Consider the following 55083-nt stretch of genomic DNA (forward strand, 5'->3'; position numbering starts at 1 on the left):
AAAAAAAAAGAAATGCCCGATCTCATCTGAATTCGGAAGTAAAGCAGGGTCGGGCCTGGTTAGTACTTGGATGGGAGACTGCCTGGGAATACCAGGTGCTGTATGCTTTTGGAAGTCCTTCATTTGGCAGCTGATAGACTTCCCCGTGTCACAGCTTCGCTGGCATTTTTTTTTTTCACCTTCAAGGGCATTGTTTCTGTCGGTGCTGTGTCGAAGCCAGCTGAGCTGCGCTCGGTCCCTGGTGCTGCGCCTGTTTTAAATAGCCAACTCTTGACAGCCTCTCTCGCTTACGGCCATACCACCTTGGAAATGTCCAATCTCATCTGAACTCGGAAGTAAAGCAGGGTTGGGCCTGGTTAGTACTTGGATGGGAGACCGCCTGGGAATACCAGGTGCTATAAGCTTTTCGAAGTCCTTCTTTTGTGTTACAACCTCTTTAATGTTAGTCTAGGGTAAAGGTAATAACATTTAAAAGGTGTGGTACTGTTACAAGATGATGGGTAAAAGTAAAAGACAAAAACAACAAAACTGCCAACAAAAGTGATTTAATGTACAAAAAAGTGAAATCAGAATAATGCCCAAATATGTATACAATAAGAAAAAATATTTACAATATTAAAGTAACAAATTAAACAAAGTATCAAACAAAATTAGGTCAACTTAAGAGTAAGGGGACGCTAGTGAAGCCAAATCAAAGAAATAAATATAACAAAACAATTCTAACTCATAAGCAAACCCCTTACCTCGCTAGAAACATAAAAAGAATTCTATTCTGAACTAAAACAAAACAAATACAAGTGGCATTCACTTCCTTACCTGGGGCCTGTTTCAGTAAGGAGTTTCAAACAACTCGGAGTTTAAACTTGAACTCTGAGTTGATTTACAGAGAGATTAAAAACTTTTTGGTTTCAGAATAGCTGATCTGAGTTAGATCAATCAACATTGAGTAGACCAACTCAGAGGCTGTTTCTCAATTCCAAGAACGCAGAGAATGGACTTGCGTTCTTGTAGAGTGCGGTCTTGCCAGGTGTCCTCGGAAGAACGAACTCAGGAGACCGCGAGGGCAGAGAACGCGTCCTTTGAGAAATGGGATGCTGCGTTCTTCCTGATGGTCACGTGACCTTCACGCGTTTTAAATGGAAATTATTTAAACATAACTGCCTTCATACAAAGATTTATTGTTTCCCCCTTCTTCAAAATATATACTTTGCATAAAAACATTATAAATATACTCTGCACAATATAAATAAAACAAATTTTAATACGAATTTCATCAACCAAACACCCTTAATGTGTTTATTCCTTTAATAAGATGTTGATGTTAATGTTTACTTACACCGTTTCATTTAGGGAAACTCCTGAGGTAAATAAGTGATATCTCTGAACTTTAATAATAAATCTAAATAAAATGCTGCGCTTCCCACCTCCAGTCGCAATGACTTCTGGGACTTCCAGAGCGAGCTCGCTGCTGAAGTCTGCATTGGTGCGTCCTCGATATCAAGAACACATCCGGGAAGTTTCACGCGTCCTCCGTACTTGCGGTCTTGAGTATTGGAACTGAACTTAGGCAGCTGATGATGACGTTTCACGAGAACACGAGGACGCAAGACCGCTGAAGAACGCATATTGAGAAACAGCCATTGTTAAGCGCGCACACTGTGACTATAAAAAGACATTATCAATGGAGCGCAGATATTACGAGTGACCATGGCAACATCTTAAAAAAGAGATCACCATTTCTTTCTCCAGCTGAACTTGATCTGCTCATGCAAAGTTATAGCAAATATGAGCGTATATATTTAAAAAGAAGCAACCATCGGTGAAACAGAGACAGTTAGCCTGGGAAAACAGCTGCTCAAGTTAATGCATAATTTTTAATTTAAAGTATTTAAATATTTAAGTATAATAAAATGAGTAATGTAATGTGTGACGTTTATAAAATGTTTCTAAACTTTTATACACGTTTATCAGTTTTAATAGATTTAACAGTGTACTTGTGTCTGCCTTTTTATTGATCAAGTGATAGAGGTTGATAACATTTAGAAGGTATGCAGTACTAAAAATACTTTTTAGAAAGAATAGTAATCCCATTAATCTAGTAACAGTACATGTCAAAGGTTAAGCTAATTATTTATGAAAAAAGAACAAGCCATTCTCGTACGTGACTTTGTACTGTGTGTGACAAAAATTTAGGCAATATCTAAGTTTCCATCCAAATATATTACATAAATTTGTGCACAACTGGAATAACACCTAAAAGATGCGAATAAAGCAGTGTTATCATCCAACAAGTCAAAGAGAACACAATCGTCACTTCCTGATTAACTTGCGCCAAAAATCAACAGTAAAAACAGAATTTACTGTGGTAGAAGAAGCTGCGGCAATAATTGTTTATTTAATAAATGTACTTGCACCTCAGAAGACAATGCTGACACACAATGAACACGTGGGGGCGTTTGAAGCCATCTTGACATGCTCCAGACGCTCTGAGGTAATTAATAATATACAATAATACTGAAACAGTAAATGCATTTTAGAATGACTAAAACAACATTTAAGATGTTCTGCAGTGTGCTCAGTCTGCTGGTTTGTCCATTCACACACATTTTCATCATCATCTCTAACAAACCTTTTTTTAATGTACATGCTGTAATTTGTTAAGTGTTTCCTTCGTAGTTCATGCGCATCTTTTCTAATCAAATAAAAGTTTAACCTACTCAGTTATGCACATGTTTTATTATGCGTATTTTCAAAAGTTATGTAAATCATGACGTTTCAGCTCTTCGGCAGCTGCTGCAGAGATCAACCTATCTCTGTCTATTCTATCTAGTTACACATGTCTCTCTATATACAAATACACTTGTTAAACTTTTCATCTGCACCAAGACTCACGACAACTTCATCCTATGCTGTTTCTTTAACCTGCAAATGTTTATTTTACACATTTTATAGATCAAATAGTACTGTATGCTTTTTAAGCAAACTTATATGAGAAGCATCTACAGTCAGAAGACAATCGCCTGTGATGTCATGTCATTTGTTTTTTTGATTGTCAGGTTGCTGTAGACCTAGTTATAATCATATTTATACAATATAGTTATAAAGATATTTATACATGATCAAACTAGTGTTACTTTCTCCGCTTCAGTGATGTCCAGCGGCAGAATAACAGCTCGTTAATTCATGCTCGTGCAGATGATGAGACAGACAAAAGTAACCAATGCATGCCATTCTTTTACTTATTTTCGTGTTGTCAGATTCACAGTGCAAACAGCTCCCGGTAGGAATAACTCGAGTGAACATAAAACAAAGCTCATGCCTCGCTCTGACGCGCTGCTGCTGCGTGCGGTATGAAAGCTTTAATCTGTTAACATGGACGCCGAAAACACACGCGCTGCTCACCCTCTGCTCACGCGCCGCTGACGCTTGCGGTGTGAAACAGGCGTTATGTAGAGATTATATAATGACAAATTAACAACCTTTTTTCCCGATTTTTTCTAAACAGGTTGCTGAAGGTGTGAGGCTGGCCGGATTAACTTGACAGTCAATATAGGGGTGTAAAACGGCCTGGAGCTAGGCCCAGGCCGAAAGGGGGATAAAACACCAAAAGGGGATATCTGACTAATTGGAGTGTGTAAGCATATATTGGTGTGGGAGCTGAACACGCTGCAACACCAATGCATGAGGCCAACTGTATATTAGATACAGGGCAACACAAAAAGGGGAACCGAAAACCACATTAAATTCTAAAATAGAAAGAGAAAATAAGACTGATTTACTAGCAGATGACAATCTGACAGAAAGTGTGTGATTAAGTGTGTATGGATGTTTCCCAGAGATGGGTTACAGCTAGAAGGGCATACGCTGTGTAAAACATATGATGAATAAGTTGGCGATTCATTCCACTATGGTGGCCCCAGATTAATAAAGGAACTAAGCCTTAAAGAAAATGAATGAATGAATGAATTAATTGGACAAATTAGATTGGAGAAAATTTAGGAAAAATTAAATAAATAATTACATTTTAAAATTATTTTATTTTACACACGTTAGTTTTTTTAAAAGTTTTTTTTTATTATTTTTATTCTTTTATTTTAGACAGAATTTTTTTTATCTTTTATGAGAAGACATTCTTTATGTTTTTTTATTATATTTTAGTTTAAGAAATTTTTATGCTTTTTATCTTTTATTTTAAAACATTTGTATGGTTTTTTCGTAATCTTTTATTTCAAGACATTTTAAGATTATTTTATTTTAAACACATCATTATGAGTTTAAGATTCTTTTATTTGAAGAGGATTTTAAGATTCTTTTATTTGAACACATTTTTGAAGAGCCATTGTTGTTTTTAAATCTTTCATTTAAAGACACTTTAAGATTTTTATTTTAAGCCATTGTGGTTTTTGAACCTTTTATTTGAAGAGATTCTTAAGATTTTTATTTTATTTTAATCACATTATTGTGTTTTTGATTTTCCCATTTTAAGACATTGAGGAAAAAAAAAAAAGGAATCTAGTTTAAATATGTTTGAATTTTGGTTTTAATCATTTGATGACGAGTTTGAGTTGTTAGTTTAATAACATTGTTTAAGTTCGATTAAGTACGATTAAGTTCTGAATCTTTCATTTCAATAATTGTTGAGTTGAATCCTACTTTGAAGTTGTTGATTTTTCATCCTAAATCTCAATTGTAATTTTTGTGCTGTAATAAATTTAAAATGTTGAAATTCAGTTTGAACTATTCAGGGGGGTTATAATTTTGTATTAGTGAATTTCTAATTCCAATCACATGTGTTTTCACAGGTGTTAATCTTTGATCGTAATTATACAGTGGGATTTTTTATTAGAGCATATCTTTATGGGTGTGGATTTCATTTTAATCAGATTTTTATTTTTTATGTTGGAGTTTTTAAATTTTGTTTACATTTTTATTATTGTCATTCTTATTCTAATTTTGTTGGGGAAGAAGAAGAAAAAAAATACCTTTATTAATAAAGTGTATAAGAATGGAAAATTTTAATGATTGGTTAATTGGAAGTTAATAAGAGTGCTGGGAGTAATAAGCCTAAATATAGCAAATAAAATCCTTATTAAAAGAAGATATCGGAGTGACTTCAAGAGGGAAGAGACTGCACCACTGAAGAGGAGAACCAAGAGTGTAGAAATTATAAACTGAATCTAAAAAAGTTAAAGAAATTTAGTTGAAAGGGGTTATAGGCATCATCTAACATAATGAATGAGCACTATGATGTTAACGATTGTTTTGAATAAGAGGTAAAACAAAGATTTAGGCAAAGGCCTGCAGTAATGACAATGGGACATTTTTGTGGGGATTTGATTATCTGTTTTTGTTTTTGTCTGCTCCAGAGAGGAGCAGAAAAGGGGAATTGTTGGAGAAAATGAATTTATTTTTATTACTTTTGTGTTTTTTTTATTAGGAAAATGTTTAGACTAACAACAGATTAATCAATCTTTTCTATTGTATTATAAAACATCTTGACCAGACAAACTTCCTCTTTTTTACTGTGCTGCATACTTTTTAGAAGAACTGCTGACAAGTGGAAAAAGCAGAATAAGAATAAATTTATGTTTGTTCCAGAACTATAGTCTAGACATGTCACAAGTTGTCATGATGCTTGTAGAAGTGTGAAATATATTAAAGATGCACGGAAGTGTTCAGTTCTGGTATGCAGAGAAAGGTTGCAGAAAGAGGAAGTAATGTCCAGGGGTTACAAAGGGCCAAGGGACTGCAGAATGACTGATAAGTGACGTTAAACCAAAACTCCACCTGTTATGGTCAGTTGTGTAAATATGCTGGAGTCAGGAAATGTATGTTAGTTGCAAACATCTTGAATGTAATTCTTGTATTGCATTGGGGTAACGTAACCCAGAGCTCTGTCATCGAATTATTCATTTGTATCTAATAAATTACTAATATTTTTAGCATTGAAGAAAACCCTCTCCAGACCTTTTCTTATTGAACACGCATGGAATTGGCAAGATATTCCAACAGTAGAGCATGAGACTCTTAATCTCAGAGTCCTGGGTTCGAGCCCCATGTTGGGCATTTCTGTTACTTTTCTCTCTCTCTCTCAGCAAACTTACATTAGGGTTCATATAGCAGACCTTTTGAGACAAAGTTACGCCTTCTACCACTGTAGGTGACCTTTCCCTAAGTCTATGTAGGGAAGGTATTACTGTAAACGGTGTCTAGCTCTTGAAAAAGCTCCTCATCCACCCGGCTAGCTCAGTCGTTAGAGCATGAGACTCTTAATCTCAGAGTCCTGGGTTAGATCCCCACGTTGGGCATTTCTGTTGCCTCTCTCTCAGCAAACTTTCATTAGGGTTCATGTAGCAGACCTTTTGAAACAAAGTTCCGCCTATCTACCACTGTAGGTGACCTCTTACTAAGTGTCTGTGGCGCAATAGGTAAGCGCGTTTGACTGTTAACTGAGAGGTTGGTGGTTCAAGCCCACCCAGGGATGAATTAGGCATTTTGCTGCCTTGCAACTGCTAACACGTACACTGGGCATATATCCAGGGCCACATTCTGTCCAGCGTTACAAGATGAAATCAGGATTTAGCAGAAGATTGTCATGGGTAGGGAAGGTATTACTGTAAACGGTGTCTAGTTCTAGAAAGAGCTCCTCATTAGCTCAGCTAGTTCAGTCCGTAGAGCATGAGACCCTTAATCTCAGGGTCGTGGGTTCGAGCCCCACGTTGGGCGTTTCTGTTACTTTGCCAAATTCGACCTTTTGAAACAAAGTTCCGCCTATCTACCACTGAAGGTGACCAGTTACTAAGTCTCTGTGGCGCAATCGGTTAGTGCGTTCGGCTATTAACTGAAAGGTGTGAGGTTCAAGCCTACCCAGAGACGAATTCTGCATTTTGCTGCCTTGCAACTGCTAACACGTGCACTGGGCATATATCCAGGGCCACATTCTGTCCAGCGTTACAAGATGAAATCAGGATTTAGCAGAAGATTGTCACGGGTAGGGAAGGTATTACTGTAAACGGTGCCTAGTTCTTGAAAAGGCTGCTCATCAGGTCGGCTAGTTCAGTCAGTAGAGCATGAGACCCTTAATCTCAGGGTCGTGGGTTCGAGCCCCACGTTGGGCATTTCTGTTGCCTCTTTCTCTCAGCAAACTTTCATTAGGGTTCCTATAGCAGACCTTTTGAAACAAAGTTCCGCCTTTCTACCATTGTAGGTGACCTCCTGCTAAGTCTCTGTGGCGCAATCGGTTAGCGTGTTCGGCTGTTAACTGAAAGGTTGGTGGTTCAAGCCCACCCAGGGACGAATTAGGCATTTTGCTGCCTTGCAAATGCTAACACGTGCACTGGACATAGATCCTGGGCCACATTCTGTCCAGCGTTACAAGATGAAATAAGGATTTAGCAGAATATTCTCACGGGTAGGCAAGGTATTATTGTAAATGGTGTCTAGCTCTTGAAAAAGCTCCTCATCCACCCGGCTAGCTCAGTCGTTAGAGCATGAGACTCTTAATCTCAGAGTCCTGGGTTAGATCCCCACGGTGGGCATTTCTGTTGCCTCTCTCTCTCAGCAAACTTTCATTAGGGTTCATATAGCAGACCTTTTGAGACAAAGTTCCGCCTTTCTACCACTGTAGGTGACCTTTCTCTAAGTCTCTGTGGCGCTATCGGTTAGCGCGTTTGGCTGTTAACTGATAGGTACTGAAAATGGTGTCTAGCTCTTGAAAGAGCTTCTCATCAGCCCGGCTAGCTCAGTCGGTAGAGCATGAGACTCTTACATTTACATTTAGTCATTTAGCAGACGCTTTTATCCAAAGCGACTTACAAATGAGGACAAGGAAGCATTTTACACAACTATAAGAGCAACAATGAATAAGTGCTATAGGCAAGTTTCAGGTCTGTAAAGTGTAAGAAGGAAAGTATTAGTAGTATTTTATTTATTTATTAATTTTTTTGTACAGTTAGTGTGATATCTAGAGAGGCAATTGCAGATTAGGAAGTGAAGTGGAGACTAAATAGTTGAGTTTTTAGTCGTTTCTTGAAAATAGCGAGTGACTCTGCTGTTCTGATGCAGTTAGGGTTCATTCCACCAACTGGGCAGATTGAGCGTGAGCGTTCGCGAAAGTGATTTCTTCCCTCATTGGGATGGAACCACGAGGCGACGTTTATTCACAGAACGCATGTTTCTGGAGGGCACATAGATCTGCAGAAGTGAGAGCAGATAAGGAGCAAGGCCAGAAGTCACTTTGTAGGCAAACATTAGAGCTTTGAATTTGATGCGAGCAGCAACTGGCAGCCAGTGCAAACGGATGAGCAGCGGAGTGACATGTGCACGTTTAGGTTCATTGAAGACCACTCGTGCTGCTGCGTTCTGGAGCAGTTGAAGAGGCTTGATAGAGTTAGCTGGAAGCCCAGCTAGTAGAGAGTTGCAGTAATCCAGTTTGGAGAGAACAAGAGCTTGAACAAGGAGTTGAGCTGCATGTTCAGATAAGTAGGGTCAGATCTTTCTGATGTTATAGAGTGCGAATCTGCACGATCGAGCAGTTATGGAAATGTGGTCAGAGAAGTTTAGTTGGTCATCAATCGTTACTCCAAGGCTTTTCACCATTTTGGATGCAGTAATGGTTGCCCCATCCATCTGGATTAAATAGTTATGGTCTAGAGTCGGGTCGGCAGAAACTACAAGCATTTCCGTTTTTGCGAGGTTCAGCTGAAGATGATGATCTTTCATCCAGTGTGAAATATCCAACAGGCAGGCTGAGATGCGAGCTGGAAGCGAGGGATCATCAGGATGAAAAGAGAGGAATAGCTGGGTATCTTCAGCATAGCAGTGGTAGGAGAATCCATGTCTCTGGATGACTGGTCCTAGAGATGACGTGTAGATGGAGAAGAGAAGTCGCCCAAGAACAGAGCCTTGAGGTACCCCAGTGTTTAGATGCTGTAGGTTGGACACCTCTCCCCTCCAAGACACCCTGAATGACCTGTCAGAGAGGTAAGATCTGAACCATTGTATAACAGTGCCCGCAACGCCCAGTGACTCGAGGGTAGATAGCAGGATCTGGTGGTTGACAGTGTCAAAAGCAGCTGACAAGTCCAGCAAAATGAGGACTGATGATTTTGAGACTGCTTTAGCCAGTCTGAGATCCTCCACGACCGAGAGCAGGGCAGTCTCAGTTGAGTGGCCTTTCTTAAAGCCGGATTGCTTGTTGTCCATGAGATAGTTTTGAGTAAGAAAGTCCAGGACTTGATTGAACACTACTTTCTCCAGAATCTTGGCCAAGAATGGAAGCAGGGATACTGGTCTATAGTTTTCAAGTAGCGTATGGTCCAGGTTGGGTTTCTTTAGCAGTGGGGTTACCCTAGTCTGCTTAAATGAAGTGGGGAATAAACCAGAGTCAAGAGATGTGTTGATTATGTGAGTCAGTCGGTATGACTGCAGGAGAGATGGCTTGCAAGAGATGAGAGGGAATGGGATCGAGTGGACAGGGGGTTGCATGGCTAGATAGCACGAGTTTGGACACCTCCGACTCAGAGAGCTGAGAAAAAGAGGTGAGTGTGTGTGGTGTTGGTGGTGTATCTTGCGTGTTTGTTGTAGGTGCAGCAAATTGAGCACTGATTTTTGCAGTTTTGGTGCAAAAGAATGTAGCAAAGTCATCAGTAGTAAGTGTGGAGGATGCGGGTGGAGGAGGAGGATAGAGGAGGGAGGAAAATGTTTTAAAAAGTAGGCGAGGATTTGTGGCATTGTTGATTTTCAGACGGTAATATGTCTGCTTTGCAGAAGTAACCTCAGCTGAGAAAGAGGACAGAAGAGTTTGGTATGTTAAGAGCTGTGCAGGATTTTTAGTTTTCCGCCAAATTCTCTCTGCAGCCCGAAGTTTTGAGCGATGCTCACGGAGAGCATCCGAGAGCCAGGGTGCAGGAGGACTGGCACGGGCTGGCCTGGATGCAAGAGGACATAATCGGTCTAGACATGATGCTAGTGTGGAGCAGAGTGTATCAGTGGCACTGTTCGAATCAAGTGCAGAGAGTTTGCAAGATGGAGGAAGAGAGTCTGAAACAATGGTGGATAGTCTATTGGGTGAGAGAGATCGTAGGTTTCTGCGAAAGGTAACCAGTGTTGGAGTGTGTGGCGGCTCAGGAGTAATGTGGATGTTGAGAGACAGAAGGAAATGATCCGATATTTGTAGTGGAGTTACTATTGTTTGATCAGCGAAGCAGTGTCGTGTGTAAATAAGGTCTAGCTGATTACCTGATTTGTGGGTAGCAGAGGTAGGTGCTCTTTTTAGGTCAAAAGAGGCAAGCAGAGTCTGAAAGTCTGCAGCTTGCGGTTTGTCAACGTAAATGTTGAAGTCACCTAGCACCAACAAGGGAGTGTCAATATTAGAAAAAGATGAGAGAAGAACATCCAGTTCATCTAAGAAGTGACCTAATTTACCTGGCGGGCGGTAGATGACAACCACATTTATGTAGAAGGGGTGGATAATGGTGACTGCATGGAATTCAAAGGAGCTGATTGTTGGCAGGGACGTTATCAGAGTAAATTTCCATTCTTTGGAAATTAGTAGTCCAGTCCCACCCCCTCTCCCTGTGTGACGAGGAGTGTGGGAAAAAGAGAAATTAGCAGAAAGAGTAGCATGTGTAGCAGTGTCCTCCGGCCTTAACCAGGTCTCAGTTAGAGCCATGAGATTATAGTCAGAATATGTAGCTATGGAGGTAATAAAATCTGCCTTGTTAACAGCTGATTGACAATTCCAGAGGCCCACGGAGAGAGAGAGTTGTGAAATAGCAGATACATGTATTGAACGAAGGTTGTGAGGATTACGCCTGCAGCGTACCTCCCGTGTTTTGCGAGTGTTAGTAACAACAGGAATTAGAAACACATAATAAAAGTGCACTGACAACAAAAGATAAAGTAAAACAAGAAAGTAAAGTACTCAAGTGCTTTGTCGGTGTCTTTGCTCGGTGGAGTCGCGCAGGTAGAGTCGATGGTCTTTACACTCGCAGGTAGAGTCGATGGTCTTTACACTCGTCGGCAGGTAGAGTCGATGGTCTTTACACTCGCAGGTAGAGTCGATGGTCTTTACACTCGCAGGTAGAGTCGATGGTCTTTACACTCGTCGGTCTTCACACGAGGCGGTCTTCACACGAGGCTGCCGCGACCGCTGCCGCGGTGAACTAGTTGTTTATATAACCCCAAAGCACTAGCTGATTGAATTCAGCTGGACACGCCTCCCGAGTTAAAACAAGGGCTGAAACTGAGGCGGATGACGCGAAACCATCTGCGTTCGCTACACAAGCTCTTATAGTAACCAAGGAAACAGTGGCTAAACACTTCTAGTATGATACACAACTGAAAGCAAGTTTAAATGTCCTACAACTTTGCACAAACAGCTGAAAACAAGTCCTCAAACCATACACAACAACTGAAACAAGTCTTAAATGTACTTACAGGCTGCTGGTCTCGATGTTAAAGTGCTTCTCCTGCCGACTAAGCTAGCGTGCTCACTATATAGTGGTTACCTGGCGTTTGGACACGCCTCCCGAGTCAAAACAAGGGCCGAAACTGAGGCGGAAGACGCGAAACCGTCCGCGTTCGCTACACAAGCTCTTATAGTAACCAAGGACACAGTGGTTAAACACTTCTAGTATGATACACAACTGAAAGCAAGTTTAAATGTCCTACAACTTTGCACAAACAGCTAAAAACAAGTCCTCAAACCATACACAACAACTGAAACAAGTCTTAAATGTACTTACAGGCTGCTGGTCTCGATGTTAAAGTGCTTCTCCTGCCAACTAAGCTAGCGTGCTCACTATATAGTGGTTACCTGGCGTTTGGACACGCCTCCCGAGTCAAAACAAGGGCCGAAACTGAGGCGGACGACGCGAAACCGGCCGCGTTCGCTACACAAGCTCTTATAGTAACCAAGGACACAGTGGCTAAACACTTCTAGTATGATACACAACTGAAAGCAAGTTTAAATGTCCTACAACTTTGCACAAACAGCTGAAAACAAGTCCTCAAACCATACACAACAACTGAAACAAGTCTTAAATGTACTTACAGGCTGCTGGTCTCGATGTTAAAGTGCTTCTCCTGCCGACTAAGCTAGCGTTTTTCTCTTATATCATATCCCTAGTCTTCCACACTTTAGGAAACGTAAACATTCAGGACGTGCCATTAGCACAGCCTGCACTAAAAGAAGGCTGGAGATAACGGATGGCAACACAGAGTGCGACACCAATGTCACCTTGAAAAACCTGCCGTGACGCAGATTCGAAGCGGGGTTGCTGCGGCCACAACGCAGAGTATTAATCACTATACAATCACAGCGAGCTACGAAACAGCCGTTGTGGCCTATGTGTGGTATGTTCCTGCCTGTTGTAAGCCTCTTTCTCTTCAGTGAGAAGACTCTGTTGTTTTTCTCCTCCTACCAGCACAACACTTTTCCCAAGAAACAATAGAAATGCAAACAATTGACGACTGCTGCAATTTTAAAAAGGGGGAGGACATAATCGGCAGGATTCGAACCTGCGCGGGGAGCCCCAATGGATTTCTAGTCCATCGCCTTAACCACTCGGCCACGACTACAAGACTGACTGTTCTGCCATTTCTTTATGCCTAGTACACATATTGTGCATCCAGATGAAACTTTCATCGAACGATAGCTCAACGGCAAAAGCTGTGGCTCCACAAAATTAGCGTCATACGCCCGAACAGTGACTTGAACCCTGGACCCTCAGCATAAAAGTCTGATGCTCTACCGACTGAGCTATCCGGGCTACACAACAGTAATTTATAAGTAGGCAAGGTTTGGGTTGTGGTCGGCGCAGACCTTTACAATACACTAAAGTTTACCGTGAGATGGGGTTTTAAGCTTATGGTTGGTGTGGATGTTGCTAAAACACGACAGGTTACTTTGAGGTTGGGTTTATGGTTTTTGTAGGTGTAGACATCAGTACAACACAATATTTTGAACTTCATGTCATGTAGGAGACATTAAATAGTTCAATGATAACTGCAGAATGTCTTTCTGCTGTTGTGGCAATGAATGGACACTCAACAATTGAAAAGATTCCTTCCATGCCTTAGTAGCGTGACTTGATCAGTACTTATCTACACAGCATGCTGGCATCAAAGATCCTATTTCTCTTATATCATATCCCTAGTCTTCCACACTTTAGGAAACGTAAACATTCAGGACGTGCCATTAGCACAGCCTGCACTAAAAGAAGGCTGGAGATAACGGATGGCAACACAGAGTGCGACACCAATGTCACCTTGAAAAACCTGCCGTGACCCGGATTCGAACCGGGGTTGCTGCGGCCACAACGCAGAGTACTAACCACTATACGATCACGGCGAGCTATGAAACAGCCGTTGAGACCTATGTGTGGTATGTTCCTCCCTGTGATAAGCCCCTTTCTCTTCAGTGAGAACACTCTGTTGTTTTTCTCCTCGTACCAGCACAACGCTTTTCCCAAGAAACAATGGAAATGCAAACAATTGACGACTGCTGCAATTTTAAAAAGGGGGAGGACGTAGTCGGCAGGATTCGAACCTGCGCGGGGAGACCCCAATGGATTTCAAGTCCATCGCCTTAACCACTCGGCCACGACTACAAGACTGTCTGTACCGCCATTTCTTTATGCCTAGTACACATATTGTGCATCCGGATGAAACTTTCATCAAGCGATAGCTCAACGGCAAAAGCTGTGGCTCCACAAAATGAGAGTCACACGCCCGAACAGGGACTTGAACCCTGGACCCTCAGATTAAAAGTCTGATGCTCTACCGACTGAGCTATCCGGGCTCCACAACAGTAATTTACAAGTAAGCAAGGTTTGGGTTGTGGTCGGCCCAGACCTTTACAGTACACTAAAGTTTACCGTGAGATGGGGTTTTAACCTTATGGTTGGTGTGGAGGTTGCTAAAACACGACAGGTTACTTTGAGGTTGGGTTTATGGTTTTTGTAGGTGTAGACATCAGTACAACACAATAGTTTGGACTTCATGTCATGTAGGAGACATTAAATAGATCAATGATAACTGCAGAATGTCTTTCTGCTGTTGTGGCAATGAATGGACACTCAACAATTGAAAAGATTCCTTCCATGCCTTAGAAGCGTGACTTGATCAGTACTTATCTACACAGCATGCTGGCATCAAAGATCCTATTTCTCTTATATCATATCCCTAGTCTTCCACACTTTAGGAAACGTAAACATTCAGGACGTGCCATTAGCACAGCCTGCACTAAAAGAAGGCTGGAGGTAACGGATGGCAACACAGAGTGCGACACCAATGTCACCTTGAAAAACCTGCCGTGATCCGGATTCGAACCGGGGTTGCTGCGGCCACAATGCAGAGTACTAACCACTATACGATCACGGCGAGCTATGAAACAGCCGTTGTGACCTATGTGTGGTATGTTCCTCCCTGTGATAAGCCCCTTTCTCTTCAGTGAGAACACTCTGTTGTTTTTCTCCTCCTACCAGCACAACGCTTTTCCCAAGAAACAATGGAAATGCAAACAATTGACGACTGCTGCAATTTTAAAAAGGGGGAGGACGTAGTCGGCAGGATTCGAAGCTGCGCGGGGAGACCCCAATGGATTTCAAGTCCATCGCCTTAACCACTCAGCCACGACTACAAGACTGTCCGTACCTCCATTTCTTTATGCCTAGTACACATATTGTGCATCCGGATGAAACTTTCATCAAGCGATAGCTCAACGGCAAAAGCTGTGGCTCCACAAAATGAGCTTCACACGCCCGAACAGGGACTTGAACCCTGGACCCTCAGATTAAAAGTCTGATGCTCTACCGACTGAGCTATCCGGGCTCCACAACAGTAATTTACAAGTAAGCAAGGTTTGGGTTGTGGTCGGCCCAGACCTTTACAGTACACTAAAGTTTACCGTGAGATGGGGTTTTAACCTTATGGTTGGTGTGGAGGTTGCTAAAACACGACAGGTTACTTTGAGGTTGGGTTTATGGTTTTTGTAGGTGTAGACATCAGTACAACACAATAGTTTGGACTTCATGTCATGTAGGAGACATTAAATAGATCAATGATAACTGCAGAATGTCTTTCTGCTGTTGTGGCAATGAATGGACACTCAACAATTGAAAAGATTCCTTCCATGCCTTAGAAGCGTGACTTGATCAGTACTTATCTACACAGCATGCTGGCATCAAAGATCCTATTTCTCTTATATCATATCCCTAGTCTTCCACACTTTAGGAAACGTAAACATTCAGGACGTGCCATTAGCACAGCCTGCACTAAAAGAAGGCTGGAGATAACGGATGGCAACACAGAGTGCGACACCAATAGCCGCATTTCCACTATCGGGCCAGTGCGAGCCAGGGCTTTAATCGGGCTGGGGCGGGCCAATAGCCCGGGAGGTTGAGAAATGAGGCTGATATCATGTCGCGTTTCCACTGTCGGGCTAAAGCTCACAGCGCGTCACGCAAACACCGCCCACAGAACGTCCCCGAATCAAACGTCACACAACCCGCCCACTTCAGCGGGAATCAGGCAGATAAAGCACACCATAAATCATCACGAAACGAAACCATTAAAATGAAGACAACCGAAACAAACAAACGACACGTTACTGTACAGCAGTACATTATATGTCTATACGCACAGACCTGTGTATTTCCATTTATTACATTTGTTTACTCGCCGACCGACTGCATTGTGCATGGAGTGCTCTCGCCACTAACGCAGGGACCCATCACAGAGAGCGCACACATCCATAATATAAAGCCACAGAAATTCTCCTTTATAACTCGATATGGCATGTATATTTTAACATCCTCGTGTTGATAGAAGTCGTGTTAAGTTTTCAGCACAAGAGCGAGTAGCCTAATAAAATATAGCCATAGGCTATTTGTTGCGCTCGGCAGCTATTCACTAAAACTCATCATTTAAAGTTTCATTTATAAATTTAACCACGTCAAATAAAAACATAAACAGTTGTTTGAGGATATAGAACACATTTTGTGTTTGGACTTTCCCCCATATGCGTTTAAAGCAGCGAGTGCTGCGCAGGACTGAGTGACAGAAAAAAAGGTATAGGAGATTCTGCTTTCACTCACCCAAATATTGCTCTGTTTGCGCGATTTGATTAATATCATCGTATCCAAATACTTTATAAATATTTACTTATATAAATATTTACTTTATATAAATATTTCAAACCTTCTCCGGTGTTTATTGTTTTTAAAAAATATCGAAAATCTTTTTTTTTTTTCAGACAGGTCTTTGCAAAATGAAAGTTAGGCTATGTGTGGCTTTAAAACGGTTTGATTTGTATATTGTATATAGGCTACCTACATTGCTATAGTTAGCTTTTGTTTATTTTATATTGGTTAATTTATTTAATGTGATTATATATATATCCGATATTTGTAATTCTTTAAATTAATTTCAATATAGGCTACCTTAGGCTATTTTATCAAGATATGACAATATATTGTTTAAAGTCTACGAAAGTGGGCACGTATTTTGTTAAGTTTATGTCTTTCTGTTGTATTTATATGTGTATTATCTCCAAAATAAATGAAGAAAAAAGCCGCTCGCGGCATAACAGAGCTGTGAAGGAGCGCTTTTGCCCGGTCTCACACACACATACAGGCATCTAAACGTGCACAAACAAACAAACATTTTAAACTTGACAAAAACTCTCGAAAACCTTTACTGTCTGATGTGTTTTTAATATGGTGTAAAGATTATTATGCGTTATTGAAACATAAAGGAGGACGCAGCAAAGAACGTCACTATAAATTAAAACTACTTTATTATTTTATGCAGCAGCCTTACATTTAAAAGGGAAACATAAGGGTGATCATACGCAAAAGGACCCCAGACTATAAGGCTAGATGTTTTCTTTCCCTTATTTCTTTATTTGTTTGGCGCATGTACTCATGTGCAATCAGAAAACTGCCCGCCTCTCCTTTCACTCCGCCCCGAAGCCCCAGCTGGCCCTCCTTGGCCCAAGGTATTCGGCGGGCCGAAAAAGGCCAGCCGCTGGCCCCAAGAAAGCCCCGCTTTGGCCTGATTAGGCCACGGAAGTGACAGTGGAAACCCCACTGGCCTTGGCTCGCCCTGGCTCGCTTGCTTTAGGCACGATAGTGGAAACGCGGCTATTGACACATTGAAAAACCTGCCATGACCCGGATTCGAACCGGGGTTGCTGCAGCCACAACGCAGAGTACTAACCACCATACGATCACGGCGAGCTATGAAACAGCCGTTGTGACCTATGTGTGGTATGTTCCTCCCTGTGATAAGCCCCTTTCTCTTCAGTGAGAACACTCTGTTGTTTTTCTCCTCCTACCAGCACAACGCTTTTCCCAAGAAACAATGGAAATGCAAACAATTGACGACTGCTGCAATTTTAAAAAGGGGGAGGACGTAGTCGGCAGGATTCGAACCTGCGCGGGGAGACCCCAATGGATTTCAAGTCCATCGCCTTAACCACTCGGCCACGACTTCAAGACTGTCTGTACCGCCATTTCTTTATGCCTAGTACACATATTGTGCATCCAGATGAAACATTCATCAGGCGATAGCTCAACGGCAAAAGCTGTGGCTCCACAAAATGAGTGTCACACGCCCGAACCGGGACTTGAACCCTGGACCCTCAGATTAAAAGTCTGATGCTCTACCGACTGAGCTATCCGGGCTCCACAACAGTAGTTTACAAGTAGGCAAGGTTTGGGTTGTGGTCGGCGCAGACCTTTACAGTACACTAAAGTTTACCGTGAGATGGGGTTTTAAGCTTATGGTTGGTGTGGAGGTTGCTAAAACACGACAGGTTACTTTGAGGTTGGGTTTATGGTTTTTGTAGGTGTAGACATCAGTACAACACAATAGTTTGAACTTAATGTCATGTAGGAGACATTAAATAGATCAATGATAACTGCAGAATGTCTTTCTGCTGTTGTGGCAATGAATGGACACTCAACAATTGAAAAGATTCCTTCCTTGCCTTAGAAGCGTGACTTGATCAGTACTTATCTACACAGCATGCTGGCATCAAAGATCCTATTTCTCTTATATCGAATCCCTAGTCTTCCACACTTTAGGAAACGTAAACATTCAGGACGTGCCATTAGCACAGCCTGCACTAAAAGAAGGCTGGAGGTAACGGATGACAACACAGAGTGCGACACCAATGTCACCTTGAAAAGCCTGCCGTGACCTGGATTCGAACCGGGGTTGCTGCAGCCACAACACAGAGTACTAACCACTATACGAGCACGGCGAGCTACAAAACAGCCCTTGTTACCTTTGTGTGGTATGTTCCTCCCTGTGATAAGCCCCTTTCTCTTTAGTGAGAACACTCTGTTGTTTTTCTCCTCCTACCAGCACAACGCTTTTCCCAAGAAACAATGGAAATGCAAACAATTGACGACTGCTGCAATTTTAAAAAGGGGGAGGACGTAGTCGGCAGGATTCAAACCTGCGCGGGGAGATCCCAACGGATTTCAAGTCCATCGCCTTAACCACTCGGCCACAACTACAAGACTGCCTGTACTGCCATTTCTTTATGCCTAGTACACATATCGTGCATCCAGATGAAACTTTCATCAAGCGATAGCTCAACGGCAAAAGCTGTGGCTCCACAAAACAAGCGTCACACGCCCGAACAGGGACCTGAACCCTGGACCCTCAGATTAAAAGTCTGATGCTCTACCGACTGAGCTATCCGGGCTCCACAACAGTAATTTACAAGTAGGCAAGGTTTGGGTTGTGGTCGGCGCAGACCTTCACAGTACACTAAAGTTTACCGTGACATGGGGTTTTAAGCTTATGGTTGGTGTGGATGTTGCTTAAACACGACAGGTTACTTTGAGGTTGGGTTTATGGTTTTTGTAGGTGTAGACATCAGTACAACACAATAGTTTGAACTTCATGTCATGTAGGAGACATTAAATAGATCAATGATAACTGCAGAATGTCTTTCTGCTGTTGTGGCAATGAATGGACACTCAACAATTGAAAAGATTCCTTCCATGCCTTAGTCTTCCACACTTTAGGAAAACGTAAACATTCAGGACGTGCCATTAGCACAGCCTGCACTAAAAGAAGGCTGGAGGTAACGGATGGCAACACAGAGTGCGACACCAATGTCACCTTGAAAAGCCTGCCGTGACCCGGATTCGAACTGGGGTTGCTGCAGCCACAACGCAGAGTACTAACCACTATACGATCACGGCGAGCTACGAAACAGCCCTTGTGACCTATGTGTGGTATGTTCCTCCGTGTGATAAGCCCCTTTCTCTTCAGTGAGAACACTCTGTTGTTTTTCTCCTCCTACCAGCACAACGCTTTTCCCAAGAAACAATGGAAATGCAAACAATTGACGACTGCTGAAATTTTAAAAACACGGAGGACGTAGTCGGCAGGATTCGAAGCTACGCGGGGATACCCCAATGGATTTCTAGTCCATCGCCTTAACCACTCAGCCACGACTACAAGACTGACTGTACCGCCATTACTTTATGCCTAGTACACATATTGTGCATCCAGATGAAACTTTCATCAAGCGATAGCTCAACGGCAAAAGCTGTGGCTCCACAAAATGAGCGTCACATTCCCGAACAAGGACTTGAACCCTGGACCCTCAGATTAAAAGTCTGATGCTCTACCGACTGAGCTATGCAGTCTCCACATCAGTAATTTACAAGTAGGCAAGGTTTGGGTTGTGGTCGGAATTGATCCGTTCATCTCTTGAGTCCTCTATCGCGTCTGAGTCACTCATTCATCATGGGCCAATCATACGCATTTAGAGCCGGAAAAAGAATTGATCCGTTCACCTCATGAGTCAGGTCTGAATTTGGAGAAAAGCTCTGCCACTGCACTTGACACCACCAACACTGGTTTGAAGTGCAGCTCAGGTTAAATACTCTCTCTCCACTCTAGAAAGATCCAATGATTGCTACCAGGTGGACACAGTTACCTGCAGGGAGAGAGAGAGAGGAAAAACACAATGCTCATTGTCCACCAAAAGATATGTCTCAGGACGCAAGCCCTGGGATAACCGTTATCACCCTCCTGGAGCATATACAGGCAAGAAATCCATTAATTAGTTGTTATGGAAGTTATTAATTAAGCCTTTAATGTACTACACAAAATGGTAATCTAAATGTTTATTTTATCATTAGTTTTATTTAATATATGTTTTTTTAATTGTTTTATTTTTTTAAGGTGAATTGCTGGGAATGGAGCACCTTTACAGCCAGACCGGCAAAACCCTGACTCCGGTGCTCCAGAACCCAGAGGAGGAAGACAGGCTGGTGGAGGAAGTACATGACGAGGATCTACAAGATGACGGGTTTGAGTAGGAGATCATGGAGGACATCACAGTTCAAGTGCTGTATGAGGATGACCCCTGCCGTGATCTCAGAAACAGCCCTTCATCTTCGCCTCTGCCTCAGTCCCCAGCATTACTGGCTGAGCCGTCCACATCAGCTGGTGGAGAAGGACAGCTTCCTAGCCCAGCCCCCTCAGTGCCGTCACAGCCATCCAAGTCTGGAGACAGTCTCTCTGTTGAGGCTCAGGTAAGATATATTAAGAACTTAATTTTATTTAGTCTTTTTTTATTCCACATATACTAAATTTATTCTGTATTTACCAGGGAGTAGTCATTGGACCTGATGGCATTGCTGGGTGGGACAAGGTGCAGGATCTGGCTGCTTATTTGGTAGGTCTTCGTTAGGCTCCTTACCTCACTGACCTGCAGGTGACAGAGGCCATCCAGCTGTGGACAGCTCTCCTGGATGTTGATAAACAGCGCATCAACTACCAGCCTCGACATGAGCCTCAGCTGACACATGGGCGCTTTAAGGCACCAAAGCGCTCCGGAGTCACTCCAGGTGTGGAGAGCGTCAAGCGCTGTCTGATTGGACATCCTGAGGGTCCAGCACAGTGGCCTAGCACCAGCCGCTTGGTTGAGGCCATTTGTACAAAGCTGTGTGCCGTACACAAGTCCACTTCCAAGAAGGCTGGTGTTCGCACGCACAGGTGGTCTAAAATACTGACCGATTACCACCACATCCGGGATCTGGTGCTTGGCAGTCGCAGGCTGATGGATGAAACAGTGATCCAGCTTTTTGAGCTAAATCAGAAGACGCTCATTCAGTGGTAAGCAAAGCACATTATTTTCTTTAGATTACCTGAATACTTCTAAATTAATATAAATGAATAATACATATCATTTATTATCAGGTTTCAACGGAGGCAAAAGGATCAGGAAATGAGTGTACTCACTCAGGGACTGACTCCACTTGATCCAATTGCTGTGGCAGATACGCAGCTTCCTTTGCCGAGGGGAAAATTGGACGAGGCACCGACAACATCAGGCCCCAAACACAAGTTTGTCTTTCCTCCAAATAAAGAAGGACAGGCACCTCTTCTTCGACCTGGTCAAAAGTCTGCTTCTGCAACCACCACAGTTTGCTCCTTCCTGCCGGATGTCACCACGGTTTGCTCCTTTCCACCGGCCCCCACGACGGTATGCCCAATCACGCCAACCCCCACCACAGTCTGCCACATTGCACCAGCCCCTACCATGGTGTGCCCCGTCACACCGACCTTCACCACAGTGCGCCCCATCTCGCCAGCCTCTACCACAGTGTGCCCCATCATACCAGCCTCCACCACAGTGCGCCCTATTGCGCCGGCCCCCACCACAGTGCGCCTCATTGTATCTGCCCCCACCACGGTGTGCTCCTTTCCACCGACCCCCAGCACGGTGTGCCCCATTGCACCACCCCCCACAGCACCAGATGTTGTGCAGCCTATTTCAGGACCTGGATCATTGTTTGGCACACTTGTTTTTAACCCAGACATGAGTGTGTCAATGGTGATTCCATCATTTGCTGCACCAACATCCAGTGCAGTCCCAGCTTCACCTGCACCTGCTGTTCCTCCACCTGCACCTGCTCCACCTGCACCTGCTGTTCCTCCACCTGCACCTGCTCCACCTGCACCTGCTGTTCCTCCACCTGCACCTGCTCCACCTGCGCCTGCTGTTCCTGTGTCCCGTTACACCCAGAGAAACAGGCGCAGACGGGAACAGGAGAAGAAAAGTGTTTGCAGCTAATGTGAGCAACCAAAGACTAAGGAGTTTGGCCATAGCCGATTTGTCCTTAGAGGACTGGTTGGCAGAACAACGCCAGCAAAATAAAGGACAAACTCCAGCTCCAGAATAAAGGACAAATTGCTGTATATATTTTTGTAAATGTTACATGGGTACTCTCTCTCTCTCATTTTATTTAATTTTTGTGTGTTAATATTTAGCATTTTAAAGTGGCACTTATAGGCCCACTCTTATTTTGTCTTGTGTGTACTTATTTAATATTTGTGTGCATTTTATGTAAAAATATATTTATATTTCTTTAAAAAAATAAAATTTTATACATTGCTTAAATACTATATTTTATATATTACGTGCCCCCACTCTTGCATTTTATTATGTATTTATATTATTGTTTAATATATTGTGTATATAAAACTAAATATATATATATAGAGTATTGTTTTTATATAATGTGTATAATAAGTAAATATATATATATATAATATTGTTTTAATATATGTGCACAATAAATAAATATATATTGTATTGTTTTTATTTATTGTATATTATACAGTTTATATATTAAGATATGTTTTTATTTTGTTTTTTATATTTTTAAAATTGTTTTGCGATTTTAATATTTGTATTCATTTTAATAAACCATTTTGCATATTACTTGTTTTTGTGTGCATTCATTTAAAGTTATTACATAAAGAAATATAACATATATTAATATATATATATATATATATATATATATATATATAGTATAGTATATATTTATATATTAATAAATAAATATATATAATATACTTATATATACATAAACATGCATACATATGTTTAATTGAAACATTTGCATTCATTTTTAATTAACGTAATATGCTTTTTAAGAACAATATCCACATAATAATAGTAATATCAATATAATTGCCTGTGTTACATCAGTAAAATTTCAATAAGAGCGCAGCTGATTGGCTCCGCTAAAACCGACACTGATTGGATATTGTGTTACACAGATCGTGTGTTCGAATCCAGCACGCAAAAAATGACATTTAGAGTGACATGCAATATGCAACTAAAATACCACATTATGCACAGTCACAAAGCCGCGAACACTACTGCAAGCGAAATTTGTCGCATTTTTCCCTGTTTTTGCGGCTTGTTCGCTTGCGAGTGAGCGTGAAGATTGGACCCCTTCCTATGCTAAGCGAGCGCTCTACCATTTGAGCTAATTCCCCTCAGAAAAATTCAAATTGGTAGTTTTTGGCGTGGTCAAAAAAAAAAAAAAAAGATCACATCTGCTCTGTGGTGGCCTCTTTGCCCTGCCCGCCGTTTAGTCGTCAAATTGCCTGGAATAGTGCGCTTTTCTTTTAAAGCCCTACCTATTCCTGCACCAGTAAACGTGTGAGGAGCCCTGCATGCCGAATGACTCAGAATGACTCAGTTACTCAGAAATCAATGCACATTGGCACCACCTTGGATTGACATTCTGCTACTTTCCTGCAAGGCCGTTTTTTTTTATTCATTCCCTACAGCTTTGACAGCACCACACAACAAGCTTGAGGTTCCATGGTGTAATGGTGACCACTCTGAATCCAGCGATCTGAGTTAAAATTTCAGTGGGACCTGTTATTTTGCCAGCACCGCACAAAAAAAAGCTGGAATAGAATGTTAATCTCTTGAAGGCCAGGGAATGACATTTACTCTGGGCTTTCTAGTGCTTTAGGCAGGAAGTGGCTGGTTAGCTTAGCTGGTTAGACTATGGTGGTAATAACGGCAAGGTTGTGGATTCGATCCCTGTACTGGCCAAGCTCTTACCCTCTTAGGCCTCAGATGCATTTAAGGGCTCTGCTCTGTCTTACACACGTCTACGCTGCAAAAAAACTATGAAACGGCAGCTGAAATAGCTTAGTTGGGAGAGTGTTAGACTGAATATCTAAAGGTCCCTGGTTAGAACCAGGGTTCGGTAAAGTAGTGTTGTTTTTCAGTTTTGGGCACAAGAGTTAGGTGACCGAAAGTCACCCAAAAAGCCTAGCTGCTGCACCCTTAAGTCCAACTGCTTCCACTTCACCAAAAAGCTATCTTACTTCCAGATGGTCACGTCGCTTCTGGTGATGATTAAATCAGGAGAGTTTCACTTTAAACCTTTTCGCTTTAAAAAGGCATGAAAACAGAGGTGGAGAATGCAGTCATTGTTCCCGCTTCTTCTCGCATGCAAAGCGAGCGCTTAACCATTTGAGCTAATTCCCCTCACAGCAATCAATAGTTGGCGATTTTCGACGTGGTCAAAATAGAAAAAAAAGATCACATTTGCTCTGTGGTGGCCTCTTTGCCCTGCCTGCCGTTTAGTCGTCAAAATGCCTGGAATAGTGTGCTTTTCTTTTGAAGGCCCTACCTGGTCCTGCTCCAGTAAACGTGTGAGGAGCCCTGCATGCCGAATGACGAGTTACTCAGAAATCAATGCACATTGGCACTGCCTTGTATTGACATTCTGCTACTTTCTGTCAAGGCCGTTTTCTTTTTTTTTTTTTTTTTTTTACATTATTTTCTCTTTGGCCCGGGCAGCACCAAGCAGGAGACTTGAGGTTCCATGGTGTAATGGTTAGCACTCTGGACTCTGAATCCAGCGATCCGAGTTCAAATCTCGGTGGAACCTTGTTTTTTTACCAGCACCGCACAAAAAAAGCTGGAATAGCATTCTTATCTCTTGAAGAAAATGACAGTTACTCTGAGCTTTTTAGCAAACATGGCAGAAAGTGGCCGGTTAGCTCAGCTGGTTAGAGCGTGGTGCTAATAACGCCAAGGTCGCGGGTTCGATCCCCGTACTGGCCAAAGTTTTACCCTTTAAGGCCTCAGAGGCATTTCAGGATTCTGCTTAGTCTCACAGACACGAATGCTGCAGGATTCTTGTGAAAAGGCAGCTGAAATTGTTCAGTTGGGAGAGTGTTAAACTGAAGATCTAAAGGTCCCTGGTTCGATCCTGGGATTCGGCAAAACAGTGATGTTGTTCTATTTTGTGCACAAGGGTCAGGTGACTGAAAGTCACCCAAAAAGCCTAGCTGCTTCACCCTTAAGTCCACCTGCTTCCACTTGACCAAAACACTATCTTCCTCCCAGATGGTCACGTTGCTTCTGGCGATGATTCCAATGGCCTGATCGACAGCACTCTATAATGCTATGTATTTAGCGCTTTGATGTCCCACTGCGGACACGCTGCTGAATAAAAGAAAACTGTGACTTGATAGGGCTTCTGAAGGGTTGCAATGATATGTACTACACAGAAACCGGCAAAGCTGACGTAAGTAGTTTCGCTTTAAACCCTCAAGGTGCCACCAGCTTTGCAATAAAAGCCAATGTAAAAAGGCATGAAAACAGAGGTGGAGAATGCAGTCATTGTTCCCGCTACCTCTCCCATGCAAAGCGAGCGCTTAACCATGAGCTAATTTCCCTCAAAGCAATCAATAATTGGCGATTTTCGATGTGGTCAAAATAAAAATAAAAAATCACATTTGCTCTGTGGTGGCCTCTTTGCCCTGCCTGCCGTTTAGTCATCAAAATGCCTGGAATAGTGCGCTTTTCTTTTGAAGGCCCTACCTGGTCCTGCTCCAGTAAACGTGTGAGGAGCCCTGCATGCCGAATGACGAGTTACTCAGAAATCAATGCACATTGGCACTGCCTTGTATTGACATTCTGCTACTTTCTGTCAAGGCCGTTTTCTTTTTTTTTTTTTTGTTTTTACATTATTTTCTCTTTGGCCCGGGCAGCACCAAGCAGGAGACTTGAGGTTCCATGGTGTAATGGTTAGCACTCTGGACTCTGAATCCAGCGATCCGAGTTCAAATCTCGATGGGACCTTGTTTTTTTACCAGCACCACACCAAAAAAGCTGGAATAGCATTCTAATCTCTTGAAGAAAATGACAGTTACTCTGAGCTTTTTAGCAAACATGGCAGAAAGTGGTAGGTTAGCTCAGCTGGTTAGAGCGTGGTGCTAATAACGCCAAGGTCGTGGGTTCGATCCCCGTACTGGCCAAAGTTTTACCCTTTAAGGCCTCAGAGGCATTTCAGGATTCTGCTTAGTCTCACAGACACGAATGCTGCAGGATTCCTGTGAAAAGGCAGCTGAAATTGTTCAGTTGGGAAAGCGTTAAACTGAAGATCTAAAGGTCCCTGGTTCGATCCTGGGATTCGGCAAAACAGTGATGTTGTTCTATTTTGTGCACAAGGGTCAGGTGACTGAAAGTCACCCAAAAAGCCTAGCTGCTTCACCCTTAAGTCCACCTGCTTCCACTTGACCAAAACACTATCTTCCTCCCAGATGGTCACGTTGCTTCTGGCGATGATTCCAATGGCCTGATCGACAGCACTCTATAATGCTATGTATTTAGCGCTTTGATGTCCCACTGCGGACACGCTGCTGAATAAAAGAAAACTGTGACTTGATAGGGCTTCTGAAGGGTTGCAATGATATGTACTACACAGAAACCGGCAAAGCTGACGTAAGTAGTTTCGCTTTAAACCCTCAAGGTGCCACCAGCTTTGCAATAAAAGCCAATGTAAAAAGGCATGAAAACAGAGGTGGAGAATGCAGTCATTGTTCCCGCTACCTCTCCCATGCAAAGCGAGCGCTTAACCATGAGCTAATTTCCCTCAAAGCAATCAATAATTGGCGATTTTTGACGTGGTCAAAATAGAAAAAAAAGATCACATTTGCTCTGTGGTGGCCTCTTTGCCCTGCCTGCCGTTTAGTCATCGAAATGCCTGGAATAGTGCGCTTTTCTTTTGAAGGCCCTACCTGGTCCTGCTCCAGTAAACGTGTGAGGAGCCCTGCATGCCGAATGACGAGTTACTCAGAAATCAATGCACATTGGCACTGCCTTGTATTGACATTCTGCTACTTTCTGGCAAAGCCGTTTTCTTTTTTTTTTTTTTCTTTTTTACATTATTTTCTCTTTGGCCCGGGCAGCACCAAGCAGGAGACTTGAGGTTCCATGGTGTAATGGTTAGCACTCTGGACTCTGAATCCAGCGATCCGAGTTCAAATCTCGGTGGAACCTTGTTTTTTTACCAGCACCGCACAAAAAAAGCTGGAATAGCATTCTTATCTCTTGAAGAAAATGACAGTTACTCTGAGCTTTTTAGCAAACATGGCAGAAAGTGGCCGGTTAGCTCAGCTGGTTAGAGCGTGGTGCTAATAACGCCAAGGTCGCGGGTTCGATCCCCGTACTGGCCAAAGTTTTACCCTTTAAGGCCTCAGAGGCATTTCAGGATTCTGCTTAGTCTCACAGACACGAATGCTGCAGGATTCTTGTGAAAAGCCAGCTGAAATTGTTCAGTTGGGAGAGCGTTAAACTGAAGATCTAAAGGTCCCTGGTTCGATCTTGGGTTTAGGCAAAACAGTGATGTTGTTCTATTTTGTGCACAAGGGTCAGGTGACTGAAAGTCACCCAAAAAGCCTAGCTGCTTCACCCTTAAGTCCACCTGCTTCCACTTGACCAAAACACTATCTTCCTCCCAGATGGTCACGTTGCTTCTGGCGATGATTCCAATGGCCTGATCGACAGCACTCTATAATGCTATGTATTTAGCGCTTTGATGTCCCACTGCGGACACGCTGCTGAATAAAAGAAAACTGTGACTTGATAGGGCTTCTGAAGGGTTGCAATGATATGTACTACACAGAAACCGGCAAAGCTGACGTAAGTAGTTTCGCTTTAAACCCTCAAGGTGCCACCAGCTTTGCAATAAAAGCCAATGTAAAAAGGCATGAAAACAGAGGTGGAGAATGCAGTCATTGTTCCCGCTACCTCTCCCATGCAAAGCGAGCGCTTAACCATGAGCTAATTTCCCTCAAAGCAATCAATAATTTGCGATTTTCGATGTGGTCAAAATAGAAAAAAAAGATCACATTTGCTCTGTGGTGGCCTCTTTGCCCTGCCTGCCGTTTAGTCGTCGAAATGCCTGGAATAGTGCGCTTTTCTTTTGAAGGCCCTACCTGGTCCTGCTCCAGTAAACGTGTGAGGAGCCCTGCATGCCGAATGACGAGTTACTCAGAAATCAATGCACATTGGCACTGCCTTGTATTGACATTCTGCTACTTTCTGTCAAGGCCGTTTTCTTTTTTTTTTTTTTGTTTTTACATTATTTTCTCTTTGGCCCGGGCAGCACCAAGCAGGAGACTTGAGGTTCCATGGTGTAATGGTTAGCACTCTGGACTCTGAATCCAGCGATCCGAGTTCAAATCTCGGTGGAACCTTGTTTTTTTACCAGCACCGCACAAAAAAAGCTGGAATAGCATTCTTATCTCTTGAAGAAAATGACAGTTACTCTGAGCTTTTTAGCAAACACGGCAGAAAGTGGCCGGTTAGCTCAGCTGGTTAGAGCGTGGTGCTAATAACGCCAAGGTCGCGGGTTCGATCCCCGTACTGGCCAAAGTTTTACCCTTTAAGGCCTCAGAGGCATTTCAGGATTCTGCTTAGTCTCACAGACACGAATGCTGCAGGATTCTTGTGAAAAGCCAGCTGAAATTGTTCAGTTGGGAGAGCGTTAAACTGAAGATCTAAAGGTCCCTGGTTCGATCTTGGGTTTAGGCAAAACAGTGATGTTGTTCTATTTTGTGCACAAGGGTCAGGTGACTGAAAGTCACCCAAAAAGCCTAGCTGCTTCACCCTTAAGTCCACCTGCTTCCACTTGACCAAAACACTATCTTCCTCCCAGATGGTCACGTTGCTTCTGGCGATGATTCCAATGGCCTGATCGACAGCACTCTATAATGCTATGTATTTAGCGCTTTGATGTCCCACTGCGGACACACTGCTGAATAAAAGAAAACTGTGACTTGATAGGGCTTCTGAAGGGTTGCAATGATATGTACTACACAGAAACCGGCAAAGCTGACGTAAGTAGTTTCGCTTTAAACCCTCAAGGTGCCACCAGCTTTGCAATAAAAGCCAATGTAAAAAGGCATGAAAACAGAGGTGGAGAATGCAGTCATTGTTCCCGCTACCTCTCCCATGCAAAGCGAGCGCTTAACCATGAGCTAATTTCCCTCAAAGCAATCAATAATTTGCGATTTTCGATGTGGTCAAAATAGAAAAAAAAGATCACATTTGCTCTGTGGTGGCCTCTTTGCCCTGCCTGCCGTTTAGTCATCGAAATGCCTGGAATAGTGCGCTTTTCTTTTGAAGGCCCTACCTGGTCCTGCTCCAGTAAACGTGTGAGGAGCCCTGCATGCCGAATGACGAGTTACTCAGAAATCAATGCACATTGGCACTGCCTTGTATTGACATTCTGCTACTTTCTGGCAAGGCCGTTTTCTTTTTTTTTTGTTTTGTTTTTACATTATTTTCTCTTTGGCCCGGGCAGCACCAAGCAGGAGACTTGAGGTTCCATGGTGTAATGGTTAGCACTCTGGACTCTGAATCCAGCGATCCGAGTTCAAATCTCGGTGGAACCTTGTTTTTTTACCAGCACCGCACAAAAAAAGCTGGAATAGCATTCTTATCTCTTGAAGAAAATGACAGTTACGCTGAGCTTTTTAGCAAACATGGCAGAAAGTGGCCGGTTAGCTCAGCTGGTTAGAGCGTGGTGCTAATAACGCCAAGGTCGCGGGTTCGATCCCCGTACTGGCCAAAGTTTTACCCTTTAAGGCCTCAGAGGCATTTCAGGATTCTGCTTAGTCTCACAGACACGAATGCTGCAGGATTCTTGTGAAAAGCCAGCTGAAATTGTTCAGTTGGGAGAGTGTTAATCTGAAGTTCTAAAGATCCCTGGTTCAATCCTGGGTTTTGGCAAAACAGTGATGTTATTCTATTTTGTGCACAAGGGTCAGGTGACTGAAAGTCACCCAAAAAGCCTAGCTGCTTCACCCTTAAGTCCACCTGCTTCAACTTGACCAAAACACTATCTTCCTCCCAGATGGTCACGTTGCTTCTGGCGATGATTCCAATGGCCTGATCGACAGCACTCTATAATGCTATGTATTTAGCGCTTTGATGTCCCACTGCGGACACGCTGCTGAATAAAAGAAAACTGTGACTTGATAGGGCTTCTGAAGGGTTGCAATGATATGTACTACACAGAAACCGGCAAAGCTGACGTAAGTAGTTTCGCTTTAAACCCTCAAGGTGCCACCAGCTTTGCAATAAAAGCCAATGTAAAAAGGCATGAAAACAGAGGTGGAGAATGCAGTCATTGTTCCCGCTACCTCTCCCATGCAAAGCGACGCTTAACCATGAGCTAATTTCCCTCAAAGCAATCAATAATTGGCGATTTTCGATGTGGTCAAAATAAAAATAAAAAATCACATTTGCTCTGTGGTGGCCTCTTTGCCCTGCCTGCCGTTTAGTCATCAAAATGCCTGGAATAGTGCGCTTTTCTTTTGAAGGCCCTACCTGGTCCTGCTCCAGTAAACGTGTGAGGAGCCCTGCATGCCGAATGACGAGTTACTCAGAAATCAATGCACATTGGCACTGCCTTGTATTGACATTCTGCTACTTTCTGTCAAGGCCGTTTTCTTTTTTTTTTTTTTTGTTTTTACATTATTTTCTCTTTGGCCCGGGCAGCACCAAGCAGGAGACTTGAGGTTCCATGGTGTAATGGTTAGCACTCTGGACTCTGAATCCAGCGATCCGAGTTCAAATCTCGATGGGACCTTGTTTTTTTACCAGCACCACACCAAAAAAGCTGGAATAGCATTCTAATCTCTTGAAGAAAATGACAGTTACTCTGAGCTTTTTGGCAAACATGGCAGAAAGTGGTAGGTTAGCTCAGCTGGTTAGAGCGTGGTGCTAATAACGCCAAGGTCGTGGGTTCGATCCCCGTACTGGCCAAAGTTTTACCCTTTAAGGCCTCAGAGGCATTTCAGGATTCTGCTTAGTCTCACAGACACGAATGCTGCAGGATTCCTGTGAAAAGGCAGCTGAAATTGTTCAGTTGGGAAAGCGATAAACTGAAGATCTAAAGGTCCCTGGTTCGATCCTGGGATTCGGCAAAACAGTGATGTTGTTCTATTTTGTGCACAAGGGTCAGGTGACTGAAAGTCACCCAAAAAGCCTAGCTGCTTCACCCTTAAGTCCACCTGCTTCCACTTGACCAAAACACTATCTTCCTCCCAGATGGTCACGTTGCTTCTGGCGATGATTCCAATGGCCTGATCGACAGCACTCTATAATGCTATGTATTTAGCGCTTTGATGTCCCACTGCGGACACGCTGCTGAATAAAAGAAAACTGTGACTTGATAGGGCTTCTGAAGGGTTGCAATGATATGTACTACACAGAAACCGGCAAAGCTGACGTAAGTAGTTTCGCTTTAAACCCTCAAGGTGCCACCAGCTTTGCAATAAAAGCCAATGTAAAAAGGCATGAAAACAGAGGTGGAGAATGCAGTCATTGTTCCCGCTACCTCTCCCATGCAAAGCGAGCGCTTAACCATGAGCTAATTTCCCTCAAAGCAATCAATAATTGGCGATTTTCGACGTGGTCAAAATAGAAAAAAAAGATCACATTTGCTCTGTGGTGGCCTCTTTGCCCTGCCTGCCGTTTAGTCATCAAAATGCCTGGAATAGTGCGCTTTTCTTTTGAAGGCCCTACCTGGTCCTGCTCCAGTAAACGTGTGAGGAGCCCTGCATGCCGAATGACGAGTTACTCAGAAATCAATGCACATTGGCACTGCCTTGTATTGACATTCTGCTACTTTCTGGCAAGGCCGTTTTCTTTTTTTTTTTTTTACATTATTTTCTCTTTGGCCCGGGCAGCACCAAGCAGGAGACTTGAGGTTCCATGGTGTAATGGTTAGCACTCTGGACTCTGAATCCAGCGATCTGAGTTCAAAACTTGGTGGAACCTTGTTTTTTTACCAGCACCGCACAAAAAAAGCTGGAATAGCATTCTTATCTCTTGAAGAAAATGACAGTTACTCTGAGCTTTTTAGCAAACATGGCAGAAAGTGGCCGGTTAGCTCAGCTGGTTAGAGCGTGGTGCTAATAACGCCAAGGTCGCGGGTTCGATCCCCGTACTGGCCAGACTTCTACCCTTCAAGGCCTCAGAAGCATTTCAGGATTCTGCTTAGTCTCACAGACATGAATGCTGCAGGATTCTTGTGGAAAGGCAGCCGAAATTGCTCAGTTGGGAGAGTGTTAAACTGAAGATCTAAAGGTCCCTGGTTCGATCCTGGGATTCGGCAAAACAGTGATGTTGTTCTATTTTGTGCACAAGGGTCAGGTGACTGAAAGTCACCCAAAAAGCCTAGCTGCTTCACCCTTAAGTCCACCTGCTTCCACTTGACCAAAACACTATCTTCCTCCCAGATGGTCACGTTGCTTCTGGCGATGATTCCAATGGCCTGATCGACAGCACTCTATAATGCTATGTATTTAGCGCTTTGATGTCCCACTGCGGACACACTGCTGAATAAAAGAAAACTGTGACTTGATAGGGCTTCTGAAGGGTTGCAATGATATGTACTACACAGAAACCGGCAAAGCTGACGTAAGTAGTTTCGCTTTAAACCCTCAAGGTGCCACCAGCTTTGCAATAAAAGCCAATGTAAAAAGGCATGAAAACAGAGGTGGAGAATGCAGTCATTGTTCCCGCTACCTCTCCCATGCAAAGCGAGCGCTTAACCATGAGCTAATTCCCCTCAAAGCAATCAATAATTGGCGATTTTCTACGTGGTCAAAATAGAAAAAAAGATCACATTTGCTCTGTGGTGGCCTCTTTGCCCTGCCTGCCGTTTAGTCGTCAAAATGCCTGGAATAGTGTGCTTTTCTTTTGAAGGCCCTACCTGGTCCTGCTCCAGTAAACGTGTGAGAAGCCCTGCATGCCGAATGACGAGTTACTCAGAAATCAATGCACATTGGCACTGCCTTGTATTGACATTCTGCTACTTTCTGTCAAGGCCGTTTTCTTTTTTTTTTTTTTGTTTTTACATTATTTTCTCTTTGGCCCGGGCAGCACCAAGCAGATGAATTGAGGTTCATGGTGTAATGGTTAGCACTCTGGACTCTGAATCCAGCGATCCGAGTTCAAATCTTGATGGGACCTTGTTTTTTTACCAGCACCGCACAAAAAAAGCTGGAATAGCATTCTTATCTCTTGAAGAAAATGACAGTTACGCTGAGCTTTTTAGCAAACATGGCAGAAAGTGGCCGGTTAGCTCAGCTGGTTAGAGCGTAAAAAGGCATGAAAACAGAGGTGGAGAATGCAGTCATTGTTCCCGCTACCTCTCCCATGCAAAGCGAGCGCTTAACCATGAGCTAATTTCCCTCAAAGCAATCAATAATTGGAGATTTTCTACGTGGTCAAAATAGAAAAAAAGATCACATTTGCTCTGTGGTGGCCTCTTTGCCCTGCCTGCCGTTTAGTCGTCAAAATGCCTGGAATAGTGCGCTTTTCTTTTGAAGGCCCTACCTGGTCCTGCTCCAGTAAACGTGTGAGGAGCCCTGCATGCCGAATGACGAGTTACTCAGAAATCAATGCACATTGGCACTGCCTTGTATTGACATTCTGCTACTTTCTGTCAAGGCCGTTTTCTTTTTTTTTTTGTTTTTACATTATTTTCTCTTTGGCCCGGGCAGCACCAAGCAGATGACTTGAGGTTCATGGTGTAATGGTTAGCACTCTGAATCCAGCGATCCGAGTTCAAATCTCGGTGGAACCTTGTTTTTTTACCAGCACCGCACAAAAAAAGCTGGAATAGCATTCTTATCTCTTGAAGAAAATGACAGTTACTCTGAGCTTTTTAGCAAACATGGCAGAAAGTGGCCGGTTAGCTCAGCTGGTTAGAGCGTGGTGCTAATAACGCCAAGGTCGCGGGTTCGATCCCCGTACTGGCCAAAGTTTTACCCTTTAAGGCCTCAGAGGCATTTCAGGATTCTGCTTAGTCTCACAGACACGAATGCTGCAGGATTCTTGTGAAAAGGCAGCTGAAATTGTTCAGTTGGGAGAGCGTTAAACTGAAGATCTAAAGGTCCCTGGTTCGATCCTGGGATTCGGCAAAACAGTGATGTTGTTCTATTTTGTGCACAAGGGTCAGGTGACTGAAAGTCACCCAAAAAGCCTAGCTGCTTCACCCTTAAGTCCACCTGCTTCCACTTGACCAAAACACTATCTTCCTCCCAGATGGTCACGTTGCTTCTGGCAATGATTCCAATGGCCTGATCGACAGCACTCTATAATGCTATGTATTTAGCGCTTTGATGTCCCACTGCGGACACGCTGCTGAATAAAAGAAAACTGTGACTTGATAGGGCTTCTGAAGGGTTGCAATGATATGTACTACACAGAAACCGGCAAAGCTGACGTAAGTAGTTTCGCTTTAAACCCTCAAGGTGCCACCAGCTTTGCAATAAAAGCCAATGTAAAAAGGCATGAAAACAGAGGTGGAGAATGCAGTCATTGTTCCCGCTACCTCTCCCATGCAAAGCGAGCGCTTAACCATGAGCTAATTTCCCTCAAAGCAATCAATAATTGGCGATTTTCGACGTGGTCAAAATAGAAAAAAAAGATCACATTTGCTCTGTGGTGGCCTCTTTGCCCTGCCTGCCGTTTAGTCATCAAAATGCCTGGAATAGTGCGCTTTTCTTTTGAAGGCCCTACCTGGTCCTGCTCCAGTAAACGTGTGAGGAGCCCTGCATGCCGAATGACGAGTTACTCAGAAATCAATGCACATTGGCACTGCCTTGTATTGACATTCTGCTACTTTCTGGCAAAGCCGTTTTCTTTTTTTTTTTTTCTTTTTTACATTATTTTCTCTTTGGCCCGGGCAGCACCAAGCAGGAGACTTGAGGTTCCATGGTGTAATGGTTAGCACTCTGGACTCTGAATCCAGCGATCCGAGTTCAAATCTCGGTGGAACCTTGTTTTTTTACCAGCACCGCACAAAAAAAGCTGGAATAGCATTCTTATCTCTTGAAGAAAATGACAGTTACTCTGAGCTTTTTAGCAAACATGGCAGAAAGTGGTAGGTTAGCTCAGCTGGTTAGAGCGTGGTGCTAATAACGCCAAGGTCGTGGGTTCGATCCCCGTACTGGCCAAAGTTTTACCCTTTAAGGCCTCAGAGGCATTTCAGGATTCTGCTTAGTCTCACAGACACGAATGCTGCAGGATTCCTGTGAAAAGGCAGCTGAAATTGTTCAGTTGGGAAAGCGTTAAACTGAAGATCTAAAGGTCCCTGGTTCGATCCTGGGATTCGGCAAAACAGTGATGTTGTTCTATTTTGTGCACAAGGGTCAGGTGACTGAAAGTCACCCAAAAAGCCTAGCTGCTTCACCCTTAAGTCCACCTGCTTCCACTTGACCAAAACACTATCTTCCTCCCAGATGGTCACGTTGCTTCTGGCGATGATTCCAATGGCCTGATCGACAGCACTCTATAATGCTATGTATTTAGCGCTTTGATGTCCCACTGCGGACACGCTGCTGAATAAAAGAAAACTGTGACTTGATAGGGCTTCTGAAGGGTTGCAATGATATGTACTACACAGAAACCGGCAAAGCTGACGTAAGTAGTTTCGCTTTAAACCCTCAAGGTGCCACCAGCTTTGCAATAAAAGCCAATGTAAAAAGGCATGAAAACAGAGGTGGAGAATGCAGTCATTGTTCCCGCTACCTCTCCCATGCAAAGCGAGCGCTTAACCATGAGCTAATTTCCCTCAAAGCAATCAATAATTGGCGATTTTCGACGTGGTCAAAATAGAAAAAAAAGATCACATTTGCTCTGTGGTGGCCTCTTTGCCCTGCCTGCCGTTTAGTCATCGAAATGCCTGGAATAGTGCGCTTTTCTTTTGAAGGCCCTACCTGGTCCTGCTCCAGTAAACGTGTGAGGAGCCCTGCATGCCGAATGACGAGTTACTCAGAAATCAATGCACATTGGCACTGCCTTGTATTGACATTCTGCTACTTTCTGGCAAAGCCGTTTTCTTTTTTTTTTTTTTCTTTTTTACATTATTTTCTCTTTGGCCCGGGCAGCACCAAGCAGGAGACTTGAGGTTCCATGGTGTAATGGCTAGCACTCTGGACTCTGAATCCAGCGATCCGAGTTCAAATCTCGGTGGAACCTTGTTTTTTTACCAGCACCGCACAAAAAAAGCTGGAATAGCATTCTTATCTCTTGAAGAAAATGACAGTTACTCTGAGCTTTTTAGCAAACATGGCAGAAAGTGGCCGGTTAGCTCAGCTGGTTAGAGCGTGGTGCTAATAACGCCAAGGTCGCGGGTTCGATCCCCGTACTGGCCAAAGTTTTACCCTTTAAGGCCTCAGAGGCATTTCAGGATTCTGCTTAGTCTCACAGACACGAATGCTGCAGGATTCTTGTGAAAAGCCAGCTGAAATTGTTCAGTTGGGAGAGCGTTAAACTGAAGATCTAAAGGTCCCTGGTTCGATCTTGGGTTTAGGCAAAACAGTGATGTTGTTCTATTTTGTGCACAAGGGTCAGGTGACTGAAAGTCACCCAAAAAGCCTAGCTGCTTCACCCTTAAGTCCACCTGCTTCCACTTGACCAAAACACTATCTTCCTCCCAGATGGTCACGTTGCTTCTGGCGATGATTCCAATGGCCTGATCGACAGCACTCTATAATGCTATGTATTTAGCGCTTTGATGTCCCACTGCGGACACGCTGCTGAATAAAAGAAAACTGTGACTTGATAGGGCTTCTGAAGGGTTGCAATGATATGTACTACACAGAAACCGGCAAAGCTGACGTAAGTAGTTTCGCTTTAAACCCTCAAGGTGCCACCAGCTTTGCAATAAAAGCCAATGTAAAAAGGCATGAAAACAGAGGTGGAGAATGCAGTCATTGTTCCCGCTACCTCTCCCATGCAAAGCGAGCGCTTAACCATGAGCTAATTTCCCTCAAAGCAATCAATAATTTGCGATTTTCGATGTGGTCAAAATAGAAAAAAAAGATCACATTTGCTCTGTGGTGGCCTCTTTGCCCTGCCTGCCGTTTAGTCGTCGAAATGCCTGGAATAGTGCGCTTTTCTTTTGAAGGCCCTACCTGGTCCTGCTCCAGTAAACGTGTGAGGAGCCCTGCATGCCGAATGACGAGTTACTCAGAAATCAATGCACATTGGCACTGCCTTGTATTGACATTCTGCTACTTTCTGTCAAGGCCGTTTTCTTTTTTTTTTTTTTGTTTTTACATTATTTTCTCTTTGGCCCGGGCAGCACCAAGCAGGAGACTTGAGGTTCCATGGTGTAATGGTTAGCACTCTGGACTCTGAATCCAGCGATCCGAGTTCAAATCTCGGTGGAACCTTGTTTTTTTACCAGCACCGCACAAAAAAAGCTGGAATAGCATTCTTATCTCTTGAAGAAAATGACAGTTACTCTGAGCTTTTTAGCAAACACGGCAGAAAGTGGCCGGTTAGCTCAGCTGGTTAGAGCGTGGTGCTAATAACGCCAAGGTCGCGGGTTCGATCCCCGTACTGGCCAAAGTTTTACCCTTTAAGGCCTCAGAGGCATTTCAGGATTCTGCTTAGTCTCACAGACACGAATGCTGCAGGATTCTTGTGAAAAGCCAGCTGAAATTGTTCAGTTGGGAGAGCGTTAAACTGAAGATCTAAAGGTCCCTGGTTCGATCTTGGGTTTAGGCAAAACAGTGATGTTGTTCTATTTTGTGCACAAGGGTCAGGTGACTGAAAGTCACCCAAAAAGCCTAGCTGCTTCACCCTTAAGTCCACCTGCTTCCACTTGACCAAAACACTATCTTCCTCCCAGATGGTCACGTTGCTTCTGGCGATGATTCCAATGGCCTGATCGACAGCACTCTATAATGCTATGTATTTAGCGCTTTGATGTCCCACTGCGGACACACTGCTGAATAAAAGAAAACTGTGACTTGATAGGGCTTCTGAAGGGTTGCAATGATATGTACTACACAGAAACCGGCAAAGCTGACGTAAGTAGTTTCGCTTTAAACCCTCAAGGTGCCACCAGCTTTGCAATAAAAGCCAATGTAAAAAGGCATGAAAACAGAGGTGGAGAATGCAGTCATTGTTCCCGCTACCTCTCCCATGCAAAGCGAGCGCTTAACCATGAGCTAATTTCCCTCAAAGCAATCAATAATTTGCGATTTTCGATGTGGTCAAAATAGAAAAAAAAGATCACATTTGCTCTGTGGTGGCCTCTTTGCCCTGCCTGCCGTTTAGTCATCGAAATGCCTGGAATAGTGCGCTTTTCTTTTGAAGGCCCTACCTGGTCCTGCTCCAGTAAACGTGTGAGGAGCCCTGCATGCCGAATGACGAGTTACTCAGAAATCAATGCACATTGGCACTGCCTTGTATTGACATTCTGCTACTTTCTGGCAAGGCCGTTTTCTTTTTTTTTTGTTTTGTTTTTACATTATTTTCTCTTTGGCCCGGGCAGCACCAAGCAGGAGACTTGAGGTTCCATGGTGTAATGGTTAGCACTCTGGACTCTGAATCCAGCGATCCGAGTTCAAATCTCGGTGGAACCTTGTTTTTTTACCAGCACCGCACAAAAAAAGCTGGAATAGCATTCTTATCTCTTGAAGAAAATGACAGTTACGCTGAGCTTTTTAGCAAACATGGCAGAAAGTGGCCGGTTAGCTCAGCTGGTTAGAGCGTGGTGCTAATAACGCCAAGGTCGCGGGTTCGATCCCCGTACTGGCCAAAGTTTTACCCTTTAAGGCCTCAGAGGCATTTCAGGATTCTGCTTAGTCTCACAGACACGAATGCTGCAGGATTCTTGTGAAAAGCCAGCTGAAATTGTTCAGTTGGGAGAGTGTTAATCTGAAGTTCTAAAGATCCCTGGTTCAATCCTGGGTTTTGGCAAAACAGTGATGTTATTCTATTTTGTGCACAAGGGTCAGGTGACTGAAAGTCACCCAAAAAGCCTAGCTGCTTCACCCTTAAGTCCACCTGCTTCAACTTGACCAAAACACTATCTTCCTCCCAGATGGTCACGTTGCTTCTGGCGATGATTCCAATGGCCTGATCGACAGCACTCTATAATGCTATGTATTTAGCGCTTTGATGTCCCACTGCGGACACGCTGCTGAATAAAAGAAAACTGTGACTTGATAGGGCTTCTGAAGGGTTGCAATGATATGTACTACACAGAAACCGGCAAAGCTGACGTAAGTAGTTTCGCTTTAAACCCTCAAGGTGCCACCAGCTTTGCAATAAAAGCCAATGTAAAAAGGCATGAAAACAGAGGTGGAGAATGCAGTCATTGTTCCCGCTACCTCTCCCATGCAAAGCGACGCTTAACCATGAGCTAATTTCCCTCAAAGCAATCAATAATTGGCGATTTTCGATGTGGTCAAAATAAAAATAAAAAATCACATTTGCTCTGTGGTGGCCTCTTTGCCCTGCCTGCCGTTTAGTCATCAAAATGCCTGGAATAGTGCGCTTTTCTTTTGAAGGCCCTACCTGGTCCTGCTCCAGTAAACGTGTGAGGAGCCCTGCATGCCGAATGACGAGTTACTCAGAAATCAATGCACATTGGCACTGCCTTGTATTGACATTCTGCTACTTTCTGTCAAGGCCGTTTTCTTTTTTTTTTTTTTTGTTTTTACATTATTTTCTCTTTGGCCCGGGCAGCACCAAGCAGGAGACTTGAGGTTCCATGGTGTAATGGTTAGCACTCTGGACTCTGAATCCAGCGATCCGAGTTCAAATCTCGATGGGACCTTGTTTTTTTACCAGCACCACACCAAAAAAGCTGGAATAGCATTCTAATCTCTTGAAGAAAATGACAGTTACTCTGAGCTTTTTAGCAAACATGGCAGAAAGTGGTAGGTTAGCTCAGCTGGTTAGAGCGTGGTGCTAATAACGCCAAGGTCGTGGGTTCGATCCCCGTACTGGCCAAAGTTTTACCCTTTAAGGCCTCAGAGGCATTTCAGGATTCTGCTTAGTCTCACAGACACGAATGCTGCAGGATTCCTGTGAAAAGGCAGCTGAAATTGTTCAGTTGGGAAAGCGATAAACTGAAGATCTAAAGGTCCCTGGTTCGATCCTGGGATTCGGCAAAACAGTGATGTTGTTCTATTTTGTGCACAAGGGTCAGGTGACTGAAAGTCACCCAAAAAGCCTAGCTGCTTCACCCTTAAGTCCACCTGCTTCCACTTGACCAAAACACTATCTTCCTCCCAGATGGTCACGTTGCTTCTGGCGATGATTCCAATGGCCTGATCGACAGCACTCTATAATGCTATGTATTTAGCGCTTTGATGTCCCACTGCGGACACGCTGCTGAATAAAAGAAAACTGTGACTTGATAGGGCTTCTGAAGGGTTGCAATGATATGTACTACACAGAAACCGGCAAAGCTGACGTAAGTAGTTTCGCTTTAAACCCTCAAGGTGCCACCAGCTTTGCAATAAAAGCCAATGTAAAAAGGCATGAAAACAGAGGTGGAGAATGCAGTCATTGTTCCCGCTACCTCTCCCATGCAAAGCGAGCGCTTAACCATGAGCTAATTTCCCTCAAAGCAATCAATAATTGGCGATTTTCGACGTGGTCAAAATAGAAAAAAAAGATCACATTTGCTCTGTGGTGGCCTCTTTGCCCTGCCTGCCGTTTAGTCATCAAAATGCCTGGAATAGTGCGCTTTTCTTTTGAAGGCCCTACCTGGTCCTGCTCCAGTAAACGTGTGAGGAGCCCTGCATGCCGAATGACGAGTTACTCAGAAATCAATGCACATTGGCACTGCCTTGTATTGACATTCTGCTACTTTCTGGCAAGGCCGTTTTCTTTTTTTTTTTTTTACATTATTTTCTCTTTGGCCCGGGCAGCACCAAGCAGGAGACTTGAGGTTCCATGGTGTAATGGTTAGCACTCTGGACTCTGAATCCAGCGATCTGAGTTCAAAACTTGGTGGAACCTTGTTTTTTTACCAGCACCGCACAAAAAAAGCTGGAATAGCATTCTTATCTCTTGAAGAAAATGACAGTTACTCTGAGCTTTTTAGCAAACATGGCAGAAAGTGGCCGGTTAGCTCAGCTGGTTAGAGCGTGGTGCTAATAACGCCAAGGTCGCGGGTTCGATCCCCGTACTGGCCAGACTTCTACCCTTCAAGGCCTCAGAAGCATTTCAGGATTCTGCTTAGTCTCACAGACATGAATGCTGCAGGATTCTTGTGGAAAGGCAGCCGAAATTGCTCAGTTGGGAGAGTGTTAAACTGAAGATCTAAAGGTCCCTGGTTCGATCCTGGGATTCGGCAAAACAGTGATGTTGTTCTATTTTGTGCACAAGGGTCAGGTGACTGAAAGTCACCCAAAAAGCCTAGCTGCTTCACCCTTAAGTCCACCTGCTTCCACTTGACCAAAACACTATCTTCCTCCCAGATGGTCACGTTGCTTCTGGCGATGATTCCAATGGCCTGATCGACAGCACTCTATAATGCTATGTATTTAGCGCTTTGATGTCCCACTGCGGACACACTGCTGAATAAAAGAAAACTGTGACTTGATAGGGCTTCTGAAGGGTTGCAATGATATGTACTACACAGAAACCGGCAAAGCTGACGTAAGTAGTTTCGCTTTAAACCCTCAAGGTGCCACCAGCTTTGCAATAAAAGCCAATGTAAAAAGGCATGAAAACAGAGGTGGAGAATGCAGTCATTGTTCCCGCTACCTCTCCCATGCAAAGCGAGCGCTTAACCATGAGCTAATTCCCCTCAAAGCAATCAATAATTGGCGATTTTCTACGTGGTCAAAATAGAAAAAAAGATCACATTTGCTCTGTGGTGGCCTCTTTGCCCTGCCTGCCGTTTAGTCGTCAAAATGCCTGGAATAGTGTGCTTTTCTTTTGAAGGCCCTACCTGGTCCTGCTCCAGTAAACGTGTGAGAAGCCCTGCATGCCGAATGACGAGTTACTCAGAAATCAATGCACATTGGCACTGCCTTGTATTGACATTCTGCTACTTTCTGTCAAGGCCGTTTTCTTTTTTTTTTTTTTGTTTTTACATTATTTTCTCTTTGGCCCGGGCAGCACCAAGCAGATGAATTGAGGTTCATGGTGTAATGGTTAGCACTCTGGACTCTGAATCCAGCGATCCGAGTTCAAATCTTGATGGGACCTTGTTTTTTTACCAGCACCGCACAAAAAAAGCTGGAATAGCATTCTTATCTCTTGAAGAAAATGACAGTTACGCTGAGCTTTTTAGCAAACATGGCAGAAAGTGGCCGGTTAGCTCAGCTGGTTAGAGCGTGGTGCTAATAACGCCAAGGTCGCGGGTTCGATCCCCGTACTGGCCAAAGTTTTACTCTTTAAGGCCTCAGAGGCATTTCAGGATTCTGCTTAGCCTCACAGACACGAATGCTGCAGGATTCTTGTGAAAAGGCAGCTGAAATTGTTCAGTTGGGAGAGTGTTAATCTGAAGTTCTAAAGATCCCTGGTTCAATCCTGGGTTTCGGCAAAACAGTGATGTTATTCTATTTTGTGCACAAGGGTCAGGTGACTGAAAGTCACCCAAAAAGCCTAGCTGCTTCACCCTTAAGTCCACCTGCTTCCACTTGACCAAAACACTATCTTCCTCCCAGATGGTCACGTTGCTTCTGGCGATGATTCCAATGGCCTGATCGACAGCACTCTATAATGCTATGTATTTAGCGCTTTGATGTCCCACTGCGGACACGCTGCTGAATAAAAGAAAACTGTGACTTGATAGGGCTTCTAAAGGGTTGCAATGATATGTACTACACAGAAACCGGCAAAGCTGACGTAAGTAGTTTCGCTTTAAACCCTCAAGGTGCCACCAGCTTTGCAATAAAAGCCAATGTAAAAAGGCATGAAAACAGAGGTGGAGAATGCAGTCATTGTTCCCGCTACCTCTCCCATGCAAAGCGAGCGCTTAACCATGAGCTAATTCCCCTCAAAGCAATCAATAATTGGAGATTTTCTACGTGGTCAAAATAGAAAAAAAGATCACATTTGCTCTGTGGTGGCCTCTTTGCCCTGCCTGCCGTTTAGTCGTCAAAATGCCTGGAATAGTGCGCTTTTCTTTTGAAGGCCCTACCTGGTCCTGCTCCAGTAAACGTGTGAGGAGCCCTGCATGCCGAATGACGAGTTACTCAGAAATCAATGCACATTGGCACTGCCTTGTATTGACATTCTGCTACTTTCTGTCAAGGCCGTTTTCTTTTTTTTTTTTGTTTTTACATTATTTTCTCTTTGGCCCGGGCAGCACCAAGCAGATGACTTGAGGTTCATGGTGTAATGGTTAGCACTCTGAATCCAGCGATCCGAGTTCAAATCTCGGTGGAACCTTGTTTTTTTACCAGCACCGCACAAAAAAAGCTGGAATAGCATTCTTATCTCTTGAAGAAAATGACAGTTACTCTGAGCTTTTTAGCAAACATGGCAGAAAGTGGCCGGTTAGCTCAGCTAGTTAGAGCGTGGTGCTAATAACGCCAAGGTCGCGGGTTCGATCCCCGTACTGGCCAAAGTTTTACCCTTTAGGCCTCAGAGGCATTTCAGGATTCTGCTTAGTCTCACAGACACGAATGCTGCAGGATTCTTGTGAAAAGGCAGCTGAAATTGTTCAGTTGGGAGAGCGTTAAACTGAAGATCTAAAGGTCCCTGGTTCGATCTTGGGTTTAGGCAAAACAGTGATGTTGTTCTATTTTGTGCACAAGGGTCAGGTGACTGAAAGTCACCCAAAAAGCCTAGCTGCTTCACCCTTAAGTCCACCTGCTTCCACTTGACCAAAACACTATCTTCCTCCCAGATGGTCACGTTGCTTCTGGCGATGATTCCAATGGCCTGATCGACAGCACTCTATAATGCTATGTATTTAGCGCTTTGATGTCCCACTGCGGACACACTGCTGAATAAAAGAAAACTGTGACTTGATAGGGCTTCTGAAGGGTTGCAATGATATGTACTACACAGAAACCGGCAAAGCTGACGTAAGTAGTTTCGCTTTAAACCCTCAAGGTGCCACCAGCTTTGCAATAAAAGCCAATGTAAAAAGGCATGAAAACAGAGGTGGAGAATGCAGTCATTGTTCCCGCTACCTCTCCCATGCAAAGCGAGCACTTAACCATGAGCTAATTTCCCTCAAAGCAATCAATAATTGGCGATTTTCGATGTGGTCAAAATAGAAAAAAAAGATCACATTTGCTCTGTGGTGGCCTCTTTGCCCTGCCTGCCGTTTAGTCGTCGAAATGCCTGGAATAGTGCGCTTTTCTTTTGAAGGCCCTACCTGGTCCTGCTCCAGTAAACGTGTGAGGAGCCCTGCATGCCGAATGACGAGTTACTCAGAAATCAATGCACATTGGCACTGCCTTGTATTGACATTCTGCTACTTTCTGGCAAGGCCGTTTTCTTTTTTTTTTGTTTTGTTTTTACATTATTTTCTCTTTGGCCCGGGCAGCACCAAGCAGGAGACTTGAGGTTCCATGGTGTAATGGTTAGCACTCTGGACTCTGAATCCAGCGATCCGAGTTCAAATCTCGATGGGACCTTGTTTTTTTACCAGCACCACACCAAAAAAGCTGGAATAGCATTCTAATCTCTTGAAGAAAATGACAGTTACTCTGAGCTTTTTAGCAAACATGGCAGAAAGTGGCCGGTTAGCTCAGCTGGTTAGAGCAAGGTGCTAATAACGCCAAGGTCGTGGGTTCGATCCCCGTACTGGCCAAAGTTTTACCCTTTAAGGCCTCAGAGGCATTTCAGGATTCTGCTTAGTCTCACAGACACGAATGCTGCAGGATTCCTGTGAAAAGGCAGCTGAAATTGTTCAGTTGGGAGAGCGTTAAACTGAAGATCTAAAGGTCCCTGGTTCGATCCTGGGATTCGGCAAAACAGTGATGTTGTTCTATTTTGTGCACAAGGGTCAGGTGACTGAAAGTCACCCAAAAAGCCTAGCTGCTTCACCCTTAAGTCCACCTGCTTCCACTTGACCAAAACACTATCTTCCTCCCAGATGGTCACGTTGCTTCTGGCGATGATTCCAATGGCCTGATCGACAGCACTCTATAATGCTATGTATTTAGCGCTTTGATGTCCCACTGCGGACACGCTGCTGAATAAAAGAAAACTGTGACTTGATAGGGCTTCTGAAGGGTTGCAATGATATGTACTACACAGAAACCGGCAAAGCTGACGTAAGTAATTTCGCTTTAAACCCTCAAGGTGCCACCAGCTTTGCAATAAAAGCCAATGTAAAAAGGCATGAAAACAGAGGTGGAGAATGCAGTCATTGTTCCCGCTACCTCTCCCATGCAAAGCGAGCGCTTAACCATGAGCTAATTTCCCTCAAAGCAATCAATAATTGGAGATTTTCTACGTGGTCAAAATAGAAAAAAAGATCACATTTGCTCTGTGGTGGCCTCTTTGCCCTGCCTGCCGTTTAGTCGTCAAAATACCTGGAATAGTGCGCTTTTCTTTTGAAGGCCCTACCTGGTCCTGCTCCAGTAAACGTGTGAGGAGCCCTGCATGCCGAATGACGAGTTACTCAGAAATCAATGCACATTGGCACTGCCTTGTATTGACATTCTGCTACTTTCTGTCAAGGCCGTTTTCTTTTTTTTTTTGTTTTTACATTATTTTCTCTTTGGCCCGGGCAGCACCAAGCAGATGACTTGAGGTTCATGGTGTAATGGTTAGCACTCTGAATCCAGCGATCCGAGTTCAAATCTCGGTGGAACCTTGTTTTTTTACCAGCACCGCACAAAAAAAGCTGGAATAGCATTCTTATCTCTTGAAGAAAATGACAGTTACTCTGAGCTTTTTAGCAAACATGGCAGAAAGTGGCCGGTTAGCTCAGCTGGTTAGAGCGTGGTGCTAATAACGCCAAGGTCGCGGGTTCGATCCCCGTACTGGCCAAAGTTTTACCCTTTAAGGCCTCAGAGGCATTTCAGGATTCTGCTTAGTCTCACAGACACGAATGCTGCAGGATTCTTGTGAAAAGGCAGCTGAAATTGTTCAGTTGGGAGAGCGTTAAACTGAAGATCTAAAGGTCCCTGGTTCGATCCTGGGATTCGGCAAAACAGTGATGTTGTTCTATTTTGTGCACAAGGGTCAGGTGACTGAAAGTCACCCAAAAAGCCTAGCTGCTTCACCCTTAAGTCCACCTGCTTCCACTTGACCAAAACACTATCTTCCTCCCAGATGGTCACGTTGCTTCTGGCAATGATTCCAATGGCCTGATCGACAGCACTCTATAATGCTATGTATTTAGCGCTTTGATGTCCCACTGCGGACACGCTGCTGAATAAAAGAAAACTGTGACTTGATAGGGCTTCTGAAGGGTTGCAATGATATGTACTACACAGAAACCGGCAAAGCTGACGTAAGTAGTTTCGCTTTAAACCCTCAAGGTGCCACCAGCTTTGCAATAAAAGCCAATGTAAAAAGGCATGAAAACAGAGGTGGAGAATGCAGTCATTGTTCCCGCTACCTCTCCCATGCAAAGCGAGCGCTTAACCATGAGCTAATTTCCCTCAAAGCAATCAATAATTGGCGATTTTCGACGTGGTCAAAATAGAAAAAAAAGATCACATTTGCTCTGTGGTGGCCTCTTTGCCCTGCCTGCCGTTTAGTCATCAAAATGCCTGGAATAGTGCGCTTTTCTTTTGAAGGCCCTACCTGGTCCTGCTCCAGTAAACGTGTGAGGAGCCCTGCATGCCGAATGACGAGTTACTCAGAAATCAATGCACATTGGCACTGCCTTGTATTGACATTCTGCTACTTTCTGGCAAAGCCGTTTTCTTTTTTTTTTTTTCTTTTTTACATTATTTTCTCTTTGGCCCGGGCAGCACCAAGCAGGAGACTTGAGGTTCCATGGTGTAATGGTTAGCACTCTGGACTCTGAATCCAGCGATCCGAGTTCAAATCTCGGTGGAACCTTGTTTTTTTACCAGCACCGCACAAAAAAAGCTGGAATAGCATTCTTATCTCTTGAAGAAAATGACAGTTACTCTGAGCTTTTTAGCAAACATGGCAGAAAGTGGCCGGTTAGCTCAGCTAGTTAGAGCGTGGTGCTAATAACGCCAAGGTCGCGGGTTCGATCCCCGTACTGGCCAAAGTTTTACCCTTTAGGCCTCAGAGGCATTTCAGGATTCTGCTTAGTCTCACAGACACGAATGCTGCAGGATTCTTGTGAAAAGGCAGCTGAAATTGTTCAGTTGGGAGAGCGTTAAACTGAAGATCTAAAGGTCCCTGGTTCGATCTTGGGTTTAGGCAAAACAGTGATGTTGTTCTATTTTGTGCACAAGGGTCAGGTGACTGAAAGTCACCCAAAAAGCCTAGCTGCTTCACCCTTAAGTCCACCTGCTTCCACTTGACCAAAACACTATCTTCCTCCCAGATGGTCACGTTGCTTCTGGCGATGATTCCAATGGCCTGATCGACAGCACTCTATAATGCTATGTATTTAGCGCTTTGATGTCCCACTGCGGACACACTGCTGAATAAAAGAAAACTGTGACTTGATAGGGCTTCTGAAGGGTTGCAATGATATGTACTACACAGAAACCGGCAAAGCTGACGTAAGTAGTTTCGCTTTAAACCCTCAAGGTGCCACCAGCTTTGCAATAAAAGCCAATGTAAAAAGGCATGAAAACAGAGGTGGAGAATGCAGTCATTGTTCCCGCTACCTCTCCCATGCAAAGCGAGCACTTAACCATGAGCTAATTTCCCTCAAAGCAATCAATAATTGGCGATTTTCGATGTGGTCAAAATAGAAAAAAAAGATCACATTTGCTCTGTGGTGGCCTCTTTGCCCTGCCTGCCGTTTAGTCGTCGAAATGCCTGGAATAGTGCGCTTTTCTTTTGAAGGCCCTACCTGGTCCTGCTCCAGTAAACGTGTGAGGAGCCCTGCATGCCGAATGACGAGTTACTCAGAAATCAATGCACATTGGCACTGCCTTGTATTGACATTCTGCTACTTTCTGGCAAGGCCGTTTTCTTTTTTTTTTGTTTTGTTTTTACATTATTTTCTCTTTGGCCCGGGCAGCACCAAGCAGGAGACTTGAGGTTCCATGGTGTAATGGTTAGCACTCTGGACTCTGAATCCAGCGATCCGAGTTCAAATCTCGATGGGACCTTGTTTTTTTACCAGCACCACACCAAAAAAGCTGGAATAGCATTCTAATCTCTTGAAGAAAATGACAGTTACTCTGAGCTTTTTAGCAAACATGGCAGAAAGTGGCCGGTTAGCTCAGCTGGTTAGAGCAAGGTGCTAATAACGCCAAGGTCGTGGGTTCGATCCCCGTACTGGCCAAAGTTTTACCCTTTAAGGCCTCAGAGGCATTTCAGGATTCTGCTTAGTCTCACAGACACGAATGCTGCAGGATTCCTGTGAAAAGGCAGCTGAAATTGTTCAGTTGGGAGAGCGTTAAACTGAAGATCTAAAGGTCCCTGGTTCGATCCTGGGATTCGGCAAAACAGTGATGTTGTTCTATTTTGTGCACAAGGGTCAGGTGACTGAAAGTCACCCAAAAAGCCTAGCTGCTTCACCCTTAAGTCCACCTGCTTCCACTTGACCAAAACACTATCTTCCTCCCAGATGGTCACGTTGCTTCTGGCGATGATTCCAATGGCCTGATCGACAGCACTCTATAATGCTATGTATTTAGCGCTTTGATGTCCCACTGCGGACACGCTGCTGAATAAAAGAAAACTGTGACTTGATAGGGCTTCTGAAGGGTTGCAATGATATGTACTACACAGAAACCGGCAAAGCTGACGTAAGTAATTTCGCTTTAAACCCTCAAGGTGCCACCAGCTTTGCAATAAAAGCCAATGTAAAAAGGCATGAAAACAGAGGTGGAGAATGCAGTCATTGTTCCCGCTACCTCTCCCATGCAAAGCGAGCGCTTAACCATGAGCTAATTTCCCTCAAAGCAATCAATAATTGGCGATTTTCGACGTGGTCAAAATAGAAAAAAAAGATCACATTTGCTCTGTGGTGGCCTCTTTGCCCTGCCTGCCGTTTAGTCATCAAAATGCCTGGAATAGTGCGCTTTTCTTTTGAAGGCCCTACCTGGTCCTGCTCCAGTAAACGTGTGAGGAGCCCTGCATGCCGAATGACGAGTTACTCAGAAATCAATGCACATTGGCACTGCCTTGTATTGACATTCTGCTACTTTCTGGCAAGGCCGTTTTCTTTTTTTTTTTTTTACATTATTTTCTCTTTGGCCCGGGCAGCACCAAGCAGGAGACTTGAGGTTCCATGGTGTAATGGTTAGCACTCTGGACTCTGAATCCAGCGATCCGAGTTCAAATCTCGGTGGAACCTTGTTTTTTTACCAGCACCGCACAAAAAAAGCTGGAATAGCATTCTTATCTCTTGAAGAAAATGGCAGTTACTCTGAGCTTTTTAGCAAACATGGCAGAAAGTGGCCGGTTAGCTCAGCTGGTTAGAGCGCGGTGCTAATAACGCCAAGGTCGCGGGTTCTATCCCCGTGCTGGACAAACTTTTACCCTTTAAGGCCTCAGAGGCATTTCAGGATTCTGCTTAGCCTCACAGACACGAATGCTGCAGGATTCTTGTGAAAAGGCAGCCGAAATTGCTCAGTTGGGAGAGCGTTAAACTGAAGTTCTAAAGGTCCCTGGTTCGATCCTGGGTTTCGGCAAAACAGTGATGTTATTCTATTTTGTGCACAAGGGTCAGGTGACTGAAAGTCACCCAAAAAGCCTAGCTGCTTCACCCTTAAGTCCACCTGCTTCCACTTGACCAAAACACTATCTTCCTCCCAGATGGTCACGTTGCTTCTGGCGATGATTCCAATGGCCTGATCGACAGCACTCTATAATGCTATGTATTTAGCGCTTTGATGTCCCACTGCGGACACGCTGCTGAATAAAAGAAAACTGTGACTTGATAGGGCTTCTGAAGGGTTGCAATGATATGTACTGCACAGAAACCGGCAAAGCTGACGTAAGTAGTTTCGCTTTAAACCCTCAAGGTGCCACCAGCTTTGCAATAAAAGCCAATGTAAAAAGGCATGAAAACAGAGGTGGAGAATGCAGTCATTGTTCCCGCTACCTCTTCCATGCAAAGCGAGCGCTTAACCATGAGCTAATTCCCCTCAAAGCAATCAATAATTGGCGATTTTCGACGTGGTCAAAATAGAAAAAAAAGATCACATTTGCTCTGTGGTGGCCTCTTTGCCCTGCCTGCCGTTTAGTCGTCAAAATGCCTGGAATAGTGCGCTTTTCTTTTGAAGGCCCTACCTGGTCCTGCTCCAGTAAACGTGTGAGGAGCCCTGCATGCCGAATGACAAGTTACTCAGAAATCAATGCACATTGGCACTGCCTTGTATTGACATTCTGCTACTTTCTGGCAAGGCCGTTTTCTTTTTTACATTATTTTCTCTTTAGCCCGAGCAGCACCAAGTAAAAGACTTGAGGTTCCATGGTGTAATGGTTAGCACTCTGGACTCTAAATCCAGCGATCCGAGTTCAAATCTTGGTGGGACGTTGTTTTTTTACCAGCACCGCACAAAAAAAGCTGGAATAGCATTCTTATCTCTTGAAGAAAATGACAGTTACTCTGAGCTTTTGAGCAAACATGGCAGAAAGTGGCCGGTTAGCTCAGCTGGTTAGAGCGAAGTGCTAATAATGCCAAGGGCGCGGGTTCGATCCCCGTACTGGCCAAACTTTTCCCCTATAAGGCCTCAGAGGCATTTCAGGATTCTGCTTAGTCTCACAGACATGAATGCTGCAGGATACTTGTCAAAAGGCAGTCGAAATAGCTCAGTTGGGAGAGTGTTAGACTGAAGATCTAAAGGTCCCTGGTTCGATCCCGGGGTTGTAAAACAGTGCTGTTGTTCTATTTTGTGCACAAGGGGTAGGTGACTGAAGGCCCTACCTGGTCCTGCTCCAGTAAACGTGTGAGAAGCCCTGCATGCCGAATGACGAGTTACTCAGAAATCAATGCACATTGCCACCGCCTTGTATTGACATTCTGCTACTTTCTGGCAAGGCCGTTTTATAATTTTTTTTTTTTTAATATGTTTTTTCTTTAGCCTGGGCAGCACCAACTGGAAGACTTTTATTAAGCTTGGCAGTAAGTGGCCGGTTAGCTCATACTGCCACCTGTAAGTCGTGGTTATTCTTGGTCACACCGGCCAATCACTTTGTGAGCTGGAACCAAGATTCACCCTATCCTTGGTTAAGGCAGCCAATCGTGTTCTGAGTTACAATGAACGCTATGGCCAATCAGAGCCCTTATACCATCCATGATTTGTACTGTAATAAAAGATTTCATTGCGGATTAATTCGGAAACCAATTGCAAAGTAAGTATTTTTTTAACAAGGTGGTTTAAATGAATAACCATTACAGTAACGTTAATTACTACAACATAATTATTATATGATTGTTATAGATGTTTTATAACGTTATTTGGTAAGATTAATGTTAGCCGACCAAGCAAACTGTACAGTTTTATTACAAACATTTTAATGCAGTTATTAATTAATTAATATGGATCATGCATGATTGCATCACTAATAATAAACCAACAATATAAGGGTCACACATCAATCCATTACTAATAATGATGTTATTATTATTAATGATGGATTAAATTGTGACCCTTATATTATTGGTTTATTATTAGTGATGCAATCATGCGTGATCCATATTGTTTTATGCTTTATGATTAGTGATGTATTATGCGTGAGCATTATTAGATTAGTTTATGATTAGTGATGTAGTGATATGTGAGCGTCATTATACTATTTGTTTATAATTAATGACTGATGAATTGAGCCTTATATTTATTATTAGTGAAGTGATTCATTAATGTGTGAGAATAATGCATGGGCATTATTGTAACTATGGTAGTAAATGACAATATAAAGTTAAGTAATGTATAATAACTGCATTAAAATGTTTGTAGTAAAACTGTACAGTGTGCTTGGTCGGCTAACATTAATCTTAACAAACAACGTCATATAACATCTATAACAATCATATAATAATTGTGTTGTTGTAATTAATGTTACTGTAATGGTTATTCATTTAAACCAACTTGTTATAAAAATACTTACTTTGTAATTGTTGTCCGAATTAATCCACAACGAAATCTGTTAATACAGTACAAATCATGAATGTTATAAGGGCTCTGATTGGCCATAGCGTTCATTGTAACTTGGAACATGATTGGCTGCCGTAACCAAGAATAGGGTGAATCTTGGTTCCAGCTCGGGACAAGATTGGCCAGCGTAACCAAGAATTTTAAAAAATCTTGGTTCTAACTCGGACCGTGATTGGCCGGTGTAACCAAGAATAACCACGAATTACAGGTGGCAGTATGCGCCACTGGCCCAGTCTGCGTCAGCAGTGCTCATTAGCATGCTGCTTGGAAAGAGGACAAGGCTCGGTCAACATGCAGTTCCTTCAACGCTTGCTGTGCTTTCTTGTCATGGCAAGTTGTGGTGTCGATAGGATGCTCTAACACAGAGCATGTGACAGTCCCTCCCAAGAAGAACTGTGATCCAGGCTCTGAGACTTTCTCTTCTCCAGGAGGAGGTTGCAAATGTTATTAAATAGTTATTTTTGTCAGAGCAGCTGCAGCACACCTGGGTGGAAGCCCACAGCTAGGCTTGATGGTCTAGCCTGGTGGTCTAGTAATTAGGATTCAGCGCTCTCACCGCCGTGGCCCGAGTTCGATTCCTGGTCAGGGAACTTCCTTTTCACCTCCATGGTGAACTTCGAGCAGTGGTGCCGATGATATCTTCGCAAAGGCAAGAAAGCGGCTCTGAGCACAAAATACATCCTTTGAGCTGGAATCAAACCTGCGACCTAAGAATTGGCCCTACAGTCCTACACTCTACCAACTGAGCTATCGAAGTCTTACATAGCAGTTCCACAACCACACCCTATAAGGTAGCTGCAGTCCGACCGCTGGCCAAAAAGGACAGGAGCAAAAGTACTTAAGCCTTCCCATACCGGGAGTCGAACCCGGGTCACCTGGGTGAAAATCAGGAATCCTGACTGCTAGACCATATGGAAATTGCCACTTTTAAAACCCAGTCTTGGCACAAACTCCAGTTCTTTCTGATCGCTGGCACGTCCCTGCTCCGCTTGAACAAGTGCCACTCATACACTTACGCATTCTCTCATACACAGTTTCTTGGTTTCCACAACCGAGAAACTTCTGATCCATAGTCATAAGCGCTATCCTTTGTGCCACTCTGTTCAGCACTTTGTTAGCACATTGCTTGAAGCAAAGACAAGGCTCTGTCAACCCGGAGTTCCTTCACCACACATTCTGCTTTGTTTTTTTATGGCAAGAGGTTGTGTGGATGGGATGTTCTTACAGGATTCCTGACAGTCCCTCCATGGAAGACCTGAGATCCAGGGTCGGAGACTCTCTCCTCTCCAAGAGGAGGTTAAAAGTATTTTGTGTCTCTGTGTCAGAGCACTTAGGTGATGCTGCAGCTCAGAGACCTACAAGTGGAGGAGATTACACTGCAAGTTGGCTGGATGACCTCTAAGGGGTCGGCAGTTATGCCACACGTAGGCTGGGTTTGCGATTGATGTAGCTGTAGTAGACATTCATAAAAATAAAAAAAATTAAAACTGGTTACTCTGAGGTTTTGTTTAGGGTTGGAGTAGGTGTAAAATTGAATAAAACATAGCGGGTTACTGTGAGGTTGGGCCTAGGGCTGGGGTAGGTGTGATTTTAATAAACTGCGATAGGTTGTATTCTGTGCCATGTACGAGACATTGAATCAATGAAACCCACATAAAGGTTTGTTACCGTGAGGTTGGATTAAGAGTTGGGGTACACTGTAAAAAATTGCTGTTAAAAAACGGTCAGATTCTACGGTAAAATAATGTTTTTTCACTAAAACAGTAATATTCTGTTAAAAACAGTGCTTTCTGGGTAACATTTTTGTTTTCGAGACAGTAACCAACAGCAGAAAACTGTGAGCTAACAGAGTTCAGATTCGATGTTTTAAAGTCTGTGTTTGAAATCACACTTTGTGTCCTTGTTCACTATTTCATACACTAGTTCACTAATATAGTTCACCTGACAGAGTTAATGAACACTAATGAGTGAATTCAGACACTGCTGAACACCTGCTGTTAATAATTACAATTACTGAAGAAAATAAACAAGAAACACAAACAGTGACTTGAGTTACAACATTAAATAAAATCAAATAAAATAAAACAGCTTCAGTCTCAGCAGAGGATCATTAAACAACTCCACAAACAACAGCAGACACACTTATTACTGACTGATTTGACGTCCATACAATTCTAATTGAGATCCAACAGAAATTAAGGTGTTTTTTGTGTCACCGTAATGGAGTGAGGGGCTGATTTAGTTGGGTTCTTCACCCTTGAACTCATTTAAGAAGACTTTTTAACTGCTGTAATACAGAATTTACAAAATGTTTGTACTATAGCAATAAAGTTGGGAAGTCAATAAATAGAGAAATCTAAGCATATATATAAATATATATAAGCATGCTTCTAAGCATATATAGCACATTACTTCATAAACTCATTCAGCAGTTGACCAAGTTGAGGCAGTTGCTTTCAGTGAGCAAAATGAGTTCACTTGAGTATTGTGTAAATCAATGTAGTCCATGTATTTTTACAGCAACATACTGTAAAATAACAGTACATTGCTGGCAACTGCAGCTGCCAGTATTTTACTGTTTTTTAACAGGACAATTTTTAACAGTGTACTTAAATGGAGGATTATAAAATTAGCCAGCGTAGTGAAGAGGTAGTATGTCGTTGAGCAATTAAGAGAAACACCTAGACAAGGTCATATGGAATCTGTTTTAGAAATTTTATTTAAGCTAAATTTTATCTGAGTTATAAACATAGATGTGACTAATTTAATTTGAATACAATTTTACAAGAAAGCAACAAACAAAGGAAGATTGTGTTTAATTTATGATTTAGAAGCAATTAAGGAGAATAGATTTTAAAGCTGAGGTTAATAGTGTATGCAGAAATATGGTCATACTGATGAAAAAATGTAAAGTGATTGATTTTTGAATCATCAGAGAGAGTGGTGTTGATTAAGCATGTTGATGAAATTTTA

General features: G+C 43.4%; 2 protein-coding genes and 56 non-coding genes across 58 annotated transcripts; 46 read left to right on the forward strand and 12 right to left on the reverse strand.

Annotated features, from left to right (window-relative positions):
* The first annotated feature begins 285 nt into the window (after positions 1-285).
* On the forward strand, positions 286-404 carry LOC137494122 (5S ribosomal RNA). The gene has a single exon (XR_011014097.1). It is a non-coding gene; the product is annotated as a 5S ribosomal RNA (ribosomal RNA).
* A 6818-nt stretch (positions 405-7222) lies between these two features.
* trnan-guu (transfer RNA asparagine (anticodon GUU)) lies at positions 7223-7296 on the forward strand. Its single transcript has one exon. It is a non-coding gene; the product is annotated as a tRNA-Asn (tRNA).
* A 625-nt stretch (positions 7297-7921) lies between these two features.
* Positions 7922-10883, reverse strand: LOC137491211 (uncharacterized). Its single transcript, XM_068220337.2, has 2 exons — positions 10426-10883; positions 7922-10344 (listed from the first exon to the last, which is right to left on the reverse strand). Exons 1-2 carry the CDS (start codon positions 10670-10672, stop codon positions 9386-9388), a joined length of 1206 nt encoding a protein of 401 aa, XP_068076438.1. The 5' UTR covers positions 10673-10883; the 3' UTR covers positions 7922-9385.
* A 1618-nt stretch (positions 10884-12501) lies between these two features.
* trnas-aga (transfer RNA serine (anticodon AGA)) lies at positions 12502-12582 on the reverse strand. The gene has a single exon. It is a non-coding gene; the product is annotated as a tRNA-Ser (tRNA).
* Positions 12583-13282: 700 nt separating this feature from the next.
* trnah-gug (transfer RNA histidin (anticodon GUG)) lies at positions 13283-13354 on the reverse strand. The gene has a single exon. It is a non-coding gene; the product is annotated as a tRNA-His (tRNA).
* Positions 13355-13531: 177 nt separating this feature from the next.
* Positions 13532-13613, reverse strand: trnas-uga (transfer RNA serine (anticodon UGA)). The gene has a single exon. It is a non-coding gene; the product is annotated as a tRNA-Ser (tRNA).
* Positions 13614-13731: 118 nt separating this feature from the next.
* trnak-uuu (transfer RNA lysine (anticodon UUU)) lies at positions 13732-13804 on the reverse strand. Its single transcript has one exon. It is a non-coding gene; the product is annotated as a tRNA-Lys (tRNA).
* A 758-nt stretch (positions 13805-14562) lies between these two features.
* trnas-uga (transfer RNA serine (anticodon UGA)) lies at positions 14563-14644 on the reverse strand. The gene has a single exon. It is a non-coding gene; the product is annotated as a tRNA-Ser (tRNA).
* A 118-nt stretch (positions 14645-14762) lies between these two features.
* trnak-uuu (transfer RNA lysine (anticodon UUU)) lies at positions 14763-14835 on the reverse strand. The gene has a single exon. It is a non-coding gene; the product is annotated as a tRNA-Lys (tRNA).
* A 2582-nt stretch (positions 14836-17417) lies between these two features.
* On the reverse strand, positions 17418-17499 carry trnas-uga (transfer RNA serine (anticodon UGA)). Its single transcript has one exon. It is a non-coding gene; the product is annotated as a tRNA-Ser (tRNA).
* Positions 17500-17617: 118 nt separating this feature from the next.
* trnak-uuu (transfer RNA lysine (anticodon UUU)) lies at positions 17618-17690 on the reverse strand. The gene has a single exon. It is a non-coding gene; the product is annotated as a tRNA-Lys (tRNA).
* A 758-nt stretch (positions 17691-18448) lies between these two features.
* On the reverse strand, positions 18449-18530 carry trnas-uga (transfer RNA serine (anticodon UGA)). Its single transcript has one exon. It is a non-coding gene; the product is annotated as a tRNA-Ser (tRNA).
* A 118-nt stretch (positions 18531-18648) lies between these two features.
* trnak-uuu (transfer RNA lysine (anticodon UUU)) lies at positions 18649-18721 on the reverse strand. Its single transcript has one exon. It is a non-coding gene; the product is annotated as a tRNA-Lys (tRNA).
* Positions 18722-19403: 682 nt separating this feature from the next.
* trnas-aga (transfer RNA serine (anticodon AGA)) lies at positions 19404-19485 on the reverse strand. The gene has a single exon. It is a non-coding gene; the product is annotated as a tRNA-Ser (tRNA).
* A 1387-nt stretch (positions 19486-20872) lies between these two features.
* On the forward strand, positions 20873-22444 carry LOC141381680 (uncharacterized). Its single transcript, XM_073947920.1, has 2 exons — positions 20873-21153; positions 21238-22444. The coding sequence occupies exons 1-2, from the start codon at positions 21098-21100 to the stop codon at positions 22112-22114; spliced, it is 933 nt and encodes a 310-aa protein (XP_073804021.1). The 5' UTR covers positions 20873-21097; the 3' UTR covers positions 22115-22444.
* A 2233-nt stretch (positions 22445-24677) lies between these two features.
* trnaq-cug (transfer RNA glutamine (anticodon CUG)) lies at positions 24678-24749 on the forward strand. Its single transcript has one exon. It is a non-coding gene; the product is annotated as a tRNA-Gln (tRNA).
* Positions 24750-24851: 102 nt separating this feature from the next.
* On the forward strand, positions 24852-24925 carry trnai-aau (transfer RNA isoleucine (anticodon AAU)). The gene has a single exon. It is a non-coding gene; the product is annotated as a tRNA-Ile (tRNA).
* A 951-nt stretch (positions 24926-25876) lies between these two features.
* Positions 25877-25948, forward strand: trnaq-cug (transfer RNA glutamine (anticodon CUG)). The gene has a single exon. It is a non-coding gene; the product is annotated as a tRNA-Gln (tRNA).
* A 102-nt stretch (positions 25949-26050) lies between these two features.
* trnai-aau (transfer RNA isoleucine (anticodon AAU)) lies at positions 26051-26124 on the forward strand. The gene has a single exon. It is a non-coding gene; the product is annotated as a tRNA-Ile (tRNA).
* Positions 26125-27076: 952 nt separating this feature from the next.
* Positions 27077-27148, forward strand: trnaq-cug (transfer RNA glutamine (anticodon CUG)). The gene has a single exon. It is a non-coding gene; the product is annotated as a tRNA-Gln (tRNA).
* A 102-nt stretch (positions 27149-27250) lies between these two features.
* On the forward strand, positions 27251-27324 carry trnai-aau (transfer RNA isoleucine (anticodon AAU)). The gene has a single exon. It is a non-coding gene; the product is annotated as a tRNA-Ile (tRNA).
* Positions 27325-28275: 951 nt separating this feature from the next.
* trnaq-cug (transfer RNA glutamine (anticodon CUG)) lies at positions 28276-28347 on the forward strand. Its single transcript has one exon. It is a non-coding gene; the product is annotated as a tRNA-Gln (tRNA).
* A 102-nt stretch (positions 28348-28449) lies between these two features.
* Positions 28450-28523, forward strand: trnai-aau (transfer RNA isoleucine (anticodon AAU)). Its single transcript has one exon. It is a non-coding gene; the product is annotated as a tRNA-Ile (tRNA).
* A 952-nt stretch (positions 28524-29475) lies between these two features.
* Positions 29476-29547, forward strand: trnaq-cug (transfer RNA glutamine (anticodon CUG)). Its single transcript has one exon. It is a non-coding gene; the product is annotated as a tRNA-Gln (tRNA).
* Positions 29548-29649: 102 nt separating this feature from the next.
* On the forward strand, positions 29650-29723 carry trnai-aau (transfer RNA isoleucine (anticodon AAU)). The gene has a single exon. It is a non-coding gene; the product is annotated as a tRNA-Ile (tRNA).
* A 951-nt stretch (positions 29724-30674) lies between these two features.
* Positions 30675-30746, forward strand: trnaq-cug (transfer RNA glutamine (anticodon CUG)). Its single transcript has one exon. It is a non-coding gene; the product is annotated as a tRNA-Gln (tRNA).
* Positions 30747-30848: 102 nt separating this feature from the next.
* trnai-aau (transfer RNA isoleucine (anticodon AAU)) lies at positions 30849-30922 on the forward strand. Its single transcript has one exon. It is a non-coding gene; the product is annotated as a tRNA-Ile (tRNA).
* Positions 30923-31867: 945 nt separating this feature from the next.
* trnaq-cug (transfer RNA glutamine (anticodon CUG)) lies at positions 31868-31939 on the forward strand. Its single transcript has one exon. It is a non-coding gene; the product is annotated as a tRNA-Gln (tRNA).
* A 102-nt stretch (positions 31940-32041) lies between these two features.
* trnai-aau (transfer RNA isoleucine (anticodon AAU)) lies at positions 32042-32115 on the forward strand. Its single transcript has one exon. It is a non-coding gene; the product is annotated as a tRNA-Ile (tRNA).
* Positions 32116-32203: 88 nt separating this feature from the next.
* On the forward strand, positions 32204-32276 carry trnaf-gaa (transfer RNA phenylalanine (anticodon GAA)). The gene has a single exon. It is a non-coding gene; the product is annotated as a tRNA-Phe (tRNA).
* A 1578-nt stretch (positions 32277-33854) lies between these two features.
* On the forward strand, positions 33855-33928 carry trnai-aau (transfer RNA isoleucine (anticodon AAU)). Its single transcript has one exon. It is a non-coding gene; the product is annotated as a tRNA-Ile (tRNA).
* A 951-nt stretch (positions 33929-34879) lies between these two features.
* On the forward strand, positions 34880-34951 carry trnaq-cug (transfer RNA glutamine (anticodon CUG)). Its single transcript has one exon. It is a non-coding gene; the product is annotated as a tRNA-Gln (tRNA).
* A 102-nt stretch (positions 34952-35053) lies between these two features.
* trnai-aau (transfer RNA isoleucine (anticodon AAU)) lies at positions 35054-35127 on the forward strand. Its single transcript has one exon. It is a non-coding gene; the product is annotated as a tRNA-Ile (tRNA).
* Positions 35128-36079: 952 nt separating this feature from the next.
* On the forward strand, positions 36080-36151 carry trnaq-cug (transfer RNA glutamine (anticodon CUG)). Its single transcript has one exon. It is a non-coding gene; the product is annotated as a tRNA-Gln (tRNA).
* A 102-nt stretch (positions 36152-36253) lies between these two features.
* On the forward strand, positions 36254-36327 carry trnai-aau (transfer RNA isoleucine (anticodon AAU)). The gene has a single exon. It is a non-coding gene; the product is annotated as a tRNA-Ile (tRNA).
* A 951-nt stretch (positions 36328-37278) lies between these two features.
* Positions 37279-37350, forward strand: trnaq-cug (transfer RNA glutamine (anticodon CUG)). Its single transcript has one exon. It is a non-coding gene; the product is annotated as a tRNA-Gln (tRNA).
* A 102-nt stretch (positions 37351-37452) lies between these two features.
* Positions 37453-37526, forward strand: trnai-aau (transfer RNA isoleucine (anticodon AAU)). The gene has a single exon. It is a non-coding gene; the product is annotated as a tRNA-Ile (tRNA).
* Positions 37527-38478: 952 nt separating this feature from the next.
* trnaq-cug (transfer RNA glutamine (anticodon CUG)) lies at positions 38479-38550 on the forward strand. The gene has a single exon. It is a non-coding gene; the product is annotated as a tRNA-Gln (tRNA).
* A 102-nt stretch (positions 38551-38652) lies between these two features.
* Positions 38653-38726, forward strand: trnai-aau (transfer RNA isoleucine (anticodon AAU)). Its single transcript has one exon. It is a non-coding gene; the product is annotated as a tRNA-Ile (tRNA).
* Positions 38727-39677: 951 nt separating this feature from the next.
* Positions 39678-39749, forward strand: trnaq-cug (transfer RNA glutamine (anticodon CUG)). The gene has a single exon. It is a non-coding gene; the product is annotated as a tRNA-Gln (tRNA).
* A 102-nt stretch (positions 39750-39851) lies between these two features.
* Positions 39852-39925, forward strand: trnai-aau (transfer RNA isoleucine (anticodon AAU)). The gene has a single exon. It is a non-coding gene; the product is annotated as a tRNA-Ile (tRNA).
* Positions 39926-40870: 945 nt separating this feature from the next.
* trnaq-cug (transfer RNA glutamine (anticodon CUG)) lies at positions 40871-40942 on the forward strand. The gene has a single exon. It is a non-coding gene; the product is annotated as a tRNA-Gln (tRNA).
* Positions 40943-41044: 102 nt separating this feature from the next.
* On the forward strand, positions 41045-41118 carry trnai-aau (transfer RNA isoleucine (anticodon AAU)). Its single transcript has one exon. It is a non-coding gene; the product is annotated as a tRNA-Ile (tRNA).
* An 88-nt stretch (positions 41119-41206) lies between these two features.
* trnaf-gaa (transfer RNA phenylalanine (anticodon GAA)) lies at positions 41207-41279 on the forward strand. The gene has a single exon. It is a non-coding gene; the product is annotated as a tRNA-Phe (tRNA).
* A 962-nt stretch (positions 41280-42241) lies between these two features.
* Positions 42242-42315, forward strand: trnai-aau (transfer RNA isoleucine (anticodon AAU)). Its single transcript has one exon. It is a non-coding gene; the product is annotated as a tRNA-Ile (tRNA).
* Positions 42316-43429: 1114 nt separating this feature from the next.
* Positions 43430-43503, forward strand: trnai-aau (transfer RNA isoleucine (anticodon AAU)). Its single transcript has one exon. It is a non-coding gene; the product is annotated as a tRNA-Ile (tRNA).
* Positions 43504-44454: 951 nt separating this feature from the next.
* trnaq-cug (transfer RNA glutamine (anticodon CUG)) lies at positions 44455-44526 on the forward strand. The gene has a single exon. It is a non-coding gene; the product is annotated as a tRNA-Gln (tRNA).
* A 102-nt stretch (positions 44527-44628) lies between these two features.
* On the forward strand, positions 44629-44702 carry trnai-aau (transfer RNA isoleucine (anticodon AAU)). Its single transcript has one exon. It is a non-coding gene; the product is annotated as a tRNA-Ile (tRNA).
* Positions 44703-45815: 1113 nt separating this feature from the next.
* Positions 45816-45889, forward strand: trnai-aau (transfer RNA isoleucine (anticodon AAU)). The gene has a single exon. It is a non-coding gene; the product is annotated as a tRNA-Ile (tRNA).
* Positions 45890-46840: 951 nt separating this feature from the next.
* trnaq-cug (transfer RNA glutamine (anticodon CUG)) lies at positions 46841-46912 on the forward strand. Its single transcript has one exon. It is a non-coding gene; the product is annotated as a tRNA-Gln (tRNA).
* Positions 46913-47014: 102 nt separating this feature from the next.
* Positions 47015-47088, forward strand: trnai-aau (transfer RNA isoleucine (anticodon AAU)). The gene has a single exon. It is a non-coding gene; the product is annotated as a tRNA-Ile (tRNA).
* A 951-nt stretch (positions 47089-48039) lies between these two features.
* On the forward strand, positions 48040-48111 carry trnaq-cug (transfer RNA glutamine (anticodon CUG)). Its single transcript has one exon. It is a non-coding gene; the product is annotated as a tRNA-Gln (tRNA).
* Positions 48112-48213: 102 nt separating this feature from the next.
* On the forward strand, positions 48214-48287 carry trnai-aau (transfer RNA isoleucine (anticodon AAU)). Its single transcript has one exon. It is a non-coding gene; the product is annotated as a tRNA-Ile (tRNA).
* Positions 48288-49232: 945 nt separating this feature from the next.
* On the forward strand, positions 49233-49304 carry trnaq-cug (transfer RNA glutamine (anticodon CUG)). The gene has a single exon. It is a non-coding gene; the product is annotated as a tRNA-Gln (tRNA).
* Positions 49305-49406: 102 nt separating this feature from the next.
* On the forward strand, positions 49407-49480 carry trnai-aau (transfer RNA isoleucine (anticodon AAU)). Its single transcript has one exon. It is a non-coding gene; the product is annotated as a tRNA-Ile (tRNA).
* Positions 49481-49568: 88 nt separating this feature from the next.
* trnaf-gaa (transfer RNA phenylalanine (anticodon GAA)) lies at positions 49569-49641 on the forward strand. Its single transcript has one exon. It is a non-coding gene; the product is annotated as a tRNA-Phe (tRNA).
* A 950-nt stretch (positions 49642-50591) lies between these two features.
* Positions 50592-50665, forward strand: trnai-aau (transfer RNA isoleucine (anticodon AAU)). The gene has a single exon. It is a non-coding gene; the product is annotated as a tRNA-Ile (tRNA).
* Positions 50666-50754: 89 nt separating this feature from the next.
* On the forward strand, positions 50755-50826 carry trnaf-gaa (transfer RNA phenylalanine (anticodon GAA)). Its single transcript has one exon. It is a non-coding gene; the product is annotated as a tRNA-Phe (tRNA).
* Positions 50827-55083: the final 4257 nt, after the last annotated feature.

Source organism: Danio rerio, chromosome 4 (genome assembly GCF_049306965.1).
Source record: "Danio rerio strain Tuebingen ecotype United States chromosome 4, GRCz12tu, whole genome shotgun sequence".
In the NCBI taxonomy this organism is placed as follows: Eukaryota; Metazoa; Chordata; class Actinopteri; order Cypriniformes; family Danionidae; genus Danio; species Danio rerio.

Coding starts and splice junctions, on each gene's coding strand:
- LOC141381680 (XM_073947920.1), top strand. CDS start 21,098: ATGGATGAAACAGTGATCCAGCTTTTTGAGCTAAATCAGAAGACGCTC. Junction 21,154..21,237: donor CAGAAGACGCTCATTCAGTG/GTAAGCAAAGCA, acceptor ATTTATTATCAG/GTTTCAACGGAGGCAAAAGG.
- LOC137491211 (XM_068220337.2), bottom strand. CDS start 10,672: ATGGCTCTAACTGAGACCTGGTTAAGGCCGGAGGACACTGCTACACAT. Junction 10,345..10,425: donor TGTCATCTACCGCCCGCCAG/GTAAATTAGGTC, acceptor TGTTGGTGCTAG/GTGACTTCAACATTTACGTT.